The sequence below is a fragment of the Quercus lobata genome, chromosome 2 (genome assembly GCF_001633185.2).
Source record: "Quercus lobata isolate SW786 chromosome 2, ValleyOak3.0 Primary Assembly, whole genome shotgun sequence".
In the NCBI taxonomy this organism is placed as follows: Eukaryota; Viridiplantae; Streptophyta; class Magnoliopsida; order Fagales; family Fagaceae; genus Quercus; species Quercus lobata.
In genome coordinates this window covers 53,771,700-53,843,788 of record NC_044905.1, presented here as the reverse complement: position 1 = coordinate 53,843,788, position 72,089 = coordinate 53,771,700, and the positions used below count along the sequence as shown (strand labels likewise).

At 34.6% G+C, this 72,089-nt stretch overlaps 5 protein-coding genes across 5 annotated transcripts; 2 read left to right on the top strand and 3 right to left on the bottom strand.

Annotated features, from left to right (window-relative positions):
- Window positions 1–7,497: 7,497 nt before the first annotated feature.
- LOC115975859 (probable 2,3-bisphosphoglycerate-independent phosphoglycerate mutase) lies at window positions 7,498–13,527 on the top strand. The gene is made up of 6 exons (XM_031096890.1): window positions 7,498–7,720; window positions 8,591–9,055; window positions 10,355–10,500; window positions 11,036–11,312; window positions 11,934–12,206; window positions 12,745–13,527. Exons 2-6 carry the CDS (start codon window positions 8,747–8,749, stop codon window positions 13,222–13,224), a joined length of 1,485 nt encoding a protein of 494 aa, XP_030952750.1. The 5' UTR covers window positions 7,498–7,720; window positions 8,591–8,746; the 3' UTR covers window positions 13,225–13,527.
- A 4,223-nt stretch (window positions 13,528–17,750) lies between these two features.
- LOC115975858 (pentatricopeptide repeat-containing protein At5g15280, mitochondrial) lies at window positions 17,751–22,031 on the bottom strand. The gene has a single exon (XM_031096888.1). The coding sequence runs from the start codon at window positions 21,960–21,962 to the stop codon at window positions 18,141–18,143; it is 3,822 nt and encodes a 1,273-aa protein (XP_030952748.1). The 5' UTR covers window positions 21,963–22,031; the 3' UTR covers window positions 17,751–18,140.
- Window positions 22,032–29,524: 7,493 nt separating this feature from the next.
- On the bottom strand, window positions 29,525–30,088 carry LOC115966456 (uncharacterized protein Mb2253c-like). The gene has a single exon (XM_031085691.1). The coding sequence runs from the start codon at window positions 30,086–30,088 to the stop codon at window positions 29,525–29,527; it is 564 nt and encodes a 187-aa protein (XP_030941551.1).
- A 7,938-nt stretch (window positions 30,089–38,026) lies between these two features.
- LOC115975857 (pentatricopeptide repeat-containing protein At3g09040, mitochondrial) lies at window positions 38,027–42,274 on the bottom strand. The gene is made up of 2 exons (XM_031096887.1): window positions 38,410–42,274; window positions 38,027–38,269 (listed from the first exon to the last, which is right to left on the bottom strand). The coding sequence occupies exon 1, from the start codon at window positions 42,163–42,165 to the stop codon at window positions 39,073–39,075; it is 3,093 nt and encodes a 1,030-aa protein (XP_030952747.1). The 5' UTR covers window positions 42,166–42,274; the 3' UTR covers window positions 38,027–38,269; window positions 38,410–39,072.
- An 8,727-nt stretch (window positions 42,275–51,001) lies between these two features.
- On the top strand, window positions 51,002–52,676 carry LOC115966445 (transcription factor MYB4-like). Its single transcript, XM_031085683.1, has 3 exons — window positions 51,002–51,134; window positions 51,579–51,708; window positions 52,004–52,676. Exons 1-3 carry the CDS (start codon window positions 51,002–51,004, stop codon window positions 52,674–52,676), a joined length of 936 nt encoding a protein of 311 aa, XP_030941543.1.
- The last annotated feature ends 19,413 nt before the right edge of the window (window positions 52,677–72,089 follow it).

The following is a 72,089-nucleotide window of genomic DNA, read 5'->3' as shown; positions in this document are numbered from 1 at the left end:
GAATGACTGGCTCGACTGTCTTGACATTCTTGGCAAAAGTGACTGACTTGACAGTCTTGATCTTCCTCACGAAGTCCTCCATGGGGTGGGTGGCTCCCTCCCATGCCCAATTCTTCAACTCTGTCGTGGCTTCAACAATGGCAGGTGGCTCACAGTTAGCTCCTTCTTCCCTCAGCATCAATATTGTGGGATCTCCATCCATATAATCTATGGCTTCTTCGTCAACCTCCATGTTTGTAGGTTTGTCAGTCACAAAATGTGGGGGTTTGAAGTGTCTCCCCCCCTTTGCGATGTGGGCAATTTTGTTTGGGTCATTAGGATTGGTATCTTGGGGTTTGAAGTGTCTCCCCCCATTTGCGAGTATTGTGTTGTTTGATTGGGGTTTGAAGGTCTCCCCCCGTTTGTGGGTGTTTGGCTATTTATTTGGGGTTTGAAGTGTCTCTCCCCATTTGTGGGTATTTGGTTGTCCTCTTGGGGTTTGAAGTATCTCCTCCCATTTGTGGATATTTCGTTGTCCTCTTGGAGTTTGAAATTTCTCCCCCCATTTGTGGATATTGGGTAGTTCTCAAGTTCTGGTATTTCATTCCATATTTCATATCTTGTGGTAGTGGTAGATGTTATATCCATTAATTCTTCCCATGTTATTGTGAAGCATTTGGGTAGGTCATAGATCAAGTCAGATGGGTCTTCCTTATTTTCTTCTTTGGTCATCAAGCAATTAATCCTTGGTCCTTTCCCAAAATTGTGACTGGGCGAGGGATTGTTAGTGACACTAGGCCTTGTAGGCGGTGCAATCACCTTGTTATCTATTAGGTCTTGAATTACATGATGAAGGGTGAAACAATGGTCAATTTCATGACCAGGGCCTTGGTGGCAAGCACATCTTTTATTCATATTAAACCTTGAGGGCAAGGTGTTTTGAATTGGTCTTGGGTCTAAGGGTTTTAGTAACCCTTTTGCTTTTAGCTTTTCATATACTTAGCTCATGGGCATGTACAACTCATGAAATTCCCTCTTAGGTCTGGGTACTTATGGTACTTGCACAGGTGCAATGGGTGCAATCAATTGATAATGATCATTTTTATGGATATTGGAAATTTCTGCAGCCTTAAAATTAGATCCTACATTCTTTTTAAACCTTGGCGGGTCATCAATCTTTATAGTTTCATTGTTTATTACATCCTTAATTTGGGTTCCAGCAGCAATCAAGGCTTTAAAATTCGGAAAGTATTATGCAAACAAATATTTGTGGTATACAGGCAATAAACTCTTTACAACCATAGCTAACTGTTCCTCTTCACTCGGGCTACTCATCATCTGTGCTGCCTTGGCTCTCCACTTGGTAATGAAAGTAGAAAAGGATTCTTTCGGTTCTTACTTGGTGGTCTCGAGGTCTCTCCTTGTGATGTCCACTTCTATATTGTACTTGTATTACTTGTGAAATTCTTAGCAAATGTCCTCCCAATTTCTTGCCCTTGCATCATCCAGATTAAGGAACTACCTAAGAGTAGCTTCGATCAGTGTGTTTTGGAACATTTGAGCAAGTACTTCTTCGGTCGCACCTAAGGGCTGCATAGCCCTTATATACATCTTCAGATGGGACTTTGGGTAGCCGGTCCCATCAAACTTGTCCAAGGTTGGCATCTTGAACTTGGGAGGCAGCCTCACATCAGGAAAGAGTGAGAGGGTATCATAGTCCATAAGGTCCTCCATCTTACGGGCTCTTTTCATCATCTCCTCCATTTTATTCATCCTCTCGTTGATCTTCTTCTTACTTTTTACGGCTAGTGGATCATGATCAGTCTTGTCCTCCTCTTGATTACTCTTTGAATTTTGAAACTGTTGCATCATAACGTTCATGTCTTCCTTCAGCTGAATCTGACTAGCTACCATGGTGTTAAGTAGCTCTTAGGTGTTCATGGGTTCCTCTGTGCTTGGGTGTTCTCCCTCTTCTGCCATATTGTTAGAAACTTTAAACTTCTTATGGCTTGAACTATCTTGGAGGTCAAAGATGTGGTTGTGATGCTACAGCAATAGAGTTTCTTCTATGCTTAAAGGCTTCAGTATGGTGATGGGAGTGACAGGCTTGGAACTGGAGCTACTGGCTTGAGTGTCATGCTTAGGTTCTCTTTGTAGCCTTCCTTCAGATCTTGACCAGATTCTCCCCTAATGACAAGCTTGGTCGGGTTAATCAAAGCTAAGACCCCATCCATATCCATCAATCAACCAAAACAAAAAAACACAACATGCAATGCAAATTTAATTGGGACCGACCTAAGGATAGGTTCTAAGTCATTACATTGTAGGGTGGATTTGTTGTTTCATTGTTTCCCATAGCTAGGACGTTACACCTCCTAACTTGTAATGTAATGAACATTGCATTGGTCCGAACGGCATGGTTTGTCCTTTACAGTTAATAAGAAATGATCCAGTGACTTTGGGCTATGAGTTGGTGAGTTCGCCACTAGGTACCCGAATCTAATGAAGACTGGTGATCTATGGTTACTACCACCACAAAATTGTTGAAGAGGGGTGCATACGTATTTGTTTGGATGGCACACACTATGACAGTTAGTGAAGATTTTAACAAACAATACAAACAACCAAATACCATACATCAAAATATTATACAACATCTCATCAAACATAAATAAACAAACAAACAATAATATCATGCAAGATCATGCAAAATAGGGGTACAAATTTGGTCATTTAAGTATAATACGAAGTTTAGCCCTCGACATCCCCAGTGGAGTCACCACTTTGAGAGACCGGGGAAATTGCCTCTGAAAAAAGAGAGATTTTTGGAGTGCTTTTAGGGCACCTCTTTTTTTGGGTAAGTGGTGTGGAGTCGCCACTTATTTTTTATACAAAAAATAAGAAAAACTAAATAAAACTTTACATAGCTGAATCGTTTCATATCATTGATTGAACCAAAAAAATTACATAATTGAAAAATTGAAAATTACATGGCTTTGGGTCCTAGTTACAATCTACCAAAAATACATGGCTTTTTGTCCTAGTTACATTATGCCCAAAATAAAATAAAAGACAAGGCTTAGATCTACTTAACCAAAGACCTAAATTTGGAGGCTAGGTTATGGAATGGGAAGGTGTTAGGCACCCATTCTGCCTAGAGAGAGTCTGGTCTTCTAGACTCTTGTGACCTATGTACCACTTTTATGTATGTCATGAATGATATGTTGAACATGTGAACAAAACTAAATCACACAAATTTATTTATGAATGAATCATCTTCTTTGTTTTAAAGAATTCAGATCTGTTTTGGTGATTAAAAAAAAATGATTTTGACTTATATTAAAAAAAAAAAAAAAATCAGATTTGTTTTTTGAATCTAAAAAAAATGGTTTTTGGAGATAAAAATTCAGATATGTGTTTATTACATAAAACAAATTCTTTTGATTTGAAAAGGTGTCAGATCTGTTTTTAAGAACTTAGAAAAATGGTTTTTGATAACAGAAAAATCAGATATGTTTTTATATATTCAAAAAATATGGAAAATATTTTTTGAAGAGAATTTCACTTATAACATAAATTTATGCTATATGAACAAAGCAAACAACCATAAATACAATCATGCATAATCTTTTTCTTTATTTCAAAATTTGCATATGTTTAAAAAATCATATTTGTATCTAAAAAAAATACAAATCAGTTTTTTGATTGGAGAAAAATTCAGATCAACATCTAATAAAGATGCAGATCCGTTTTTTGATTAAAAAAAATCTAGATCTACATCTAAGAAAGATGCAGACCTATTTTCATTTTAAGAAAAATTCAGATCTACATCTAAGAAAGATGTAAATCTGTTTTTTTTTAGATTAAGAAAAATTCAGATCTACATCTAAGAAAGATGTAGATCTGATTTTGATTTTAAGAAAAAGAATTGGTTATATGCAGATAATTGAAATTAAGAAAAAGATTGTAACAATTATATATAAGAAATTCAAGATCATGCTTTAAACAAAACAACAATTAGTAAATCATGTCATGAATAAAAAACATGCATCATCATAAACAAGAAGCATAAAAAAGAATAGGGTGATTGAAAACAACCTCTTGCATGAGCACTCCTTGTTCTTGAGAGGATGTTTTAGGGTTTAATGAAACTTATTCAATTATCTTTGAAACCTAAAAACCCTAATTTCAACAGCAAATATCAAAGAGGATCAGCAAATATCAGCAATTTGAGAGTCTCAAAACGCATGCCTCTTAGAGCTTCAAAAAAAAGTCCTCTTAATTATGAGATCTAGTCTCTATTTATAGAGGTGGGAAAACTTTAAAAAATAGGCATGAATGATTAAAATGTGAATCCGGACGCATCATTCTGTGAAAAGGTCAAAAAGGGTGTGCATTATCGTCACCCAAAGGGAGTTGGGCCAAAGCCCAAAAGGGGGCCAGTTGGCCCTTTTAAAGTGCCATTCGGCACTCCAAAAGTGCCAAATGGTGCTCTTGGATGCCGAACGTTCTTCCATATTCAGGTGCGTTTTGGACTCTCTTTTTAGGGTTTTTTTATTCGGTCCTTGTACCTAGGCGTGTTTTCATCCTTAGTATATGATTTCTATCTCTTTTCTGGACAATTCAGGCTTTTTCAAGAATAATTATCTTGTAGATAAATACCCTAAAATAAATCTTGATAAAGTTCAAATTATCCACAATTTTATTATTATCCAATCATCCATTTTATTCCTATGCATGCAATCCTATTTTAAACACTAATTATTAATCAATCTCAAAATTATTTAATTAATTTTAATTTTTTTACCAATTAGAATTAATTTAAATTAATCGTGTGTGGTCGACTCTACCTAAACACAATGCATGCTAACCGTGCAAACTTAATCATGCAATATCTTTCGATCCGATGGTTCGATTAGAAAACCAAGCACACCATTGTGATCATTAGAATCTCAAGATCATTTTTATGATATGCAATGAATGAATTGATGCATGTAATGCAATCATGATCTTTGGGGTACATGGAAGGTCATTCTAGTCGTTCTCTTTGATTAAATCATGGGTGCAAAATCGAGTGTCTATAGAAGGTAAAAAATTCAAGGCACAGTTAGTGGCTAAGGATTACTCATAGAGAGAGGAAGAGAATACCTCAGATATGTTGACAAAGCCAGTTCCAACAGACAAGTTCAAAAGTTAATTGGACTTGGTTGATGTTTGTAGCTTGTGAGCCCTTAAGGGCTAAGGTGGAGGCGATGGAGGAGTTTGCTAGTGTAGCTCAATCAATTCAAGTCAAATTGGAGATTTGTTGATGTTGGGCCTATGTGGCTTGCATTGCCAAGCCCAAGTCAACACAAGTTAACTGAATTTTTGTTGTATTAGGAGACTATGGTAGCTGACTTAACGTCTCTCTCTCTCTCTTTATATATATATATATATATATATATATATATGTTATTAGTTACGGCAATAGAGATAATTTCAATAACCTAGTAGGTATAGCCTCATAAGAAATAAGAGAAAAAAGAGAGGCAGTCAGCTTCTATTTTTATTGTTTCTTTTTGTGAGAGAGTGCTAAGGTGTAATTGGGATTTGGGTTTCTTGAGAGTGCTTTTGTGCATTATTATATCTCCCTATTTTTATAGTGAAATTTTTTCATTGTCGCCATGGAGGTAGGCAGTTTGACGAACCATATAAATTCTTGTGTTCTTTGTGTGTGCTTGTTATTTAAATTCCGCTTATTTACTATTATTGATTTGAGTCCTGGGGTGCTATTTGCATAACACAAAAAAAATCAAAAAGAAAAGAAAACAATCCATATATGTACCAATAGCATCAATTCATAAAAAAAAAAAAACGTAGTAGTAGCATCAGCTCCGTTTAGTTGGCTGGTAGGCGTGCTTTCTTCAAATACAACGGTTGAAACTATAAAGGTTTTTTAGCAACACCAACACCCACATAAAGCTCTCAATATCTTCAAGGTTCAAGCTAAGTTCCCTCCCCTTGGCCAAAATGGCCAAATACCACTATTTGACAAAATACGTAGGGATCTACCACTGTTTTGGAAATATATATGGACATACCACTCTTTTGGAACTCGAGTTTGTAAAACTCGAGTTTGCCGTCTAACTCGAGTTCCAGGAACTCAAGTTCTTTGAAAAAATAGCTTTCAAGTTTGCCATGCTACTTTTTATGGAACTCGAGTTTCATAAAAAATTGGTGGCTATTTTTCATGTAACTCGAGTTACACGACAAACTTGAGTTTCACAAATTCGAGTTTAAAAAAGTGATAGATCTCTAATTATTTCGAAAACAGTGGTAGATCACTATATATTTTGCCAAATAGTGGTACTTGGCCATTTTAGCCCCCTCTCCTTTACTTACATAAAGCATAATAAAGTATAGGCAAAAATCCAAAATTGACCCTTTAACTTTTAGTCTTTGTCATTTCAGTTCTCTAATTTTAAGTTTTTTCATTTCAATCCTTTAAGTTTCAATTGTTTTCAATTTAGTAGCTCGTTATACTTCAGTTAGTAGTCTCCATTAAATGAGCCAATACGACGCCGTTTTGGCTCTTTTAAAAAAAAAAAATTGTAGCTAAAACAAAAATAAAAAAATTGTTATTAAAAAAGAAAAGAAAAAAGAAAACACGGCTCCATCCAATGATTCCAATCCAACAGGTAAAGTAGGAAATAAGAAAGCAGGGAGCTTGAAAGATCCTAAGCAAGACAACATTCTTTCATTCAAAAACAAAATTATATAAAAAACAGATGTATTCATAAAATAGAAGCAAACATTGACACAGATTTATATCAAAAGTTATATACCAATAAAACAAAAATAAAAATTATGGGTTGCATAAATCAAAAGTTATATCATCAAAATTCTGGGTTACATTCAGAAAACACAAAAGTTCAAAAGTTATATCATCACTTACCCAAAACTATACTTGGCTGGAGCTGGAGTTGATGGAGTGGACCCTAGGCCGCTATGAAATATCTTAATCTCGGTTTCTCCCTCTCTTAGTCTCAGTTTCTCTCTCAATCTCGGTTTCTCTCTCTCAATCTCAATTTCTCTCACTCAATTAGGGTTATTGAGAAATTTTCCACAATTTTCTGTTTTGATTTCAGCTAAGGGGAACGACGTCGTTCCCCTAATTGTTCTCTTTTTCTTTTTTTAATAACAATCTTTTATTTTTGTTTTAATTACAAAATTTATTTATTTAAAAAAAAAAAACCAAACGGCGTCGTTTTGGCTCACTTAACGGAGACTGCTAACTGAAGTATAACAGAATACTAAATTGATAACAATTGAAACTTAAAGAACTGAAATAACAAAACTTAAAGTTAGAGGACTGAAATGACAAAATTTGAAAGTTAGAGAGCTAGTTTTGAATTTTTGCCTAAAGTATAACTCTGTCAATTTCTGTTTTGAGTTTGACGGTGTTAAGCTATAGAGTACATAGAGTGTAATTTTATTTTAATAATAAATGACGTTTTTCTATAATTCGAAAAAAATAGTACCCTATAATTCTCCTGTTGATCAAAATAAGAAATAAAGGGTGCCACTATCGCAGAATAAAGTGGCAGGGAGTATATGGAATTGAATTGATTCGATTTCTCTGTAAACATTACATTACATTACAGCCCAAAAATCTAAGGCTAAAACTAAAGCCACAGATTGAGAAAACAAGTTTTCTTCTTTTAATTTTGGGTCCAAATGAATCACCACAGGCACAGCGCAGGTACACTTTCTTTAGTATGAATATGCAAAGCGCACACATTGTAATATGAAGCATTTTTCACCAAATCTTTTCTTGCATGCACTTATTATTGATGTTTTATTCCATTTTTTTCTTTTGGGTTTGTGTCAAAATTGGAGCTTTATATTTCTAGCTTAGAAATGATGATGATGTTGTTGTTGTGGGCATTTCATTTCTTTGTATGGTTTCTTAGTTTTTGGAAAAGTGGAGCTTTGTTGGTTAGTTTAGATAGATACCCATTTGGAACAGATCAGACCAACCTTTGATTCTACTACGGAAAAACCATACAAGAGTTCGTTTGGATAGAGAGCTAATACTCGCTTTTAGAATTCTGTTGTTAGTCCCAATTCTAAAGGACATTTACTATGGGTCTTTTGAATTTGCATTCCTGTTCTTCAGGGCTCCTGCTAATGTTCGATGATTGTTTCTTGTGATTTAAATTTGAATTTGCTTTCTTTTTTTTTTTTTTTTCTTTTTTTTATAGGGGGTTTTATGTGGGTTCTTCATGTGCTTCGTATAGGTTTCATAGTTGAAATGAAAATTTAAAATTTTCTTCTTCTTTTAAATGTGTTAGTTGATCTCAATTTTGTAAATTATATACCAGTTTTCAATTTTTTATCAAGTACTTATAAATATTTTCTATGACCATGTCTCATTTAGCAGAGTATGAGACTGGGACTTGTGACCCAAAGTTTTGACTTATTTAAGTCCATGATACATTCATAATGGTGTGGTGAATATAAATTGTTTCTATGTTGTTGATTTGTTGCATATTGCCATAATAAATGGAATACTAATATTCTGATGTAATAGCATTTGTTCTGTGTTGTTTTTGTAATTTTTTTTAATCAGCTGTTTGAAGGGTCGGCTTGTCTGCTGACTTTGCTCTTAGCGGCATTCAGAGTGAAACGGGTTACATTATTACTCGTTCATTTTATCTGCATTTCAAGTTTGCAACATTGTCTCTAATCTAGAAAGGAAGGAAAGTGAATTTTACCATATATAAACATGGGTAGTCCGCTGCAACCTAAGACAAGAGTAGCGTTTGTGCTGATTGATGGGTTGGGTGACGTGTCACTGCCAAGGCTTGGATTCAAGACTCCTCTGCAGGCAGCCAAAGTGCCCAATTTGGATGCCATTGCATCTGCTGGAGTTAATGGCCTTATGGACCCTGTTGAAGTAGGCTTGGGTTGTGGGAGTGACACTGCTCACCTCTCTTTATTGGGTTATGACCCAAGAGTGTATTATCGGGGTCGAGGTGCTTTTGAGTCCATGGGTGCTGGTTTGGCAATGTCTCCTGGTGATATTGCATTTAAGGTGAGTAAATTTTTCTTTACATTTTCTTCTTTTTTTTTTTTTCATTTATGGCCACTACGATGGTTGCTCACTTGGTTAAAAATTCATATCTTTCTCCTGTAGCTAATTATGCATCATATGATGTGTGGTATGATAGTAGTATATTGGACAATGTGATTCGTGATAAGAATTTTCAACACGTGAGCATTGCCACACAGTGCTATTATTTCTTGTCTATTTGATGACAAAATGAAGTGGTTGATATGAATGTTGGTCTACATTTTAAAGAAGAGAAAATCTACAGTTGATGTTAGTTTATAATTGTTTTGACTTTTAGTACAGAAGGAAAATTTTAATTTGATCAACTATGGTCTTGATAGATGATTTTCTACATTTATAGTCTTTTGTATTTTGACATATTTTGCAGAAGCTGTAATCTTATAGATTTGAACTTTTGCGGACGTGAAATAGTGCTTTTAAATCCTTTTTTTTTCCATGAAAATTAACTCTTTAAATCTTAATTGGGCTCTGTTTAGTTTAACCAATCTGGTTTTACTGGGTGGCCTAGGGTTGGGGATACATGCTTAAAGGGTGAAGTTCTTAGTGTCCGTTTGGGAATAGCTTATTTAACTGAAACTGAAAACTTTTTGTTGAAAGTACTGTAGATAAAAGTAAAAGTTAGCTGAAATGTACAGTGGGACCCATGAATGGTACCAAAAAGTGCAGTGGGACTCATAAATAGTAGCAAAAATAAGCAGAATAGTACTTTCAGCAAAAAGTTTTCAGTTTTAGTTAAATAAGCTGAAACTTATAGGAGTAGGGAGAAAAATTCTAAAAACATTATACTGGGAGAATTTTGAGGTCCAGATTTTATTATTCTTTATAATTTAGGATGTTTACATTTAGCTTTCTACTATCTTAAGTAATAGGATTTTTATGTGTGCTACTCTCTTCCTTGTCAGTGTATACAAAATATGTCTGTATATGTGAGTTAAGTTCCTTTTTGAGACTATTCATACTACGCCTATGCCTGAAATATCAAATTATGTTTACTAAACATGAAACTCTTCTTATTACTGAAGAAAAATAATAATTGTGTGACTCCCTTTTGCATAAAAATTTCAATCAGTACTTAATCATGAGTGCATGTGGTAAGAGTCAATTGTTTTGAGCATTGGAAATTCATTTCCTTTCTATATTTTACCAGTTATCATTTGTCCTGCTTATACTTGTTCTAGTAGACTGTGTATTGTACTTTTTAAAATTTATTAGTGGTTGGCTATTTTGCATGATGACTTGTTGCCATCTTTGGATTTCTAGTCAAATTTTGCAACCTTGGATGAGAAAACGGGAATAGTCACAAGTAGGAGGGCTGACAGGCACTTTGAAGAAGAAGGGCCCGTACTCTGTGCAGCATTAGATGGAATGAAGCTGCCGTCTTTTCCTCAATACGAAGTTAGAGTCAGGTGCGGATGCTTATATCTGCTACAGTATTGCTTGTGAATTAGTGTTGGATTATGCTTCCATATCTGTGTTGTTTGAGATTTTTGCCAATCACAACCTTTATTTGGAGAACTCTATGAATTATCAACTTCTCCTGTTATTTAAACTATTTTAAATAACTTTGAAGTTTCAAATATCTATGAACAAGGTATATCAAATTTTTATCAGTTTTAAAAAAGTTTTTTTTGCCTAAATATATCAACTAATATGTAGTTTCAAGATATTGTTCCCAGCTTTTTAAGTTTATGTAGGTCCTTTAGTCACCAATATATAAGAGAGAGAAGTTCTACCTTTTTTACTAAAGAACTCTACAAATGGTGTCTCCTCCCCTTTTAAGAGCAAGGTGGAAGGTAAAATTGTGGGTTCCAAGACCCACCATGTTCATGTGTGACTTACCAATTAAAATGAGATGCGCTACCTTTGTTCCTTAGTTGAAGCTTAAGGCTTTAATTTCAATAATAAACTAGACACAGATGAGCACAATAACATTTACTACAGGTATGCAACAGAGCATAGATGTGGAGTGGTTGTCAAAGGACCAAGATTAAGCGGAAATATATCAGGGACAGACCCGTTAAAGGACAACCGCTTACTTTTGCAAGTTGAAGCTCTAGATGATACTGATGAAGCAAGGCACACAGCTGTAGTTGTTAATGAGTTATCCAAGGAAATGTCCAAAATTCTGATTTCTCATCCATTAAATGCAAAGCGGGTTGCAGAAGGGAAGAATGTAGCTAATGTTGTCCTTCTACGGGGTTGTGGTATTCGACTTGAGGTCTGTTGTATTCAAAATTTGATCTCTCTCATTAACTGGTCTGGATTTTGCTTTTTAAAAAATATAATTATTAAATTTGAAATAATTTTTTTGAGCTCAAACAGAAGCTGGAGGACGTAAGGTATTAAGGAAAACAGTTTTGCTCTGAGATGTGCTATTCTTTAATCTTCAATATTACTTCCACACATCCTGTTGTTCTTGTAACTTATCCTGTAAGTTGATATATTACGGTGAGAAGTCTAGCATGTGGTTGTATTCCAGAGGCTTGAAAATCCTGTGAAAATTTAACTTTTTGATGGTTTTAACATAAAACAACCTTAAGCTTATGTTTTTTTCAGAGCATCTTTATATTTGACTGGATTACTAGATTAGGTGGAATCTCTTTGTTCTTCTTTTTCAGATTTTCTTGGATTTCTCTAATTTTAGGCTATAATTTTTTAAGGGTTTTATTTTGTGTACTCCACGTGTCCCCTGTACACTCAAGTTCCCTTTTTCTTACATGTTGTAATGTAACATTAAGTAAATCCCTAAAATCTGAAAATAAATAAATAAAATAAAAATTGAGTAATTTACATTTACAATAACAGCTTTGTATTCAAAATTCTGAATTGTATATTTCAGGTTCCTCCCTTTGAAAAAAGGCATGGATTGTGGCCATGCATGGTAGCTCCCACCAAAATTATTGCTGGCCTGGGCTTGTCTCTTGCTATTGATATCCTTGATGCCCCTGGAGCAACTGGAGACTATCGAACACTTTTAACTTCCAAAGCAACTGCAATAGCTAAGGCACTCTCAGCTCCTTTGCAGTCTTGCCCCTCTGCTTTTGTACCTGGGGAGGATGAAAACAAACCTGGTCGATCAGATGGCTATGATTTTGGGTTTCTTCACATCAAGGTCATATATTTTAGGATTTATTTATCTTTTCTTCTGAGACACATGCAACTATAATAGCTCTTCAAAGAGTTTAATTTATCTTAATAAATTTTACATCATTGTTTTCAAGCTAGAAATACTATGTGGGGCCTGCTTGCATTGAGGTTCAAATTGAATTACAGGATCTCATAGCTCTCATGCAATGATACAGAACATTTGCCTCATCTATGTTGGTGCATGACTGGCCTGAAAAGATGGTTTTGGATTGAATAGTGAAAATGATTCTAACAAATGATCATAGACCATTTGAATTAAATACCTATTGGGCATCTTGTTTGCAGAAAATTTCAGATAATTTGAAATGACAGGGTAGATTAATAGCAGCAAATCATTTCACTATGAGAACATTTGATTATGAATGCTGCCTACTTTGTTTCTTTACCTCTGGACTGAGTCTGTGCCAATGGACCACTGGATGGTAAGGGAGGTCGAAGTACTTGGCTCAATATTTTCCATTGTTATGATGGTGATGGAGTCTGCTTGATACTTGGTATTGCAGGCAATAGATGATGCAGGTCATGACAAGGCAAGCATTTTGAAAGTCAAAGGGCTGGAAGCTGTAGATCGAGCTATAGGACAGTTGGCTAGGCTCCTCTGGGAGGCAGAATCAACTGGAAAATTTCGTTACTTTCTTTGCGTTACTGGAGACCACTCAACTCCAGTTGAATATGGAGACCACAGCTTTGAAACAGTTCCATTTGCAATGTGTCGGTTGAAAGACTTTGTGAGTGCAGTAGGTGGGGAGTCCATCATTTTGGGAACTTCTCTTGATCCATTTCCTCTTCCAGCTACTGAAGTTCATGATGACCTAACAGATGATGTGGGAATTGAACAAGAGAGAAGCAAACAGCTTCAAGCTTATAATGGTGATTCAGTTTGTGAGTTTAACGAGATTGCAGCAGCGAGGGGTTGTCTTGGGCGTTTTCCAGGAGGAGAGATGATGGGAATTATAAAGAAATTTCTTAAATTAGATGCATGAATTGTCTGGAAGTTAGGAGATTCGTGGTGGCTGCATATCACGTAGAGAATTAATAAGGCTGGTCTTTTTTCTTTTCTTTTTTTTTTGGGGGGGGTGGGGTGTGGGGCTGATAAATAGCTATAATCTGGTTATTTTAATCACAAAATTTTTGAAGCTTAAACTGACTTTGCTTGGAGAAAATGAAGTTTGTACATACAATCTGAAATAAGTTGATCCAAGGTTCTGTTTCCTCATGTTCTCTTGCCACATGGATCTATGAGTAGACTTCCAAGGTGGAATCAAATCCATTGGTTTTTGGCAACATACACATGGTATGATGTTCATAATATGTATGGTGTCAACATGCACATGGATCTATGGTGGCAACTGTTATCTCGTGTTTAATTCATTATTAAAAGACAACCTGATTCAATTGTTTCCCCTCTTTGGCTGCTTTTATGGGAATGGATTCATAAAATTACCTTGCTTCAAAATTTTGATTCAATTTTCCTACCTTTAAAATCAAACAACACAACCTACTAATAGAAGAGTCAGAATGTAGGTTTCGTGTACAATCTCCCATTTATAGCTGTTCTTATAAGCATGTTGCTGGTCAGGTGTGATGGTAGACAAGGCCCTTTTTCAATTGATTTAATTTTAGAAAGAACAATTTTACTTACCAAAAGTAGGATTCTTCTTACCTCAAAGCACAAACTTTTTATCAATATGTGCTTGCTTCTATACCTCTGTGTATATTGTCCTGCAATTGATGATGTCAATGCTGTCATTGTTAAGCTACAGGAAGCACAGACACTTCATTTAGGGTACCGTACTAGTTTTGTACTAGTGTCATACCGGCTGATCATGTTATATTTTTTCAAAAATTGCTCGTGTTACTGTGTTGTGCCTGTATTTGTATTCGTACTTCTACTTGTGTCCATATCTATGCTTTCTAGGTTAAAGTTGGTGCAAGATTAAGGGGGTGTTTGGATTTTGTGTTTTCCATCACTCATCACTCATCACTCAAAATTGGTGGGTCTTATACATGCTACACTTGTTTGGATGAGTTTTCATTACCCAAAACTCACTAAATTGAGTTATGAGTTGGTGAAAATGAAAACAAAAAAAATGGTGTTTTTGAGTAATGAATATAGAGTTATGGTGTCATTTTTGTAATTTCACTCAACTAATGGGCCCCATGTTTTGTGTGTTGTCAAATCCATGCCCACTTGACTTCCCAACTCTCTCCTTTCTCATCATACCAGATTTCTTCTTTTTTCTTTGATTTTCTGTGCTCTTCATCATCACCTCATCTTCTTCTTCTTCTCTCTTTATTTTTTATTTTAAAATTTTTTTTTTTCATCTTCACTTTTCACGATCTTTTCTCTTCTCTTTTTTCCCTCTTTTAGTTCTTTCTAAACTTTATAGTGTAATTTGTTGTGGTGTTGAAGGTGTTGGTGGTGTGAATGGTCGGATCTGCTATGGTGGATTGGTTTGATGTTTTGTGATTTGCACGGTGATGGGTTTTTTCAGTTGGGTGCTGAGATTGATATTTTGTTTCCACTGCACCGAGTCAGTCCATGGGTCCCACAAAAAGTTGAAATTTTTGAGTTTTTAGAATGAAAACTCAAACAAGTTTAAGGGCGAAACAGAGCTGGGTATAAGTTGGGGATTTTCAAGTGATAAAAAATGAGTTATAGGGTGATGAGTTTTGAGTGATGATTTTTGGGTGATGAGTAATGAGATATCAATCACTCATCATCCAAACAAGGCTGAAGTATTTTGTGATTAGAACTAAACTGTGCCATACTAAGATGCACATTTTAGATAGAACTAGAATGAAGAGATACTCCAAGAGTTTGCATGTTAATGCATTGTACTTCATAGAACTCTGCCTTTCAGATGATGAGAGAAGGGGTGGTAGATTTTTGTTTTGGAGGAGATGAGAAGAGGAGATATGGGACACGTTATCAGTCTGCATTATAGTTTCATGATGCCAAACTTGAATAGGTATCTCTTAAGCGTCAAATATTGGTTTTAAAATGTATATCTTTTTTTTATTTTTCACTTAAAAATACGACGCTTGATCTAATTGCTTCCATGAGTGTGCTCATAAGTCATAATGTAATAATAAAGATACAGAGAAGGATAGGATTAGGACTTCCACGTTTAATGGAGAAGAGGTAACATTTGACTACAACACTGGCTTGTATAATATTGTCCAATATGGGATCTAACTATTATATGAGAGAAAAGAGTATCACCCAACTCCACTCTATTATAAATAATTATTCATTCTAAGACTCATAAAGTAAAACTTATTATAAATAAAGTATGATTGATAAAGTTTACCAAATGACTCTTTGACTCCACTCTATTCTAAATAATTATTCATTCTAAGACTCATAAAGTATAACTTATTATAAATAAAGTATGATTGATAAAGTTTATCAAGTAACTGTGTTTGGTGCCTGACATTTCAAATGAGCATTATTAACTTGAGTTGAGTGGTATATTGATACAAGTGGAAATAAGCAATTTAGCATTAGTAAAAACAAATTTGAAGGTTGAGAAATCATTCGTTCTCCACTTGATTATATAATTGCATAAACACATGGATCCAATTAAGTTTTCAAAGAGACAAACCAATGTCAATAACGTCCACACAATCTATGTCTTGTATAATGTATGTAATAAAATTTATTAGCCAAAACATACTTTTGGTTCCTTAAAATTTTTAAATAAGCACCTATTGAACTCTGAAGTTTGAAAAATGAGCACTACTGATGCAAGTGGAAATAAAAAATTTATCATTAGAAAAATACAGATTTGAATGATAAAAAAGTTGTTTGCCACCTTGATTCTAGGCATAAACACATGGATCCAGCTAATTTTCAAGAAAAGAAACTAATATCAATGATGCTCTCGCAATTTATATCTTCTGTAATATATGTAAAAAAAAACAAAAAAAACAAAAAAAAAAATTATCAACATAATATACTTTTGGTCCATATAGTTGATCAAGTACATAAGGTTCTGGAATTTCAATTGATTATTATTGGTCCGAGTTTTCATAAATGAACGTTATTGATTATTTATACAAGTTGAAAACTTGAAATAAACAATTTAGAATTTAGAAAAGAAAAAAAATTCGGAAGGATAAAAAGCTGTTTTCCACATTGATGGTAGGCATAAACATATGGATCCAACTAATTTTTTAAAGAGACAAACCAATATCAATAGCGTCAATGCGATTTATATCTTCTATCATATATGCAAAAAAAAAAATAATAATAATAATAATAAATAAATAAATATTGGCCAAAATACACTTTTGGTCCCTAAAATTTATCAAGTGAATGTTTTTGGTTCTTGAAGTTTCCTTCAACACTATGTGTCCTTGAATTTTCATAAATGAACGCTATTTATATAAGTAGAAATAAACAATTTAGCATTAAACAAAAACAATAATAATAATAAAGGATAAAAAATTGTTTTCCATGTTGAGTATAGACATAAACACATGGATCCAGATAAATTTTGAAGGAGAAAATCCAAGAAATAGTGCCCACACAATTTAAATCTTCTATAATATATATATATATATATATAAAATCTATAGGACAAAATACATTTTTGGTCCCTAAATTCTATCAAGTGAGCGCTTTTGGTACTTGAATTTTCATAAATGAACGTTACTAATACAATAGGAAATAAATTGTTTAACAATTGAAAAAATTTCTTAAGGATAAAAAGTTGTTTCCCACCTTGATTATAGGCATAAATACATGGACCTAACTAATTTTTCAGGGAGACAAACCAATATCAATAGTTCCCACACTATTTATGTTTTCTATAATCTATGTAAAATAATTTATAGGCCAAAATACACTTTTAGTATCCATTTGACATGATTAATTTTGTCAATTTATTTTACTATTCAGCTTATTTTTACTATTATTTATAAGTTCCACTACACTTTTTGGTATTATTTATATGTCATACTTTACTATTTCAACTAACTTTTACCTTTATCTATAGTATTTTCAACAAAAAGTTTTCAATTTCAGTAAAATAAGTAAATCCCAAACAGACCTTTAGTCCCTAATTAAGTAAATCCTCTTGGTTGCTGAAGTTTCAAATGAACACTTGGTTCACAGAATCTAAAAAATGAGCACAATTTTTTTTTTTTTTTGACAAGTTAAAAATTGATACAAGTGGAAATCAACAATTTAATATCGGGGAAAACTTAATTGGAGTAAAAGTTGTTTCCAAACTTGATTATAGTAAACATGGATGCAGCTAATTTTACAAAGAGACAAACCAATATCAATAATGCCCACACGATTGAAGAAGAAAAAACCCTTTGAATCAAAATGGACATGCTGACAACCCACAGTTTTGCTTAGAAGAAAAGAAGTCCCTAATCATATTTTGCAATGATTATGATGCATTTGCAGCTATATCACATGATTTTTTTTTGGCAATAGCATCATCACCAATGACAATGTAAAACATATCGCAACAAAAGCTAAACACTGAACACATGAAGAATTCCGTCTTTGTTAAAAAAATTAGTATAATACACTGTTCCATGCCAACTGGCTGTAGGAAGGCTTCAAAACTATACTGCACTATTTTATGAGTCCAGATTTTGGGGTCTCACCAAAGCTGACCACCTCAGAAAAAACTCAGCCAATTGACATGATAACCGATCATTCTTGCCATAACATGGAGTGGAAAAATGAAAATTCACGTCTGAATATAAGTTAAAGCTTTCAATTAAGACTGGCGAACTTGATCACCTACTTTGCAATAGCCTCAGAAAACATCCGAGAATCAGCACCACTGAATGCAATCTTAAAATTTAGACAACCAACTTACAACATAAAAAATAAATGAATAGCACTAAAAATCCCAGTTTCATGTCTGCTGAATTACCCCTTGGTGTTGGAACCCCCTTTCCCAGCAAATCCACTTACAGCAAGAAGCCTTGACAGAAAGCCCTGGTTGCTGCCACAATTGTCCTTGTCACTGAAATTGCTTAAATTGCTTATAAGAGACCAGTGTGTCTCAAAGTCTGGTTCATAACCCCTTCGTTGCATCACTTGCATGAGCTCCGATGCCTTCTTGAGATTGTCTTCTAAGCGATACCTATTAATTACAGCGGAGTACATCTCCCTTGTTGGACTTTCACCAACCTGAAGCATAGAAATTAGAAAATCTTCAGCTTCTGCAGTTCGACCATTTTGGCAGAAGGCATGGATGAGCATGCCCGAAGTGTTAATGCTCTGCTGAAGATTCCTACACAACATTTCAGTATAAAAATCCATAGCTTCATCCAATGTATTTTGGGTACAAAAACCTTGAATTACTGAATCATAACTAGTAGAATTCGGAACATTTCCTTTCTTCAGCATTGTGTTCATAAGATCAACAGCTTTGTTCAGTCTCCCATACCGACAAAAGCACTTAATTAGATTGTCAAAATTGATATTGTCAGGAATTAGGCATTTCTCTACCATCCTGTCCAACAGATCTTCTGCTTCTTGAAGCTTACCATGGGAAAGAAGGCCCCCAACAATTGCATTTTGGATGCTTGAACCATGAACCCAACCTCTTGATTCCATTTCTTGACTCAACTGCAAGGCTTTTCCGAGCTCACCAACATTACACAAGCTGCTAATTACTGCTCTCAAGCTCCATTTACTAGGCCTAATTTCGTTAGAAATCATCATAGACAGCCAGTGCACAGTACTCGATACATCTTTACACTGAGAAAATCCATACACAAGAAAATTATAAGTGACTTCATTGGCTTGCAGTTTCTTCTCTTGCAATTCATCTAATATTTTATTTACAAGTGAACCATTCCCTGTTGCAAAAAGAGAGAATATCAAAATATTGTAGATGATGAGGTCATTTGACTTGCTATGCCCAAGCATAAGCTCCTTCAGACTCAATGCATGAAGGACCCTACCCTCCAAAAACATCAAGCGCACTATATTCCGGTAACTTGAGATTGAGAGGCCTAAATTTTTTCTTATAATAATACCAAGTAGCTCCTCAACTTTCCTCATGTTTTTCACATGACAATGCCCTTGTACCAGCATGTTATAAATTTCTGCATCTGGAAGTAGCCCCTTCAAAAACATATCCTGGAATAGAGAGGATACTTCTTGAATGTTGCCTGTCATACAAAACCCTTTCATTAGCGCACAATGTAAAGGAAATGAATATGAAGATTGCTTTCTTAAACCAATCTCTTTTAAGGCAATGGCTTTCTCATATCTGCCAGCCCTGCACAGCTCAGGAATTAATAAAACAGAAATATCCCAAGATGGAGCCAAATTTTCACCCAGCATATTGTCCAATATCATAAAGGCCACTGAAAACTTTTTCTCCTTACACAACCCTCTTACAACATGGCTAAAAGCTGTGTGATCCAAGATGCAACCATACTTTAGAATTTCATCCAACAATAAATGTGCAACTCCTGTAAAACCTCTAACACAAAGTGTTTCAAGGAATGCAGAGAAAATATCAAACCCTAAGTGATGGTTATAAACTAGCATACATTCAAGAAGCTGTAATGCTTCCACAAGCATTTCTCGCTGGCAAAGACACCCCACAAGAGCTTTACAATCTTCCAATCCTGGTAACCATTTGTTTCTTTGAGCAATTTCCCAGCAACTATGAAGGTCCTTCAAATTCCCTTTCTTACATAAACTCATTATTAGAGCAGTGTAGGCCTCATTCTTCACATTTAAATGCCGTTGGTGCATCCCGTCCAATATTAGCCTCCCACCGTTTGTCAATCCTTTCTTACTGTATGCTTGGACAAGCAAATTGAGAGTTTCTTGGTCAAGCTGATTAGCCAACTCTGGCATTTTCTTCAACAGCTTAGTGACTGTCTTGATATGGGAACGGGATGAACAAAGCCCATTAACTAACACTGAGAAAACAGGCAAAGATATTTCTTGTCCCCATCGAATCATTTCATTTACCAGTTCCAATGCAGCTCTAAAATTTCCATGACTGCATTGCTTCATTACTAGTGAGTTAAAATCAGGTATCATGGAATCTTCAAGAACCCTGGCGACTGTTTTATCATACTCATCCAGGTCAGTATCTAAGTAGAGACCATTCCCAAGATTATCGAGAAACTCTGTTTTAGAAAATCCTGCATCATTGTCCCTTTTCAACCTCACAGTTGATGGATTGAACCCCAAGACCATAAATGCTTTGGAAAGTGGATCCTCCAATGAAAAGAGCTGAGTAAAACCATGGCTAGCCATCTTGCAAACTATCTTTTTAACTTCATCAAATTGTCTACCTTCACAAAATCCTGCTAATAGTATTCTGAAAGTTGATGCATTAGGTGGTGTCCCCTGATCCACCATTTCATCAAGGATGTCCTGGGCATGCTTCCACATGCCTTCCTTAAAAACCCCACTGACAAGAGCATTATAGGAACATATATTAGGTTTCAGGGATTTAGTCAACATTTCTGACATATAGACGAAGGCATTTTTCAGTTTCCCTTCACGACAACTCCAACCAATCAAAATCCCAAAGGTTATTTCATCAGGATTGAAACCCAAATCTTCCAATTCTTGCAAAAACAAGTCCGCACTTTCTGTGCCAGAATTGCTACATACACAATGTATAACCTTATTACCAGCAATAACAGTTGGGGCACACTTCATCTCAGCAAAGAAACTCAGCAGATCATCAAAGTCCTTCTTCTCACAGTACCCACGAGCAATTTCATTAATAACTAGGCTACTAGGCTCCAAACCAGAAACCACAGCCCTCTTGACAAGATTTCTTCCTTCTTGAATCTTTCCATCCCTACAAAGTAGTCTAATGACATTCTCAAAACCAGCTTTCTCTTCATCACTCAAATTAACATTATTCTCCAACATATCCCAACAAACTCGATACGCCAATTGAATTTTCTTCTTTCGAACCAAAAGATTAAGAAGAACACAACGACACATCATGGATGGCACTAAACCTTGCCCCCTCATTCGATCATACACAATAATAGCTCTCTCTAATTCACCATCACCAACATAAGCTTCAATCAAATTACCGAAAATTTCATGACCATCCAGTGAAATTCCTTGACTTTCAATTTTACAAAGCAAGAATTCAGCTTCCCTAAGCATCCCCACATGGACAAGCAACAAGGCCATGACTTCACACGACCGAGGGAGATGCTTAAAACCATTATCCTGTTCATTAGCCCACTTGAAAATTTCCCACAAAGACTCAACCTTTCTAGCTTTAATCCCAACTTTCCCACTCTCATACTGAAAACCCAGTAATATTTCAAGCACATTTTCGGGTTTCAACACCGAGACCCTCAAAAATCTACGAGCAGTATCGGGTACTATATCAGATAAATCTAAAAGGAGGTCCTTCAGAGAGGCATGAGAAAAGTCGTTGCCTTTGTTCTTATCCAACAAATGGGAACACTTGAGAATGACAGACTGTGCAAAGCCAGTGAAGTTTATAGAAGAAAAATCTAAGTGGGTATTGTTATTTTGGGTTGTTGGTGATGATTGTGAAGGTGGGTCAGTGAGAGAAGTGGCGGCGGTGGTGGTGGTGGAGAAGTGGTGGTTGGTGAAGAAGAGTGAGAAGAGAGAACGAACCTGTTTGATGTGAGGCCTGTGAGAGTGGAAGGTGGAGAGGAATTGGAGCATGTGATTGTGGAGAGCTTTGATGGTGATGGTAGTGATTCTTGGTTGCATCTACGAAGAGATGCATAGCTTCCGGGCAGAGATTGAGGTGAACGCTGAAACTGAAAGCTTTCAGTTGCAGTTGCGCCTCACAGCAATTGATATACATATATATATATATATATATATATTTTTTTTTTTTTTTATTGGAAGCAATTGATATTTTTGGTAGCCAAATTTCGCTCCGTTTGTTTTCTAAAATGTTTTCAAATATAAAATATTTTAGGTATTTAATTTTGGGGTTACATTAAAATTTTATAAGCACAAATCACCAAAATTGATGGCTTAGCTAACAGAGCTGTTAGTAAAAAAATATTCTCCCCTCTCCATGTTTGTGATAAAAATACTTAGATTACATTTGGTACACTAAATGAGAATTACGATAGAAATTATAATTTTTATTACTAGGAATAAAATGTATTGTAATATAATAACTAAACATATTCATTAGTTTGGTTTTGAGTTATAACATTAGAATGAAACTTAACATTTATTTTAGAAAATTTATTACTTATACAATTATATTTCTTTAAAAATTGTTATTTTTAAATTAAAAAGAGATATGTGTTATTTTTTATAATTTTTTATTTTTATAATTGTTAGATGTATATGAAAAGTTTGTTTATTTGGAAATTGTTAGGACCAGATTTGAGTTCCTAGCCCAACACGTAGATGGACTTAGGCCCAAAATAATGAATTTGTAGAGAATGTGTTAGAAAATTGGGCTTTAGTTAACTGAATAACGAGTTAGATAGGTTTGAAGACAAAAGAATGAAAATACACAAGTGTAAACTGAAGAAAAAAACATCATCGGGGAAATCCGAGGACACTGGTTCTTATATAAAGTTCTTAGGTAATGTTACAAATTTAATTATAGACTGCCAAAGTGTTTCTTTCTTGGATTTTCCAATCTCCTCTTCTCACCCATTCGCTCACCTTTTATACTGTATTTCCTTTTCATCTCCACCTTCCACATGCATGCTAGACAGTCGATTTGGATACTTGTCTTATCAGCACTTCTCATATGTCCTTATGTAGTAGCTGTAAGGCTGAAATCCACTGTTCAGGCATCACCTCCACATTAATGCGGCTATAGAGTTAGCTGCAGTGCATTTAATGCGGAGGCAGCAGCTTTCACCTAAGATATTTTGGGACTCCACCTTATCTGATATCTCTGCAATGCTTGTCCGCTCCAATTGAATTTCCGGGGTTGTCACCCTTGCTGCTAAACCATCTCCCAGGACCTCGGCTAGACTTAGCCGAGGACATTTTCATCCTCAGCACACTTTCTGGAGCTATTATGACCAAATCCCACCTTTTTATTTTTCAACATAGTCTCTTCTGACGAAGTCTCCTCCTCCTCCTCGGGCGGGTCCTTGTCCTGGGCTTGGGTCACAGACCAAATATATGGGTAGATAATGAATCTCAGGGCCTAAGGGCCCTACAATAGCCCATCAAAATTCTTCTTTTTGGCTCCTCGGGAAGAGAGGAGGATTTCGATGTCTCTTCATTAGCTCCGTGCCCATTTTGCCCTTCCTCTGCTTGTAAAGACGCCTTTTTGATTGTCCAAAACACGATTCTAGCGCTGCAGCGTTCAAGACACATCCTCATTAAATTCTTGCAACTATCTATCCCCCACGTTCTACAGCGTGATGCGAATCCTACGGTTGAGGGCTTTACTAGGAATCGAGCGGGAATTTTCCTGCTCTCTGCTCTCTCATTTGTATAAATACTGCTCAAATCAAACCCTCTTTTTACTTTTAGCATTCTCTTAGCCTTAACACACATACACTGAATTTGCCAATCTTCCCTTTTCATTCGTGATCTTTACAAATACTAAAAGTTTGTCCGAGGAGACCCTCCTTATTTTTGTAAGTCTTCACAAATCTCTACACTCTGTTTTTTCATATATTTTTCTATTTTTCATACATTTCTTCTTCTCAGCCCTCTTTTCTCCCTTCAACCTTCCAAGTTCCCTTCAAGCCCTTATAGAAATGGGTAGGTTTAAGTGTCTAGTAGACTCCGAGGAGGGGATAGAGAACTTTAGGACTCGTTACAGGATTCCCCTAAGCGTAGGCATTTGGTATTGCGAAGAGGGGCAATGGCATGAAGATAGGCGAGTTGGAGAGGTAGTAATCCCCATGATTGCCTTCATAGAAGGCAGGATGAGAATCCCCATGGGCACCATTACCAGGGATTACCTTAGGGCCCATAGGTTAGCCCCTACTCAGTGTGCCTCGAATATGTTTAGGATCTTAGGTTCTGTAGATGCCTTCAATGAAAGGATGGGGTTAGGGCTTACCCACCACGACATTAATTAGGTCTACAACCTCCGCCTCCTAAAGGGGCAAGGGTATTACCTGACATCCAAGTACCCTAAAGTCAGGCTCATTCAGGGCCTGCCTGAATCCAACAAAGGCTTGAAGAAAGACTTTCTCATCGTGGTGAGGAATTGGCACGATGGCCTCCCCTGCCCAACAAGAGAGAGGCAACTAGGTGGGGTTTTAGAATTTGGATAGCTATTTTAAAGTTACATCTTCTGTGTTTTTCTTTCTTTCATACCGTTTCTGATCCTTATAGCTTTTCGTTTCTTTAATGATTTTGCAGATAGACACGCTGTCGAGCTGAACTTTAACCTGGTCAACAAGAATAGCCTAGATAAAATCATTAAGGCCGAGGTGTTTGTGAACTCGGACAGCCAGTTATGAGCGGCTCACTTGATCCTAGGATACACGCCGATCTCGTCTAGCTTCCAGGCTCCTAAGTGTGTCATAAGGGCCAGAGACCCCTGCCTTCACCGAATAAGCGTAGCTGTCCCAGGTTTTCTCCTCCCTCAAGGCGCTCCTATTCCAGAGGGTACCCTTATCACTCAACCTATCCTGGAAGGCACCTTGACCGGTCTACATATCCCTGAGGGCGTGCCCAAAGTAGCTCTTCAACCTTCCAGCAAGGAGGAAAGCGAGGAGGAGGAAAGGCAGAAAAAGGTCGTGGACGTCTCTGACTCAGACGATTTCTACGAAGTTTTTGACCAACCCTTGTCACCTGAGATGTCAACTAGTGATCTCGACCAGTCTTCTCAACCTCTACCTAGTCACTTCAAAGAAGTTGCAACTTCAGAGGACGAGATGGGGATCCAAAGGAAACCGAGGTCAACACTTCAAGAGCTTTTGGAGTCTCAGTTGGGGAGGGATGCACCTACTAAGACTCTTCATACTAGGCTCCCTACCCCTCCACCTACCCATCCCCTCCGAACCGATCCAGTTGACCTGAAGAGGAAGAGGGATAATAAAGGCAATGAGGTGATGGAAGGAGGGAAGAACTTGCCTCCACGAGAACCCAAGAACCAAAGGGCAACCAAGCAGCCCCGGAAAATGCAGATGAGGTCAGTCACCGAAGGAGATAAAAAGGTTGACCACCAAGCTGCAACCCCCGTCTGGGCCCCGCGAATAGAGGTGGATGGAGCTCCCCTCTTGGAGGCCTCCATCCGAGATTTCCAGCGGGGTACAATGGGGTATGTGACGAATGCGATGAAGCAATCCCTGCTACTGCCTAAGGACATGACTGACCTCAGGTCTATAAGGCAGTATGAAGTCTTCCTCGGACTGAAGAGGGATTTAGCAATGGTAAGTTTATTTCTTTCTCTATTGTATTGTTATATATTTGTTATTATTATTATTATTCATTTATATATATATATATATATATTTTTTTTTTTTTTTAATTTCATCTCTTATCCCTTTTCAGGCCATCCAAGCCACCTTTAGGGCTGAGGAGATGGTGAACTACTCCCACCGAAGAATGAAGGAGGAGGGGAGGAGGATTGCAATCGTGGATGCCTTCCAAGTGGCTAAAAAAAGCAACAAGGATTTGAAGGCTAAGCTGGCCGAAGAAGAGAAAGAAAGAAAATATGCCGCGGCCGCTTTAAGTAGCACTGAGAAGCAGGTTGAAAGCTAGCAGTTACTTCTTCGCAGCACCAAAGACCAATTGACTGCCTCCAAGGAGCAGATAGCTACCCTTAAAAGAAAATTGGAGGAGGTCGAGAAGGCCAAAGACCAAGCTGACAAGGCTAGAGAGGAGGTTGAGAAGGCTCGAGAGGGGGTGTTACAAGAAGGTTATGAGATTGGAGTGGCCGAGACCGAAGACGCCGTCAGGGCTGAGGTCCCAAAGGTGTGTAGGGTTTACTATGCCCAAGTATAGGATGAAGCCCTCAACCGAGCTGGGGTTAAGCCTTCTTCTATGCTTAGGAAGGCAGAAAACATCTACTACCCCCCAGCCATTCACCCCCCTTCTTCGAGTAGTTCCAAAACAGACGCCCCTCCCGAAGTGGCAAATTCTAAAAAACAAAACCCTCACGAGGTCCCACCCTTTCCTAGCAGTCCTTAAAAAATGGCCAAGCAGCCTAAGGCTAGTGAAAAAGAATTTGAGACGAACAAAGAGGTTGCCCTTGATACCAACGTGCCTCTAGCTGTTCCCCAAAACCCCTCCAAAGACAAAGAGGATACCAAAATGGAGATTGTTTTGACAAGTCTCCCAATTCCAGCCAAGGATGACTCCAAGGGGGCAGATCAAGGGTCTTCAGAGGCTATAGCTTAGCAAACTAAAGCCCCTCCTCTAGGAAAAATAGTAATAAAAAAGAAATAGGCTTAGGACATCTCTTTTCTTTTTCTTTCCTACGTTTTGTTTGACAACTTTTGTTTTGGTTTTCATAATGTGTAACCAAGTTGCCCTTTTGTACTTTACTTGCCTTGTTTTAAGGCATTTATTAGTGAAAATTTGCCTTATTTCTATGACTCTTACTCAAGTATTGACACAATTTCTATCTTGCTTAACACTCAGTAGACATAATAACGGAGTAAAATCCTTCCCATTCAGTCTGCATGGATGAGAGAAAAGTTACCTTGTCTTAAATAATCAAAATTAAAACAAGTTAAAATTTACTAAGTTCATCACCTTGGCAAAAACATGATTCTAATACACAGCATTGCAACATGGGTATAGGTTTAACATTACTCAATCCCCTGCTCATTAACAAGTTTACAGGGCAAAAAAGGGCAATCAACTTTTAAACAAATACGAGAATGCCTGTAAATGCCTTAAGTGATGCTCATGGGCATCTGTGTGGTACTATTGTTTCGGTGAAAACCATTGTTGTTTGGAGTAATTACACTTGGCTACAAAGTCATTAACAAAGGAGTAATTACACCTGGCTCCATTGTTGTTTGGAGTAATTTACCTTTAACATATATTTCACCAAGTCCTCAATAACCAAGACTTTGAGGATCTAGGCATAGTAAGCTTTGTTTGATACTTAGACAGATGTCAAAGAGTATTAATTTACCCAAAGCAAGTGGTCCGAGGAACCAGGCATAGTCAAGGTTTTGTTTAATACTTAAAATAATGACTAAAAGTTATCAATTTTCCCAAAGCATGTGGTCCAAGGAGCCAGGCATGACCAAGGTTCAATTTGACACTTAGATAGATGTCAATGAGTATTAATTTTCCCAAAGCAGGTGGTCCGAGGAACCAAGCATAGCTAAGGTTTTGTTTAATACTTAGATAGATGTTAAGAAGTATTAATTTTCCCAAAGCAGATGGTCCGAGGAACCAGGCATAGCCAAGGTTCTGTTTAATACTTAAAATAATGACTAAAAGTTATCAATTTTCCCAAGGCGTGTGGTCCAAGGAGCCAAGCATGGCTAATGTTCAATTTGACACTTAGATAGATGTCAATGAGTATTAATTTTCCCAAAGCAGGTGGTTCGAGGAACCAAGCATAGCTAACGTTCTGTTTAATATTTAAAATAATGACTAAAAGTTATCAATTTTCCCAAGGCATGTGGTCCGAGGAGTCAGGTATGGCCAAGGTTCAATTTGACACGTAGATAAATGTCAAGGAGTATTAATTTTCCCAAAGCGGGTGGTCCGAGAAACCAGGCATAGCTAAGGTTCTATTTAATACTTAGATAGATGTCAAGGAGTATTAATTTTCCTAAATCAGGTAGTCCGAGGAACTAGGCATAGCCAAGGTTTTGTTTAATATTTAAAATAATGACTAAAAGTTATCAATTTTCCCAAGACATTTGGTCCGAGGAGCCAGGTATGGCCAAGGTTCAGTTTGACATTTACATAGATGTCAAGGAGTATTAATTTTCCAAAAGCAGGTGGTCCGAGGAACCAGGCATAGCTAAGATTCTATTTAATACTTAGATAGATGTCAAGGAGTATTAATTTTCCCATAGCAGGTGGTCCGAGGAACCAAGTATAGCCAAGGTTCTGTTTAATACTTAAATAATAACTAAAAGTTATCAATTTTCCCAAGGCATGTGGTCCGAGGAGCCAGGCATGGCCAAGGTTCAGTTTGATACTTAGATAGATGTTAATAACGCATGACACATAATACAACAAACCCAAATAGGGTGAGGGAAGCCTTTATTAATAATAATACCTCTTAAGGTTATTTACATTCCAAGGGAGTGGTACAAGTTTTTCCTCAAGATCCTCCAGATAATAGGCATCTATCCCGGCCACCGATGTGATACGATATGACCCTTCTTAGTTGGGTCCCAATTTTCCTCATGTTGGGTTCTTTGTAGTTCCTAGGACTTTTCTTAAGACCAAGTCTCCAACTGTTAGTGGCCTTAACTTTACGTTGGCATCATACCCCTGCTTGAGCTTGTTTTGATAATAGGCCAATTGGACCATGACGCTTTCTTTCCGTTCTTCAATTAAGTCCAAGCTCTTCTCCAATGGCTCATTGTTTTTGCTTGGAGTAAAGGAACTTGTTCTCAACGTAGGGAATCCGGTTTCTAGAGGAATTACAGCCTTAGCCCCAAAAGTCATAGAGAAGGGCGTCTCCCCTGTGGACCTTTGAGGTGTAGTCCGGTAAGTCTATAGGACATGTGATAGCTCTTCTACCCATTTCCCCTTTACGTCATCCAGCCTCTTTTTAAGTCCACTTACTATGATTTTGTTGATAGCCTCGGCCTGCCCATTTCCCTGTAAATACATCGGGTGGAATATCTATTCGTTATGCCCGGGTCACAACAATATCTTCTAAAGGCTTTATTATCGAATTGAAGTCCATTGTCCGAGATGAGGGTACAGAGGACTCCAAACCTGGTGACAATATTTTTCCAAAGGAATTTTTTGACATCTACATCCCTAATATTCGCCAAAGGTTCAGTTTCAACCCACTTAGTGAAATAATCTGCGCCCACTAACAAATACCTCTCATTCCCTACTACCTTAGGGAAAAGGCCTACAATATCTAAATCCCACTGAGCAAAAGGCCAAGGGCTAGACAGAGGATTGAGGACTCCTTTTGATTGGTGAATGTTTGGCGCAAACCTTTGGCATTGGTTGCACTTCTTCACATATTCCTGTACTTCTTTCTGCATGTTTGGCCACCAATAACCTTGTGTGAGGGCCCTATGAGATAAAGATTTCCCCCTCGTGTGGCTTCCACAAATCCCCTCATGTAACTCTTCCAGGAGCAGCTCAACTGCTTTAGGGTGTACACACAGCAGGTATGGGCAAGAGAAGGATATTTTATACAACTTTTGGTCCATGAACAGCTAGAACCGAGGAGCTTTTCTCCGTATCTTGTCGACTTCAAACTTACTTTCAGGCAGGACATGGACTACATTCCTTCCCACCTCAGAGGGTTTGCACAAGTCTTCCACAAGGATTACCCTAGGCAAGTCCTGTGTCGAGGATGTTGCCAGTGTGGCAAGAGAGTTTGCATGGGCATTCCTACTTCTAGGAACTTGCGATAAAACAAAAGACTCAAATCTAGACTGTAAGTGTCTAACCGGGCATAAATATTCCTGTATTCTAGAATCTCTTGCCTCCAACTCTGCTTGGACTTGGCCTATAATCAGCCTTGAGTCAGAGAAAATCTCCACCATTTTTCCACCCATCTTCTGAACCATGGTCATCCCTATCAACAGAGTTTCGTACTCGGCCTCATTGTTCGTAGCCGAGAATCCCAATCTTAGGGACTTTTCAATTGTGATCTTCTCTGGAGATATCAGAACGAGTCCCACCCCAGATCCTCTGTGATTAGCTGCACCATCAACGTAGACCATCCATGGCAAGGGCACTTGCAAGGAGATTACACCAATCGATTTTCCATCCATGTTTCACTCTTCTAATTCATCTTCTAATGGGGTCTTAGAAAACTCGACTATCAGGTCGTGCCCCTAGGATCGTGCCCCATTTAGCAATTCTCCCTATGTAGTCAGCGCTTCGAAGTAGAGATCTAAGCGGGAGTTGAGTCAAGACAACAATCGTGTGTAATTGGAAATAATAGGGGAGCTTACGCTTGTCATGCACCACTGCCAAAATGGCCTTTTCTAGTGGTAAGTAACAGACCTCGGCCTTGTATAGTGACTTGCTCATGTAATAAACCGGCCTCTATACACCACTATCTACCCGTATTAACACCAAACTCACCGCATGAGATGCCACTGCGATGTAGGTAAACAAAACTTCATCCACCTTGAGGTTGGACATGATAAACGGCCGAGACAAATATTCTTTCAACAGTTGGAAAGCTAGGACACACTCCTCAGTCCATTCAAATCCTTTTCACTTGTTTAACAACTTAAAGAAAGGTCTACACCTGTCAGTTGACCAAGAGATAAATCGGTTTAGAGTAGTGGTCATCCCCGTAAGCTTCTAGACCTCTTTGGGATTCCAAGGTGGTTGCAGATTGTTGATTGCCTTAATTTGGTCGGGATTGACTTCAATCCCACGGTGTGTGACCATGTAGCCTAAAAACTTGCCTGACCCGACACTAAAAGAACACTTAGAAGCATTAAGTCGTAGTTTATGTTTCCTCAAGATAGCAAAAATATTCCCGAGGTCATTAACATATTTGGACTCTGTATTGCTTTTTACTACCATATCATCGATATAAATTTCAATATTTTTTCATAATTGTGGTTCAAACATCCTGATCATCATCCTTTGATAGGTAGTCCCTGCATTCTTCAAACCAAAGGGCATCACTTTGTAATGGTAGTTTCCTAAAGAAGTTACAAAAGCTGTCCTCTCTTGGTCATCCAAAGCTACAAGTATCTGATAATACCTTTGAAAGGCATCTAGAAAGCTCATCCGAGGATGGCCTACAGTTGCGTCCACCAGCTGGTCAATCCGAGGCATAAGGAAAGGGTACTTTGGGTAGGCGTTGTTCAAGTTTGTAAAATCTACACATACACGTCACTTCCCCGTCTTCTTCTTTACCACCACGATGTTGGCTAGCCATTCTGGGTAAAAAACCTCTTTAATAGCCCCAGCCTGCTTAAGTTTCATCACCTTGTCCTTTATAGCATCCGAATGTTCCTTGGACAAACGCCGAGGTGGTTGCTTCCTGGGGGTGGCAGATGGACTAACATTTAGATGATGGTAGATGAAGTTTGGATCCACTCTTGGGGCTTCCTAAGCATTCCAAGTGAATACATCAACGTTCTTCTTGAGAAACACTACCAGCTCCCCTTTCTCCTGAGGTGGCAGTTGAGCTCCAACCTGAAAAAAAAAATTTCGAATCATCACCAATGGGAAATTTCTCTAAAACCTCACACTTGGCCTCCTCGACTAGCCCCTTCGCAGGTAATTCCGGAGACTTTGACTGCTATAAACCTTCCTTGACTGTAGCCGAGGATTCAACTACTGGCTGATGCAAAATTTCATACACGAGGCACTGCCTAGCCACGGATTAGTTCCCTTCCAGTTCCTCAATCCGGTCTTTAAACAGATACTTCACATTCTGATGCAGAGTTAATGAAACAACACCCATAGTATGAAGTCAGGGTCTGGCCATAATAGCCATGTAGGGGGAGTACGCATCCACCACTATGAAGTCCACTTCCACTACTTCAGAGCTGGCCTGTACAGGCAATCTAATTTGGCCCCTCAGGGCAACAAGCTTCCTATCAAAACTTACCAAAGGCGAATCGTAAGCTGTCAAGTCTTCAGGTTTTAAGTTTAGTCCTTTATATAAGTCAGGATACATGACTTCTACACAACTGCCCTAGTCCACCATTACCCTCTTCACATTATTCCCCCCTATTCTAAGAGTGACCACTAAAGCATCATCATGTGGTTGGATAGTTTCAATCTTGTCTTAGTCCAAGAAACTCAATGAAGGTCGAATTTCCAGTCTAGCTCTCTTCGGCTTGGAGTTGGTGTCCTCAGCTGGTGATCTGGCCACGGACATCACCCTGGCAGGATAAGAACCAGTTTCCCTAGACGCAGCAAAAATGATATTGATTGTACCTAACAGAGGCCTTGAAGAAGCATTCCCTTGAGCCCCTGACCTTAACTGGTCCCCCCGTATGTTGGATCGGTACATAAATTGTTGCAACCTCCCCTCCTTAACTAGTTCCACAATGTTCAGCAATCCTCGATGGTATGTCCCCGGTCTTAGTGGTACTGGCAATGGAGGCTTTGGTTGCGCCTCAAAGAATCTCCACTCATCTTGTTCAGCCATTTGAAATATGACTCGTTCTTGATCTTTTCTAAAACTTGATGCACCAGTTCTCAGAACACGATGTTTACCACCTAAGAGGCTGCAGGCCCAGATTGTCCAGTAAAATCTCTCCGGGGTCTGTTATTATTGTAGCGGTCTGACCTAAAATCCCTCATCTCCTAAGGGATAACCTTACCCTTTCCCTTATCTTACTGCTGGTATTCCTCAATCATCTTATACTTGTCAATCCTATCCATGAGTTGACGTATACTAGTAATAGGTTTCCCCGTCACAGACTTCCTTAGGCTGTGCTTGGCAGGCTGGCAGGCAGGTCAAGCTTGAAAGTACTGATGACTACGTCTTTAAAATCACCATCTATCTCGTTGAACATCTCCCAATATCTGTCCAAGTGCATTTTAAGAGTTTCTCCCTCTCTCATGGATAGAGATAGCAAGGAAGCCAAAGGACGAGGAGCTCTACTACACATAATAAAACGAGACCCAAACGTTTAGGTGAGTTCCTTAAAGGAATCAATGGAACCTGCCTTCAGACCATCAAACCGCCTCATCGCCACAGGCCCCAGACTAGATGGGAAAACCTTGCACATCAAGGCTTCATTCTTTGAATGTACAGCCATCTTTTGATTAAAATAGCTAACATGGTTAACAGGGTCCGTTTTGCCGTTATACAAGGTGAAAATGGGTTGAGTAAACCGCCGAGGAAGTCTCCCTTCCCCAATCCAGCGTGTGAAAGGTGATTTGGAAATTTAGTTGAGTACTTTACTCATGGCGTCATTTACTAGGCCTCTCGAAGATGAATTTCTGTTTTTGTGTTCATGGCGGTAGTCTTTATCATATGAGAAAGACTTGCTAGGGGGAGTTCTTGACCTCTGTCTGTAGTCTTCGTCCTCCTTATCATCGGAAGAGTAGTCAGAGTTAGAAGGAGCTCGCCTTCTATACTCGTGGCGTAAGCTTCTCTTTAGGTAATCAATATCCTTCTGCATGTTTCTTGCATTCTCTTTATGAGAGACATAGTTTTTACCCTGAGATTGACTCTTACTGGTGTGGGTAGGGTGTACACTTCCCTCTCGGTCTCTCCTTCACTCAAGTTCACGGAAGTGATCTTGACATTGAGACCCCATCAATTCTGCTTAATTTGGACCTGAACCTACCATCGTTCAACGTCTAACTCACTATCACACCAGTGATTCCCACAGACGACACCAATTTCCCACAAACGGTGCCAATTATAGGGACCAGATTTGAGTTCCTAGCCCAACACGTAAATGGACTTAGGCCCAAAAAGCCTAAAATAATGAATTTGTAAAGAATGAGTTAGAAAACTGGGTTTTAGTTAATTGAATAATGAGTTAGATAGGTTTGAAGACAAAAGAATGAAAATATACAAGTGTAAATTAAAGAAAAAATGTCCTCAGCGAAATCCAAGGACATTGGTTCTTATATAAAGTTCTTAGGTAATGTTACAAATTTGATTGTAGACTGCTATAGTGTTTCTTTCCTGGATTTTTCGATCTCCTCTTCTCACCCACTCCCTTACCTTTTATACTGTCTTTCCTTTTCATCTCTACCTTTCACGTGCATGCTAGACAGTCGGTTTGGATACTTGTCCCATCAACACTCCCCATATGTCCTTATGTAGTAGCTGTAAGACTAAAATCCACTATTCAAGTATCACCTCCACATTAATGCGGTCATAGAGTTAGCTGCAGTGCATTTAATGCGGAGGCAGCAGCTTTCACCTAAGATATTTTGGGACTCCACCTTATTAGATATCTCTGCAATGCTTGTCTGCTCCAATTGAATTTCTGAGGTCGTCACCCTTGTTGCTAAACCATCTCCCAAGACCTCAGCTAAGTCTGGCCGAGGACGTTTTCATCCTCGGCACACTCTTTGGAGCTATTATGACCAAATCCCACCTTTCTATTTTTCAATACAGTCTCTTCTGATGAAGGCTCCTCCTCCTTGGGTGGGTCCTTGTCCTCGGCTTGGGCCACAGGCCTAATATACAGGTAGATATTGAACCTTAAGGCCCAAGGGCCCTACAGAAATATATTAAGTTTTGAAATTATTACATTTACTAAGGAATAGCTAATACAACCTTTTAAAAAGAAATAATTATTTCTTATTTTAAGGAATAACTATTCATAAGGAATGATTATTCCTTATAATAAAAATATAACCAAACTAAAGAATAACTAAATCATAGGAATAACTATTACATTACAACGTCTATTACAGTCTACCAAACATGCCCCTAGTATTCTAAAAAAAAAAAAAGCTGTTGGTATTTGGTGACTGCACCGACTACTAGACCATTGGCTTTGGTCGTCGAACCATTGGCACTGTTGAATTGCCAACTTTGGCAATCCAACCGTAAATTGACAACTTAGCCCCGCGGTGGCGGCGGCCGGGGGGGGAGGAGAGTGGTGGTGTTCTTTTATAAAATGTTTTACCAAATTTAAATGTTGTAGCCAATAAAGGATTTTATGAAATGGTAATATGCTTAATCTTGTGGAAATAACAGTGTAATAAGAGATGGTTTGTTTTTTTATTTTTTATTTTTTATTTCGACAACTTATTTGTTGAATTGTTATTAAAATGTATAATTTTTAGGTAAGTTTTATGCTAAATATGTTTTTTTTTTTTTTAAATAAAAAAACTAGTTTTGTTAAATTTAAAGTTAAAATAAAAAATGCACAAGAAGCAAAAAATACTTAAAGTTATTTAGATTTTGCCAAACATATACACATGTTTTGAGACTTTGTGCGGGTCTTCTCATTTTTTTGGGGCTAAATTACACTTTTGTCCTCTATTTTTAAAATGATACATTTATACTTAACCTCATAAGGTTGTTGTTATTATTATTATTATTTATTTATATTTTTCTTATCAAATAATCAATAAGCCATTATCTTGAAAATTATGGATGAAAATCTAATTTGGAAAAAAAAAATTTAACTCAATTTGTGATAAATATAAATGATCATATGAAGTTATTTGTTATATAAATCAAAATCTCACGAAGAGAAATATTATTTATAAAAATAGGAGTGAATTTCCAAATTTCTGAATCTTAAGAGGTTATTATTATTTATCCTTTTTCTGCTTTTCAAAAATAAAAAATAAGAAATAAAAACACACAGTATATATGGGCACTCTTTTATAATCTATTCATATATTTTTATCCTAAAAAAATTTGTTCTTTATACTCTTTTTTTTTCATATTATATAGTATACATTGAGGTCTACCTAAATGGCAATGTTAATATCAAGTGTACTTTGTGGCAGTTTTAATGGAAATAGGATTCTAATCATACTTCAAACTTACCTTTCGTGTTGTGGAAAAATTATTCGATTCTTTGGAACAATAGCAATGTTCTTTCCTCTTGTATAAATTATGGTGCCTATCATGAATTTAATAGGTGGAAATCAGTATTATATGAGAGGAAGAAACATAAATCCAAAAAAATTAAATAATAACTCCCATATTGTTCATATACTGGGCATGATTGTTTGGGGGCACCTACATTGGCATTCATGTTGATCATTCAAAAATCACTTGCTTCCATTGGTGAGATCCATAGGTTGTAATCATTAATTAGATTTGGTAACGACATATCACATATTTGTTTCTCATAGAATACCGTTTGATTACATATATGAAAAATCTTAGAGACGGAATAAAAAAAATACCATTAATTAGATTTGGTAATTGCATATGACATGTTTGTTTCTCATAGTATCCCGCTTGAATACATATATAAAAAATCTTTAAAAATGGAAAAAAAAAAAAAAAAATCAAAATTTATCAATCAAAATCTTAGTTTTATTCATGGAAATATTGAATTTTTTTAAAAAATTCACTAGAAAATCCTAATCATTAACATTTTGAAATATTAATCATAACATAAAGTGTGAATCAAGGTGTTAAAAAAATATTGATATTTTCCATATTTAAAACTTTGTTATATACCTACTTTTTTGCCTTTGTGTCTCATTTCCCTAAATCCTTGTAAATTATGATCATCTCTACTTCTTCACATGATCCTCTTTGTTTCAAAGAAAATAGAAATGGTCCATTTCATGGTCAAGAATTAGTTTCCAAGAATCAAAGGCCATGTTTGATTCCTCTGAAAACATGATGTGTTTTATTTTTATTTCCTGTTTTTTTTGGGGACCCACTAGTGAAAACATGTTTGCCTCTTCTTTTTTTCTTTTTTCTTTTTTTTTTTTCATTCCCAAGATCCAAAAACGTGGGTATGAATATAGAAAATGAAAATAACTTTTGGCCATTTTCATTTTCAGCAAATATGAAAACAGTGGCATTCTTTGTCATAAATGTGAAAATGGATGGTACCTAGTGCTCTGTTTTTTTTTTTTTTTTTTTTTTTTTTTTTTTTGATAATTCGATAATTAGTTAATTACAATGGAGGAGGGAGATTTGAACTTTGAATGTCTCTATTGAAAACACCAAAAAGTGTCAATTAGTTGAGCTACAAACTCTTGGTGAAGTGCAGTTTCTTTCTATTTGCAAATATAGTTGACAAACTAGCTAAATTGCCATCTCCTTTCTCACCAAGTTTCTGAACACTTTCAAGTTCATAAAAAATTCCTCCAAATTTAATGAACGCTGATGAAGTTAGGTACTGTTTTTTTCACTTCTGTTGCAGTGTAGGTTAAATAATGTATGCATGGTATGACATTTCATTTTCTGGCTCATGATGTCTTTTGCTTTATCTTTTCAGAAAACTGCACATTTGTGTGGTGCATAAACGGGATCCATCAATAAAATCTGCTTCATTATTAACAATAAAATCTGCAAGTTGAAGTTGTTGTCCATCTATCGGCAGTGCAAATATAATGCAGGCTTAGTGTAAACAAGTGGATGAGATAAATTAAACTACCATATTGCATCAATCCAGTAGAGAGAAACGGCCAAGTAGAAATCACTTACAGCAAGTCAAACAGGAGGAAATGAAGTCAAGTATGTCAATTGAGAGGGTGGCAGGAAAGTGCAGGAACCAAACAGAAGTTGGCAGCCAACACATCCAAGTGCAAGCACATAAATCTAATAATTATTCACTACAACACAAGTGCAATCAACATTACGTTAAAACAATTATTATTTTTCCCTTTAGCATATATCATGTTAATAGCCAGAATCCAGTATTTAGTCAAAGAATTGACTAAAGCCTAAAATAACTATTGAAAAAGGGCCTTATTTTTTAAACAAGTGCAATCACCATTACGTTAAAACAATTATTATTTTTCTCATAGCATATATCATGTGATAGCCATACTCCAGTATTTAGTCAAAGAATTGACTAAAGCCTAAAATAACTATCGAAAAAAAAGGGCCTTATTTTTTCATATGTATGTAAGTATGCAAGATTGCTCCCATATTTCAAGGCAGTTAAGGGCCGGTGCACAGGGGCAGCCTCGCTGTTCTTGAGCAGAAGGCACCATCACTCCCTATTGAGAACTTTACTACCACTGATCTTTAAATACAACAATAACAACCATTTTGGAAGAAACACATGAAAAAGATATCCAAAGATTCTGAATTTTCATTTAACATCATATAATCTTTTGAGAGTACATAGCCAACCCCAAAATTTTTGGAATTAAAGCATATTGTTGTTGTATATATTTTTAATGCTTACAGTTAATTCCATACAACAAGGACAAACTAAAATCGATTTAAAAGAAAAAACAGCGCAACCTATTCTCTTTACCAACAAAGGCATCTACACAAGTACAATCTGAACTTGAGTTCTAGTATGGCCATCCTACTCCAGCAGGTGATTCAACAAAGAGAAGATTTGACGCTACAAAATGAAAATTATAGAAATGATTAGATAGATGCATTAGTATCAGAATTTGAACACTAAACAAAGGAAAATTAAGTCCATACTACTCACTCCCAGTCAAATGAACACAAATCCACATTACATGCTATGTGACGTACCTCTATTCCATGCCAATGAATTTTTTCAAAGGCCTTGATGACCTCTAGGATTAAATGGACCCAACTCTGTAATGGCACCTCCACTAACAGAGGAAAAAACTGGAACTTGACCGTCACTATCAAGAGTTTTCGTCTAAGAACCTCACATTATAGTTTCACAGCTCTCTTTCTCTCTCTCTCTCTCATGAATGAATTTTATCGAGTATTTATAAACTTTACATCCTTTTTCACCCTCAAAAATCAAGCCCATGACTTCAACTGGAAGCTCATGGGACAACAAAATTACAACTCTTCCTATCTCACTGCTAAAACTGGGAAAAGAATCAAAAATTATATTTTAGGAGAGTTTCATACTCTAGATCATAATAACATGTTCTGAATATCAAATAAGCTTTCTTGGAACTATCAAAATGGAATTGCTAAATGCCTGAATCTGAAACAATGTTTTTCTATCAAACAGAGAGAACCAGAGATGAGGGACTTTATGCAGATCTAGACCTCCAAAAACATTGGTCTAGCCCACTTAATCCGGTTGGTTCTTAGCCAAATACTTCATTCCGAGTGAATGTCTTCTACCCACCAATCTGCTTTATTTTATTTGGCATAAACGGACAGGATCGTGTCTTAATGTTTGCTAAAGTAAGACCAGATATAAGAGAGCTTTTACCACTCTTCCTCAAGTAAGAAAGAATCAGTGTCAGCAACATAACCATCTTCTTTCATTAGAGCTGTCAAATCCTTCAGAATTGCATAGATTTCACCAGCACTGGTATGAGACCTATCCCCTGCAACAAATAAGTTCTTCTTTTGTTCCACTTCAATCCAGCTACATCCAGGAAACTTTCTCACTCCTTTTTCTTTCATTTTCCTCCTCAAAAAGTTAACCCCATCCCAGTTTCCTGATGCAGCATATATATTAGAAAGCAGCACATAGGATGAAGAATTCAGGGGATCTAACTCAATAAGTTTCTCAGCTGCCCTCCGCCCCCTTATTTCATCTCCATGTAATCTGCAAGCACCAAGAAACGAGGCCCAAATCATAGCATCATCATGTTCAAATTTTACTTTGTCAACTAATTCTTCTGCTTCTTCAAGGGAACCCCATCGGCCAAAAAGATCGACCATGCACGCATAATGGTCTACTCTGGGCTGAATGCCATAGTAATAGACCATATTGCCAAAAATATGACGGCCTTCAGATACCTTCCCTGCATGACTACACGCAGTGAGAACACCAAGGAACGTGACATCATCTGGCATAACATATTTTTGCTTCATCTCATCAAATATCTTTAGCGCATATTCTGCATAACCATTTTTAGCTAACCCCACTATCATAGAGTTCCAAGAAATAACATCATTTTTACTGCACATTTCTTCAAAAACTTGCACAGAGCTTTTTACATCCCCACATTTGGCATACATATCTACAAGGGAACTACCTGTTAACTCATCTAAGTCAAAACCAGTGTGGAAAATGAGGGAATGGATCTCCCAACCATCTCTCAAAGAAGATGAGACAGCACATGCATGAAGGACACTGACAAATGTAGCTTGGTCTGGTAGGGCATTCTCCCTACGCATTTCTCGATATAAATGCAAAGCCCTCTCACAGAAATCATTTTGAGCGAGTCCTGAAATAAAAGCAGTCCATAAAACTGTACTTTTCGGATTTGGAAACTCTGAAAAAAGAATATCTGCATCTTCTTTTCTTTGGAATTTCAAATACATGCCCAACAGAGAGATGCCCAAGAAGTCACCATCAAACTGAAGACCCCATTTTACTATAAGACAGTGGATTTGAATTCCCAGTATTAGCATAAGTGATCCATTACATGCATCTAAAATGCTTGCAAAAGTGATTTCAGTTGGATTCAGTTCTACAGCCCGCATCTCGCAAAACAAATCTATTGCTTCCTCTAAATTATTTTGTGCACACCCGGCAATCAGAGCATTCATGGAGACCACGCTTCGCTCAGGCATGCAAGCAAAAACTATGCGTGCTGCCTCAATAACTCCACACTTAGCATACATGTCAATAAGAGAGCCCCCGACATACAGGCTTGTTTCCAGACCAGATTTAACTGAGAGACAATGGACTTGCTTTCCTTGCTTAAGTGCTCGAACATTTGCACAAGCACTGAGTATACTGGCAAGGGACACCTCATCAGGAACAATTCCATACAAATTCATTCTACGGAACATGTAGAAAGCCTCATCCTCCTCCTCTTCCTGCACGTACCCAACAATAATTGCATTCCAAGAGACATTGTCTCGATTGCTTATGAGCTCAAACTGTTTCCTTGCCCCCTTTAATGTCCCGGATTTAGCATACATATCAACCAATGCATTACCCACAAATAAATTTGATGACAGTCTGTTCTTGATAATAACTGAATGCAATTGGCGACCCATTTCTAGATCTTCCAAGCAAGCACATGCACTCAAAATGCTAGTATAGGTAAAATCATCAGGATGAAAGCCACATTCTTTCATTTTAAAGAACAACTGGATTACTTCATGGGCATACTCATTCTGTGCATAACCTCCAAGCATTGCATTCCACAACACAACGTTTTTCTCATCTAAAGCTTCAAATACTTTCTTCGCAGCATCCAGTTTCACACATTTGGCATACATATTAATCAAAGAACTGCCTGCATAGACATTTGAATCCAACCCCTGTTTAATTGCCTGAGCATGAACTAATAGGCCGTAGTCTAGAGCTCCCAAAGTGGCAATTGCACTTAATACACTCCCAAGTGTAGATCTTGTGGACTTCACTCCAGCTTTCCTCATATTCAGGAAATATGTAATAGCTTCCACATTGTAACCTCTCTGGGCATGCCCTGAAATCATCACATTCCATGCAACAACATTCGGATTGGGCATCTTGGCAAACATTTCACAGGCATAATCAAGCTTTCCAATATTCATACACGCACTTATGACAGTCACAAAGGCCACCAGGTCGGGAACACGGCCAACTTTCTGCATCTCCTCGAACACTTTAAGTGCCTCCTCGGGCAAACCAACTTGAACATAACCAGCAATCATGGCAGTCCAAGAAACTGTGTCTAAATCCACAGCCCCATCAAATATACGCCGAGCATCACTCACACAATTGCACTTGGCATACATATCAATAAGTGCACCTTCACAGAAAGAGCTTGATTCAAGCCCCATCTTAAAAACACTACAATGGACTTGCCTACCATACACAACATCCACCATTCTTGCACAAGCAGACAAAACAATTGCATACGTGTATTCATTTGGCAATACTCCACAGTTCCTCAATAACCCAAAACACTCAACAACCTTTTCCCAAAAGCCCCGCCTCGAGTACATAGAAAGAACCGAGTTCCAAGCCAATACACCCTTGTCCTCCAACTGGTTAAATGCCTTCTCAGCGAAGTCCACATTGCCACACTTAGCATAAAGATCTACAATGGTGTTTCCTAGAGACCCTTTTGAAGAAAAACCAAGTTTCAGGCTCTGGGCATGGACAATTTTGCTGGTGTTCAAAGCATGAGCCAGCAGTTGAGGCATTTCGTCGAACAGGTGGCGGGTTCGGATTTGTTTGCATTGTTGTAGGCAGGACTGTAAGAGATGGGCATATTTGTGATTCTCTGAAGGCAAAAGGGGTTCTTGGTTTTGGGTATATTGAAAAGAATCATGTGGAATAGCGGAGAAGTTGTAATGGCGATGGAGACAGTGTGCGGCTCTGAGTCTGAAGGGAGGTCTGGAGTGCATTGAGTCATGGACTCGCTTGGGTAAGTTGACAGGGCCTATTTCAAATGCTTCGCGCCAAAGCTTAATAAATAAAATGGCGCAACGGACAGTACGGTAGGCTAAATTATCCAATGACAATGTTTAATTGTAAAATTTCACCCCCCCAAAAAAAAAAAAAAAAGAAGTTTAATTGTAAAACAATCTTATAAAAGGGTTGTACTTATAAAAGGGTTGTACTTGTCGTAGAATATCGGTTAAAGTTAAAGTCAATGTTTTTAATGTTTTGTTATGGTTTAATCTAACATTTTCTAGTAGAGGGTATTTTTATGATCACGCACAAAGGATGAGTTACAATAGTCGTCCTTGTCCCCTTTTTTGTTCACCAAAAGAAAAAATAATCAAAATCTACTATTCCTCTTATTCTTTTATTATTATTATTATTATTATTATTTATAATAATCTTTTATTTCATTAAGTGAGCATTTTTTTTAGTTAAGTTATTTGTTTAAATCCACTTTTTGTTTTACCTTTTAACAAACAAAAAAAATAAGTAAACATTTTTTTTTTTATTACTTATAATCACTTTTTGTCTTGTCTTGTTTTTCAACCTGACCGTGTTCTATTTGGGTTGAACAGTTGAAAATAAGGCTCTTGTTTTCTTTTAGAACACTAGCTTTGAATGGTAAGACTAAGAGGAGATGAATCTTGTTTTCTTGTAGAACACTAGCTTTGAATGGTAAGACTAAGAGGAGATGAAAAAGTAGAAGAATGAAAAATATAGAAATGATAAAAAATAAGAGGAAAGAAAAGATTATTTTATGTTATTTTATTTCATGTGTGATAAAAAAGTGTAAAGATAGAAAATGATTATAACTTTCCTTTATTTTTCCCTCAAAAATAATTTTTTTTCTTTTATTTGGTTGATTGGAGAAATAGAAGGAAAAAAAATTGTTATTTGGTTAAATTTCTATTTGATATGATTCATAAATCCTCATCCTCTATTATGAGAATTTTATTTGGAAAGTCGGTGAAATAAAAATAGAGTTTCATTTGAAAAGGAGGAGTACAAACCAGGAATATAAGCTTTTTAAAAATTCTATCGGTAGATTTAGCGGTATTAAGTAGCAGGGGAGGTGTAGTTTATTTTGAATAGTAAAGAAAATTTGTATATAATTCGATATATAAAAAAAAAGAGGTCATTGCAATTTCAGTAATCTCAAGGCAAGTTAGTGCAATTGTTGACCGTGACCATCATAGTTTTCACCATTCGTCTTAAAGGTCACAAATGCTAGGTATCTTAACCTATCAGCTCCACAGGTTGCAATCGTTGAAGCAAAAATGAAAAGAGAAAGAAAAAACAGGTCTAACATATGAAGTTGTGATTTGTAGACCATATAGAAATCAAGCAAAAAACAGCTATCTTACCCCACCAATTGGAAGAATCTTTCCACATGGTTCCCACCATATATTCCAAGTTGAAATGAAGTTTCATTTTTTATTAGGTTGAGTTTTATGATTGATCCAGTTGGATTATATTACAATGACTGCAAGAAAATTTGGATCAAGGTCATTCTTATTGTGTATTTTTTTTTCCTAATTAAAGTTGGAAGTCATACGAATTACGAAGAATGAAAAATGTCGTACTCCAAGAAGTATGCAGTCATAGAAAGCCAAGTTTCTCCCACGTGCTTGTGTTTGAAAGTCTCGTATATGTTCATATTGTCAATAAAGAAATATCCAAGGTACTATAAGTTATAAAAAAAGAAAAGAAAAAAAAAAACAAAGAAAGAAGAAGAAAAAAGTATTCATTGTTTATGATCACAAATTTCAATGATTATAATCCAAGCACAAGAGACCATTGTTTGTGTAACGACCTAAGGAAAAGCGCTAGCTACATCTACGCTATATCTCAAAAGGACTAGTCACAATTGAGACTTTTTGTAATTGTTAATAAAACCCAGTTTAACCCAGTAAATACCTGATGTGGGACTCATCACACACCTACACACATCACATAATCAATCAAATTGGGGCATCACAGTTTGAAACTGAAGTAATGTTTACAAGACTGTCACCAACTTTTTCTTCATCAAAAATGATAAATTCAAGTGAAAGAGTACTTGCACAGGGATGGAGCCAGGATTTCTCCTCTGGTAGGGCAAATTATGAAAAAAAAAAAAAAAAAAAAAAAAAAAAAAAAAAAAAAAAAAAAAAAAAACTCTCTATGAAGCATTAAACAAGATATAAATAAAAAAAGACTAGTTATTTCTTAGTGTATTTCAAGTTAATCATCTATCAAGATGTACTAAATTTTGTAGTAATTTCCCTTGCTCTAAAGTCAGAGGTTACCAAAAAAAAAAAAAAAAATGAGGCATAAATATATTTTTTGGTCCTTATATTTTGACCTTATTCCTATTTTGGTTTCTACTTTTTTATTTTATCATTTTTATTCTCTAAATAAAAATTATTTATTTAATGAAAATATCTTACATGACAAACAAAGTGCATTGTTAATACATTAAATACTGATGTGGTTATTAAAATAATAATAATAAATGCTACATCAGTGTCTAATTTTTTTTAAAATTAACAATTTTAACAAAATAAAAAAGAAAAAACATAAATAAAATCCAAAAACTACATAAATTTAGATGTGGTTCATCTTCAACCAGAAGACAACAAGAACACTAAAGAATACAAGCCCAGAACTGAATCTTTCATTTTCTTGTTTCTTTTAAGATAAGCCAAAAAGGAAAAAGAAAAAGATCTTATCTCTTTCTCTTCATTCGTGTGATATATGTCTTGTCTTGGGGTCTTTCCTAATTATTTTTTTATTATTTTATTATTTTTTTCTTCAGATTCATAATTGTCGTTTCTTTCTCTCTCGATCTCTTGGTTTGTGTGTTGTGTTTATACTTCGTATCTTTCTTTTTCTTCATTGTTTTCAAATCCGTGACTCTCTCCTTCTCTCCCTCTCTTGGTGCGTGTTTGTATCTTTCTTTTTCTTCTTTCTTTCTCTCGGTGAGTGTGTTTCTGTATTTATCTTTCTTTTCAGATTTTAATTTCTTTGGATTTGTGTTCTTTGTGTTTATGTTCAAATATCAGCGCGCAGCTAGTGGGTGTGGCCATGGGTCCTCTCTGTAATCTGAATCACCATTTCTAAAGATTAGGAGAAAATTGTTCACCACCACTAACCCAGATCCACCACCAGTAAACCCGAATTAACACCACCAAATCCAGATCCGAATTATCACCACCCCAATAGTCGTCATCAAGGGTGCTGCTGTTGATGAAACAGAGAGCCTGACCAATTTGGTCCTTCTCTGCTTGGGCGTGGGCATCGTCAACGACGGAGTAATGTGATGGAAGAGAGAGAAACAGAGCGGGGTTGAATGTGTATTGTGATCTGTGGCACTAGTAAAATATTTAGCAATTTATTATTGTTTTAAAAATATATTAGAATATAGGTTTTTTTTTTTATAAACTTGAGTTTTTTGAAAAAATATCTTGTAAAATTTTGAAAATTTTTTATGTTATTATCATAAAATATTTTCAAAATTTTTGCATGATACTCGAGTTTATAGAACTTGAGTACCATGGAAAACTCAATTTTACCAAACTCGAGTACTCAAAAAATGATAGATTCCTATATATTTTTGAAACAGTGGTAGATTACAACATAGTCTGCAAAAATATGTTATTTGGCTATTTTTGCCATAATTTGTGAGCCATATATTTGATGAATACAATTTCAGTGTGTTTGTTTTCAAAATGGTATAGAGGAATCAACAAAGAGTGGGTTTGTGTTCCTGTGATTGAATTTTCTAGGTTTGTGATCATGTTTAAGACCTGAATTCTTGTATAATTTGGGATTTAATTTTTTTTTTTCCCTTCAAATTGATAAATTAATTTTTTAGAATTAAAGGTTTATGTGAATGTTGATTTGTCTTTTTTAATTATTATTTTATGTTGACATGGACATTTTTAAATGTCAAATATTTTTTTTATTTTAATGACCATGTCAGTAGTTTATGTGCCAATGCACTCCATTTGTCACGTAAAATATTTCTGTTAAGTAAGTAATGGTAGAGACTAAAATGGAACTTTTTTTTCTTTTTTTTTCATTTAGGGACTAAAAGAGGTAAAATTAAAAAAAAAATAGGAACTAAAATAGAAATAAAGTCAAAATGTAGAGATAAAAAGTGTATTTATGCCAAAAAAATGATAAAATGATGGGTATAAGGATGAAAGAAAAATCTAACTTTGAGATGATACAGAAAACCAAACAATTTAATATGAAAACAATGCATTCAATTTGATGCTAGTGAATATACTCAGTATTATGTTATACTCAAAACTACATAAAAGAAGAAGAAGATTATTTTCAAAACATAACCTGTTTTCAATTCTCTGTAATATAGTAACAATTCTTGATTCTAGGTACGTATTTATTAACTAAAAATCATTTTTATTTTTGGTTTCAAGAGGGTCATAGGTGTAAGTCAATTGGTTAGTTCTATTTTTGGGTCCGTTTAATACTAACTTTGGAGAGAATTTATTCTTTAAAAAAAAATAAATAAAATTGAAGAGAATTAAATGAAATTACTAAAAGCCTAATTATTAAAAAAATATGGATAAAATACTATTTTGGTCCCTAAACTTTAACAAATTTTTTTTTTTTCGTCCCTAAATTTTAAAAAGTTCTTTTTCATCCTTAAACTTTGTAAAGAGTTTTTTCAATAGTTTAGAGACAAAAATAGGGATAAAAAAGAAAAATTTTCAATAGTTTAGGAATGAAAAACCAATTTTTAGTAAAATTTAAGGACATAAAGAAAACATTTTTAATAGTTTAAGGATGAAATATGAATTTTTCAATAGTTTAGGGTTGAAAAATAAAATTTTTAAAATTAAAGGAGGAAAAATCAATTTTTGGTAAAATTTAGGTATCAAAATAATATTTTACCCAAGAAATATTCATTGGTGTAGGGGAAGTCACTCCCGCCCCTTAGTAGCTTTGCCTCTGGTATTACATTCTAGAGTCTCTAAATCTAAAGAGGAAACTGCACAAATAGAATTAGAAAGTATGTGGTTGATGTGAAACCTAAAAGATTGATTTGATGAACTTTTTCAAGATATGAAATGGAGAAATTCTATGGATAAAGAAATCAAGCCAATTGAGAAAAATAATTTATGGGGCCTTACAACTTCTCCATAAGGAAAGCAGGTAATTAGAGTCAAATGGATATTAAAAAAGAAAAAGAAAATGCAAAAGCAAAAGATGAGGGGTAAATGAAAACATTACAATTTCATTATGATGAAGTATTTATTCATGTTGTTTGATTAGAGACCATCAGATGGATTACTTGCTCCCCAAAATAGATAGATAATCTATCAAATGGATGTTGAGCAGTCCATGGGATAATCATTAGAGGGCATGAAGATAAAGTTTTTAAGTTGAACAAAGCACTAAGAGAATAGAATAACAGAATAGATAGATATGTTTTTGAGCATGCTTGTCTTGCACTATGGCTAAAAAATTTGATGAAGAATCTGAACTTTGCATAAAAGAGAAGCTATATAAATTTTCATTGATAACAGATTAGAACATAAGATAAGATTGGCCAAGAATTCAATGTTCTAATAGTAAGCAAATCAATACTAGGCATCATTTCATTAGAGAATATATTGTAAAAAAGGAGTGAAGCTTTAGTTTATGAAATCATAAATTTAAATTACTCATATTTTTATCAAGCCATTCAGGAGTAATATTTATTTAGTTACTCTTTCTTTTTGAACTAAATTTTTTTTCCATTTTCAGGCTCTTGTTCGCATGTAAAATGTGATTAAACTTATAAAATATTTTCCGTTGATTGTAAAATCATATGTAAAACATTTCACATTTAAAAACTTAGCAAAACATTTTACAAAAATACACAGTGGCCCTCCCCCCATATGGTGGCTAGTTGCCTGTGTCGACGGTTCTGTTGTTGAAGTTGTTATTTCGAAAATTGGTTTTGCCACTTCAGTTGTAGGTGCTAGTTGTCAAGTTCCCAAAGATGGCAATTCAACAGTTGGAATTGTCCGTTTGATAGTCGGTGCTGACTATCCAGTCGTCAGAGTTGCTACTTTGGTGACCAATGCCAATAGTTTGGTTGTAGGATTTGTTGGTCTAGTAGCCAAAATGGTTGTTCAATCACCGACAGTTTCAGTGGCTGAGCTACCGATTTTGGTGGTTTGTGTTTGAAAAATTTACATGTTCCAAACACTTGAAAATATTTTTCTTCGAAACAAACGGAGCTTAAAAATCAACTTTAAAAATAGTAATAGAGAAAAAGATTGATTTTTTTTTTTTTTTTTATATTAATACATTGAAAAAAATCTTTCTAAAAATGCATATAGAATAATCCATGTATGTAATTGATGGGATTCTTGTACATGTACCTCTAACCTATAAATACCCATATAATCTATCAATTTGATGAAAGTTAAAAGAAAAAAAATAAGTTGTCTTGAGTTCCTAAAATATTCAAGTGATCTACTTCTAACTTCTAATGCTTCATTTATTCTCCTACTAAGCATTTGTATAGAACTTCAAATTCCAACAACATCCAATATAAAGAGGAAAGGAAGGACAAAGTTTAGCTACAAAATTGATTGTAGTCTAAGGCTACAACTTTATTCAATATTTTTTATTGGAGGTAAATTTTGAAAAATCCACCATTGGATGAAATCTTCTTCTTATATTCTCTATACTTGCAAAATTTCTAGAAAATTAAAAATCAATAGTTATGTCATCAATATATTGTTTAAATTGCATGTTTTTGTATTTTAAAATTATGCATAAAATATAAGCTTATAGATTATATGATAAATAATATCCAATTGATACAAAATTTGATGTGTATTAAGAGCATAAAAAACATTCAATTCAATAGTTAGATTTTCAAAATATATAATAATATTTATTTTATTGAGTAAGGTTGTAATTTTATGTTACAATCAATTTTGTAGCTAAATTTTGTCTGGAAAAGAATTAATAAAAAAAAGGATTGCAAATAGTTCTAGGCAAATAATTTAAACTAAATCCAGTCAAAGATCTCTTTCTACCGTTAATTCAGTAAAAAAATGGATCGAATTTAATTGGTGGATAGTGCTGAAGATTGTTTTCCACTATGCTGATACTGCAAAATTTTGTTAAGATGTGAAGCCAGGGCCAAAAGTAAAAAAAATAATTAACAAAAGAAAAATAAAAGTGGAGAGTGTGAGACCACGTATTAGTCAAGCTCCTCTGTAGTCTGTACTAACTTCATTGAACAAAAACTACTTGACTCAACATGGACTAAGAAAAGCTCGTAGGCTTTTTTGTTTTTTTTTTTTTATTTTTAGATTCAATTCCGTCATGGTTTGCTTTTATTCAAAGGGGGAAAAAGTAGCCATATATGGTAGCTCTAATGGAGGGTTCACCGCAGTTATGGATAATAGTGTGGAATATACCTAGTATATCCATATATGGTATCTCCCCAAAAGCTCTCATGATCTTGGTTTTTTTGTATTTTAAAGATTATGTCTTTATCCTTACAATACGGCCTGGTTTTGAACATTCCACACCAATAATCTCTCCCCTCCACCTTCTAAATAACAACAACATTTATGCCTTAATACATAATGTTGGAGGTGGTTTATGGATTTCATTATATTAGTGAGACTCAACCAAATGAATTCTTTTCTACAATTTCATTTTATCCCAAGTTATATTTTTTATTATTTAATTGATATGCCATTTTTTACTATTTTAATTAATGATTTTTTTTTTCTTCCTTTACTTTTTTTTTTTTTTTCATTTACTCAGCTTAGATCAACTCATTCCTTTTCACTGTTACATAAGTCACTCACATTTGAACATGATCAAACCATTTCAAATGACTCTCATTTATTTTTTCATCAATAGAAGCTTCCTCTCTCTTTAGGTTAATTTCTCCATTTTATATTTTTGTGTATTTCTACTTATCCATAAAAACATTTTCATTTCAATTGCGCTAATTTTTTGAATACACTACTTTTTAGCAACCCAACATTTAGTACAATAGAGCATAGTTAGTCTTATAAATTTTTTTTCCTTTAACTTAATAATTTTCTATGGTCACACAATACTACTAATATGCTTCTCTATTTTATCCACCATACTCTTATCCTATGATTCACATATTCTTCAATTTCTCAATCTTAAGGAATATATTTATCCAAAGATGTTGAAAGCTCTTGCCCTTTGAAATCTCTTGAATATGGAGTCTTACAACCATTTCATCTTTGTTTCTAGTTTGACTAAACTCACATTTCATGTACTCTATTTTAGTCCAACTTAATAGAAAGTTTTTAAATTCTAAGGTGTAGTGTCAAATTTCCACATTGACAATAACTCTTTGTCTAGTTTCATCCACTAAAATTATATTATGTACAAAAAGTATATACCCAAAGAATTCCCTTTGAATCAATTTAATGAATGCATTTATCACTAGTGCTAAGAATATGGACTTACCGACTTTACATAAACTTCTAAAGAGCAGAAAATGGTGATGAAATTCACCTGGTAATTACCCTATATTTGTTTTTCCAAGTCTTGGGGTCACTTTATGAAGTCTAGCTAGTTCTTTCCCAAAGCTTTAGTATTATTTTATCTTTAATGGCATCATGATTGCATATTCCTTAGGGCCCTACGGTCCCCATAAAATGTTTTGTGATAATTCCATTGTTATAAACTGAGAATAGCTAGCTAGCATACTATAAATAAAGGTGTTAATTATTTTTAGCGACAAGACTACGTAGAGAGAGAGAGAGAGAGAGAGTGAGAGAGAGAGAGATGGTGAGAGGCCCCTTCTATGACAAAAATGGACTTAAGAAAGGTGCATGGACTCCAGAAGAAGATGATAAGCTAAGAAGTTTTATTCATAGACATGGCCACTCAAATTGGTGCAAACTTCCCAGGCTCGCAGGTATAAAGCTATATTATATATTTTAAAGCATGGATACAGTCTTTAGCTTTCTTTTTTGAAAATTAAAATTTACCTAGGGCTAGGGTTCTATGATTCTATATTTTTTTTGTCTAAGTTCAGTGAATATGAATATGAACATACCATTTTTGCATTCCATTTGACTAAATTGGAAGATTAAAAGAGAAAAGTTATAGGATTTCATCTAGAAATTTTTTTTTTAGGAAAAACATCTTTTCTTGCACGTTAATGTTTCTCACTCTGTTCATGTAACAAAATTTCTCTTCATGCATGATGAAACTTCATTATTGTATGGCTTTCTTACATTAATTCTATTTATCTAACTTTAAGTTATTTGTTTCCGACAACCTTACATGCATGAGAGAGATAAGAAATGAATCTAATTAAGTAGTATTATGTAACAATACTATATGATGTTTTGGACAGGTTTATCAAGGTGTGGCAAGAGTTGTAGGCTGCGATGGGTGAATTACCTCCAACCTGGTGTAAAACGTGGAAACTTCACCAAAGAAGAAGAGGATTTAATCTTCAAGTTGCATGAAGAAGCTGGAAACAAGTATGTATAAAAACATTTTACCTTTTGAAACTCCTCAATAAATTTTTAGCATTATGAAATCAAACAAAGTTTATGAACCAAAATATAAAACAATACTATGTTTTTTTCCCCAAGTTTCCATAGGTATTATATGTGTACGTCAGGATAAACAATTTCTGTAACAAAAAAAAAAATTTGAAACTAAATCTATTTTCACTTACCAGAACAAGTAAAAATATTTGTTTGTTCCTTTTTTTTTCCTTGCTCGCCTTCATTTATAAGCTTGTTCAGTGAACGTGAAATGTTCTCCTTTCAGGTGGTCTATGATTGCCAAAAATTTATCCGGACGAACAGACAATGAGATAAAGAACCATTGGCACACGCACCTAAAGAAGCATGAAAAGAAAATTCCAAAAACTTCCCAACGCAAAGCCAAGAAAATCAAAGAATCAGAAAGTGATAGTCTTCGTGCCAGTTGTTCTCCTAACCAAAGCTTAGAGAGCTCTCCACTGACCACGGAACTTTCTTCCTCTAAATTATCCTCTTTGAGCTGTGACAATTCAACTGTCACTGGCACAAATTGGACTGAAGAAGATAGTCTTTCTTCTTTGGAAACATCACAAAATTCCTTTGAAAACATTCACTTGAAGAAATATTCAAAGAAAACGCTCAAAACTGAAAGCCTTCATGCCAATGATCCCTTCCACCATATCTTAGAAAGCTCTCCATTGTCCCCAGAAGTATCTTTTGCAAAATTCTCCTCTTTGGGCAGTGATCATTCATCCATACCTGGCATAACTTGGATTGAGGAAGACGTTCTTGCTTCGTTCGAAACATTTGACGCAGCCTTTGGAGACTTTTGGACTGAACCATTTGTAGCAGACAACATGCATATCCCAGATGAGTTTCCAATATCATCATATATTTCATACTACGATGATGGCACAGATTTGTTTGACCAAGTGATGCAGGAATTTCCAAAGAATTAATGCATGTTTCCTCGCTACTAGGATCTATTTTTATTAATAACAATTGTGCTAGTGACTGATTGTAAAATATCAAAGTCATGTTGTGTTACTTTCTTTAGCTACGAACAGCCACCTAAATGTTAGATATGTATAAGAAATCATGCAGGGAAGTTTTAAGCTTTCTGCTATAATAATGCATGGAGTATTTGCTATGCATATGTACCTTTTGGGCTAGCTTGTTAAGCTCAAACTTCCTAATGATCAATGCAATAAGTTCTTCCTAATCAGATTTGTGTTACTAGAAGTTGAGTTGTTCTTCAGTCCCTTATTTTTGGATAGGTGATTAGATTATCAGATCTGAATTCTGTCTAAAAAATTATGGTATGAGAATCCTTCTAATTTAAAATGCATCCATTTCACAATTTCAGTTAAATATTACAAATATAAAGACGTATACAATACCATGTCATAATTTATAAAATTAAAAAAATAAAATATTAACTATAAGATAGACTTTTTTTTATAATTGCACTAATTTCAAGACTATAATCATACGGGAAAGATTGTGCACTTTTTTTGATTGATGCGGGATGACACAAAGGGCATATTCAATTGAATGTATCATTTGACTAATGACATGGCACGGTGGAATTAGCTATTTCAAATGCAAGTACTTTACTTTTGAAAAAAAAAAAAGGAGGCTTGTCTGTACAGCTATCCAAGCCAAAGGAACTAAAATATTTACATGAGCAATGAGACATTTAGTCCTAATTGATAAACTCAAAACATTCAATGTATGGATCAGTTTACGCATTTCTCATGCAATTGAAAAAAAAAAAAAATAATAAACTGAACATTTAGAAATAAATTTATTAAGCAGACTTTAACCATTCTTTCTCTAATGCTTGCATTTATTAAATAGGTTATACTGCGTGTGAAAGGAACGAATCTTACCCATGAATGTTCAATGGGTGAAAAACGTGTTGTTCAAATCTTTGAAGATAGACTTGTGAGGTGAAACAGTGTATAGGGCAGCTGGTTTATATATAAGTAATATAGTATAGACCATATATCATCGGTTCAAATTAATCCTCACATATGAAACCCCCAAAATAAAACAAGAATAGAAGATAAGATAAAGGACTGATTTATATCTCTCTCCGAGTGTGGAAATTTGTGGTAAACGTGATGTGAACTAATTGAATATCGAAATTCTTCTATCGACCAAGTTTCAATGTGACTTGTGTTTCACAGATACTCCAAAAATTCTTAAACTTTTAATCTTTTCTTGGAAAAAGTAGCTAGATCTAAGTTTTCCCAGTAAAGATGGTGGACCAAACTTTTTTCAACACAGACACAAACGTATATGCAGGTGCAAGTGCAACTGTAAAGCAATCGAGAACGCTTGGTCATTCCTAGTTGGGTAGTTCAAATAGTGGAAAAAGTAATGAAGTTTATTAAGTTGAGAAAACAATATATATATATATATATATATATATATTTATGACATATATGATGATCTAACTGCTCCAACTATGACCATAATATATGACAGCTAAAAGATTTGTACTTAAGTACTGTGGCATTCTCTCACTCTCCCTAGCTAGTTGTCAACCAAACAGCAAAGAAAATAATACAAGTAGTGACATATATAGTCCAAGAAAAGATTATCATAGACAGTAAATAAATAAATATTAATCTATATAATTAACAAAATAAATAAACAATTAAATAAAAATGTTATTATATATCATAGACAATATGACATATATATTCATAATTGAAATTTGGTCTCTACCTTAGAAGTTTTTTTTCTTAATTAAGGAGCATGAAAGAAATTGAAAGATAAAAGCATAGTTCAATGACATTGTTACATACCCCCTCCCTTGTTATAGTAATAATAAAAAAAAGATAGATAAACTTAAGAAAAAAGAAACCATAACCTAATAAAAATTAGAACATGCTAAAATTACCACTAGTTTACTACAAAAATCTTACTAACTAACGTAGCAATGAATATAATTAGTATTCCATTAATAACATAATAAATATATTTTTAATTATATTTTACATTGTATAATTTTTATTTTTTATAAGTCTTTACGTTATGTTTAATATTTAACATATAAATTTATAAAAAATTATGCAATAAAATTTGTAATTTTTTTTAGGACAATAATATGTAGTTTACATTCACTATACAATATTTAGTCTACAATGTAAAAACATAATTTTTCTATTGTTTGAATGGGCACGCAAGAGAAACTTGTAATTAAAAAGATCCATGGGTTTGGTTTTGGTACTTATGGAGGGACCCGTATGTTTGTTTTTAGGGCGAGGGTGGCTTGTCTTTTATCTATATCACTTCAAAGCTATCTAATTAAGTTCATTGTGAGCGACGGAGACAGGAAGGCATGGTTTTTCTCGTTTTTCAAGTTTTTGCCATATCTTGATATCTCAATTATAATTGACAGAAATTAGTTATATGATCTGCATATGTTATTTTATTAATTATTTTTTTGTCAGTTGTGGGTAAAGATATTACAATAGAATTGTATGATTAAATTTGGACCATTCTTAAAGATATAGTTCTGTTTGTTTTGCTGGAAAACCTTCTGTAAAAATAGTTTTCCATATTTTCTAATGTTTGGTAGCACAAAAAAAACCTGGTCAATGGAAAACTATTTTTGATCAACGGAAAACTCTAATAAAAATAAGGCTTATTTTTTATAAGCTGTTTTCCAAAAAAAAAATTGGAAAACAATCTCTCTCTCATGCGTTGCGTCTCCTATAAATATTATCTTCGTCTATAGCCGTGAGAAACATAATTTTTTGGCGCCTTCTCTCTCTCATGGTAAGTTTTCGCACTTTTTTTCTCTTCCCTTTGCTTTTTCTCTCCTCACACCCTCACCATCACTAACTCAGGTCTCTCCTCTTCCCATAGATCTCTCTCTTTAACTGTCTCTCTTCTCTCTTTTCTCCATATTTCTCTTCCCCTCTGTAACACAATTCTCTGATTAGACTTTTCTTTACTTCACTGATACATCAATAGCTCCGACTTGCAAAGGAGAAAAATTTTCAACGGTAATCATTTCATTCCTCTCTACCAAAATCCCAAGTCTTTGCTTTGAATTTAAAGCTCAATTTTCTTTTTTCTCTAAGAAATTTTCAATTTGATGGATTCCAAGAAGAAGTTACTTCTTTTTTGTACATAAAGTGCAAAAAAATAAAACAAAAAAAAAAAAAAAGAAGAAGAAGAAGAAGAAGAAGAAGAAAGAATGAAAGAAGTAAAAGATGAAAATTTTAAACATAGTACCTATATTGCTCTAAATTGCTTTTACATGGGACAATCTTTACCATGGACTAATAATATTGTTATATAATAAATGATAATTGTTTAGGAGAATTGCATTTGTTGGCAAATACATTTTTTGTTGGCAGATACTATGTAGTGATGATATATTATGTAGTACATTATGTAAATACATAATTTAGAGTAATATTGAAGACTTGTGGTTGACCATAGTAGACAAATGGTTGATATGTGTGTGTGTGTGTGTGTGTACGTACGTTATTGTCTATATATATAAGCAAGATGAGTGGTAGAGATCATGAAAATTTGACAACTAATTAATTTTGATTGTATCTATTGTCAAAATTTTAGATTAATTAGTATGAAAATCAAATTCATTCTTGGTTTTTTTTATTTATAATGATTATATTAGTTAGTTTACATAATATACATGTTTTAAATTATACAAGAAATATTTAAAAAAAAATTGCATACCAAACACCAGAAAACATTCTCAAGCGCATTTTCAAGGACGTTACTAAACACTGGAAAATAAGACAGTTTTCTAGAAAATGCTCTTTGAAAAATGAACCATTTTCCAGAAAACGTTAATGTTGAAACAATCAGAGATTTAAGAATTAATAATGCAAAATTGAAGATCTCACACAATCAATAGCCCAATTAGAAGCAAGGCATCAAGAACAACTCTCCCAAGTAGAAGCAAGGCACCAACAGCAAATGGTTGAAGTGATGACGCACATGACAGAAATGTTCGCCCAACTTAGCCCACATATGCGTGATTCAAATCTTTCTTAGGTAGCAAACATATCTTATTTAACGAAACACTACTTTTTGCAATGCATTGTTATGTGATATTAATAAGATGCCTTTAATATATTCAGGGTGGCAATGCTTGATGGAAACTCTCCGTGGTACATAAATAATGGGAATGAAACTGTGAATCCTCAAGTAAAACAAAATTTCTCTAAAAATAAATAATGGGAACGAAATTGTGAATCCTCAGGTAAAACAAAATTTCTCTAAAAATATACACTATCAAGTTTGTCATTGTAAGCAATGAAGAAAATGTGAGATTAAGTATGTCTATAATGATAGTTGGCAGGGTTTGTTTGATCCTAAAACATACCGCTTGTAATGATCCCGGGGATGTTCTTTTCACTAGCAAGCATGTTGTACTTTAGTTTTTTGTGAATAGACGTGTGGTTCTAATACTCTCAATCTTTGTTATTGTATTTGGTCATTGCATGGACCCTTCTTGAATCAGCTTTACAGACAAGGTTATGTTCAGTAAAAGAGAAATTGTTACAAATTTAGTATAAAATCAATTATACATAATTTGCATAATTTGAAATAACTTTGAGTTATTTTATGTTTAATTTAAATACAAAATGGATGTTAGCTTTTTTTTTTTTCCATGTTTAATTTAATTTTAAGTTTTAGTATATTTTGTTATTTTTGAATGGTAAAAATATTTAGGTTCATGTTTTGGTATATTTTGCTACTAGTGTTTGTTCTTTTTGGGTGTGTTTCAGGAGAGCAAATTCTTGAAGTTTTTTAGGGCAATTTGGAAGTGATGTTGCTGCTTGCTGGCTGTGGCTATTTGAGGGCAGTTTAGAATGTAAAAAATCCTTCTTGTATATTTTTTGTGATGTAAAAAATATTTTGGCAATTTTTTGTTGGGAACTTGTGATTTTGGGCAGGAAGTTGTGATTTATGGTTCAATTTAAGTATCTGTTTGTGGCTATGGCTGTTTGGTTTTGAGTTCTGATTTAGCAAGAAATTGTGATTTAGGGCAGGAAGTTGTGATTTAGCAAGGAAAAAAAAAAAAAAAAAACCTATAGCCATGTTTTTTTAAACACGGCTATTAGGGGTGTGTAAAAAACTGATGAACTGAAAAAACCGTTTGAAACTGGTCAAACCGAGTTCAATTTTTCGGTTCGGTTTTAGTTCGGTATGAATTTTAGAAAACCGAAATATTTCGGTTCAGTTTCGGTGCTGGATTTTAGAAAATCGAACCGACCGATTTATATATATGTATATATTTATGTAACTTTAAGAAGTAAATGATCAGTAGCTTAGTGGTATGCTTCCTATGTTTTGGCTAACTGATCCCCAGTTTGAGCCTTCGCGTATGGGTTTTTGCTATTTAATTTTTTAAAACCCTAATAATAGCATGATATAAATACCCTCCTACTCTTTTCTTTTCTTTTCTTCAGCTGTCCCCTTCCCTAAATTTCTGTGTCTCTTTACCCTACATACTTCAACGCCTCCTCATTTTTTTTTTTTTTTTCCTTTCTTTAAGTCCCATGGTCCTTTCTTCAGCAGCTCTCTATCCTTCTCGATTCAGCGCCTCCTCATTCTTTTTTTTTCTTTTTCTTTTTCTTTCTCCGAGCCCATGGACCATGGCCATGCCTCTCTCTTCTCTCTGAGTCACATATCTCTGTTCTTTATTGAAAAATCACTACAGAGACATGGTGGTAGGCTCAAGCATGGTGTTAGGCTCCTGTTATGGTGCAGCAACGGTAAAGTTTTGTTTGGACCCTTTTGCTAATTCAAAATATTTTCAATTTTATGTTGGAATCTGTGTGTAAATTGTTGAACAAATATTATTGGAAGTTTTTCTTTCTCTGTTGTTCTGATTTGTTCAACAACTCTTTCTCTCTATTGCTCTATTGCTTTGTTTTTTATATGTGATTAAAGTTAGGGACTTAGGGTTTTTAAAATCTCAATAACCCTCTCTTTGAAAAACCAAAAATTGACTGAAACCGAATGAAATTGAAATACATCGAAACCGATTGATTTCCAACCATTTCGGTCGGTTTCGGTTGAGAATTTCACAAACCGAACTATTCGGTTTCAGTTGGCCATGCCCATGAAAACCAACCGAAATCGAACCGAGCAAACCCCTAGCGACTATAGACAAAACCAATATAGGAGGCTTTAGCCAGAAAACGCAGCTTAAAGATGTTCTATAGCCACGTTTTATAAAACACAGCTACAGTTCTGACTCTATAGTCGCGTTTTAAAAAACGCAGCTACAATTTTGACCCTATAGTCGCGTTTTACCAAACGCAGTCCAAAGCGAGTCTATAGCCACGTTTTTAAAAAACACAACTATAGGTCTAAGCATATAGCTATGTTTACAAAAACGTAGCTATAGTTCTTAACCTATAGCCGCAGTTAGAAAAACGTGGCTATAGACCCGCAGGGGCTATTGTCGCACAATATAGGTCTCGTTTGTAAACGCGGCTATATCCTATAGCTGCGTTTTTGGGGTTTATAGCCACATTTTTGAAACGTGGCTATAGCCCTTGTTTCTTGTAGTGTGTAAGGTATGTTCCTAATATTACAAGAATGGGAATCCATTTGGGAATTGGGAGCATTAATTGTGTCATTAGTTGTACACATAAAGCATATATTAGAAGATTTTGCCCCAACTTGAATGGAGCTTTAGATGCATGGCTACCTAGTGTCAACTAATTATACTCCAAAGTGAAGACACACAAACACTGGAACTTATTGATCAGGATAGAAGTTGAAAGAACGACAAGAGCAAAGCACAAACTGTACAAATAACTTGTCTTACTCTAGAATTAATTTGGAACTTGAGGAACCAAGTTGAACACAAAGGAAACAAGGTGAATCTCATCTCCAAGACTCCAACATCAAAAATTTAGAACAAAGGATTGTGGAAATATATACACATGATTTAATAAAAAAAAAATTGAAATATATAAAATCCACTTGATGAATACTTATAAAAAAGAAATAAAATTATCTAATATATCATGTTAAAGACCTTACTAACTGTTCTTATTGCTCTCTAATTAGCCTTTTATAAACCAAAAAAAAAACTTGTTCTTATTGCTAATGATATGCAATTATGCATGACCTTAATTATTTAATTACAGAAGAGAGATATTAACATTAGAACTTTGCAGCCAAGATTTCTAATGAGGGGGCAGAAGTTTTTTTTTTTTTTTTTTTTTTTTTTTTTTTTTTGTGTGTCTATCCAAATTAGCACGTATTTATAACAAAATATCAACAAATGAAAAATAACTATTTTTTAATACATTGCAATGCAATTATCTATTAAAAAAAAATTCATTGTGAAAGTTTAAATAGTGTGTAAAACACTAATGAATATTTAGACCCCAATTTCAAATTTATCCAACACAAGCTTATACCCAAACAATAGATGTGAATAATAGGTACAAGCAAAAACCCAAAAAAATAAATGACTCTACATCATAATTAATCACAACACGGCAGAAATTAAAGGTAAAGAGTAAGGGTTTGAGAGATGCAAACACAAGGATAACACCAGCACGTGTTATCGAAGAGGAAACCAAAGAACTCGGCGAAAAACTTCTTCGCCATCCTCCAAGCAGTAAAATGATCCGCTAAAGAATAAAGTTGGGATACACGAATAGCAATAGACCGTCCAAGCCTAATCTACCCAATGCACCTAAGCCCTCCAAGCTTCTTGATCCAACAAGGTTAAGCCTAACCGTGTCTTCTTTAGCTTTCCGGATCCCACAATAAGCCCATTGCATCAACCAAGTAAATTGGTCATCTCTGAATTGCTTCCCAAGTACTAAAATACCTCCTCACTGATATTGGTATGATGAGATAAGGATTTGGCTAATAAGCCTCTCAAGGGTATGTCAATGGAGAGGGTGAGAGTAGAGGAATTTAGAGAATCAAATGTCTAAGATTATGGATGAGTCAATCTTGGTTTTCCCTAGGGTTTCTCTCTCAAAATTCTCTATGGAAGCTCTCTACATTTCGTGGGTATAAGGGTATTTATAGTAGAGTACGTGAGGAATGTGAAAAGTCATTTTTCTACAAAACAGGGCATTCTAGCGACTCAGTCTTGCGAGTGGGATGAGTTGCAAGTTTGAGTCTCGAGTTAACTACCAAGCTAGATTGCAATTTTTGTTCTGTAGTACTCCTGCTATCGTGACCCTTCAACTTCTTGCATGTTTCACACGTGTGACATTTTGGCGAGTTGCCAGTCACGAGTCACTCACGAGATCTAGTTGCGAGAAACCTCCAAATGCACACACGCTTGAATTTCTTCACACTCTCTCACATACAACCCTTACATAATTTCCACCTAAATACAGGGTATCTAAATGCTAAAATACAAGCAAATTTGGCAAGAAATAAATCTAACACATGATTGAATAATTTCAACCTTACACATTGTTCTTTTAAATCTCGAAAATCATAAATGATTAATTCTATACTAAATGTCACAATAATTTTTATTTCAATGTAGAAAATTAAAGAGTGTGTTAAAAATCATTCAATTAACATACAAAATCAAAGTCCATTAAAATATCATATTCCAATTTATTGTGAAACCTAGTTTTGACCATCTTCATGGTTGAAAATAAACATTCTGTAGTTGTAGTGGAAATTGGAATATTAAGTATAAGTACAATGGTACAACTACTCTATAAACAAATTGGTAGGATATTAATTTTCTAATTCTTACTAGCCAATGACACAATTAAAAAATATTTAACAATTTTTGGATGTCTAGATGTTGAACCACATTACACTTATAATGATTAAATTCTACTTTCAATAGTGCTCAATTGTATAGTCAATTTACTAATGAGAAATAAAAAATAAAATAAAAAATAAAAAAACTGATGTGGGCTGCAGAAATGACAAAAACCAAAACACGTTTACTTCAAGAAAATAAGAAACAAAATACCTTTGCTTCTGTAATATAACCTTGAATCCATGAGGGTCATTAAATCCATAAGGAAAAAGTGTCTAGAATCCACTAGAAAGCAAAGAGACAAAAGTTTGAATTTTATTGATTGAATAATTGTTAAAAACATTTATAGACTTGGAGACCTATTTAAAGTCTCCGTAAAACTTGAAAAAAAATATTCTAAAATAAATCATAATTAATTCCTAATTGTAATAGGAGCCAAATTTGACCAAAAAAACATAATAAAAAAAAAAAAAACCCAAAAAAACGAAAATAAATACCCTAAACCTAAAATAACTAAAATTACATAAAAATAATAAAATTAATGAATTAAAAAAAATTAAATTATTGATTTTGTCCTACATCAAACCCCTCCACTTGAAAAAAAAAAAAAAAGAACCTTCAACTTAATAGTTGAGATGTGAAACCTTTCATGCCAAACAAAAAAGTACTTTGAAAACTTCGTCTTCTTGCCAAACTTAAAAACCATTGATTGAACAATCATATCAACTTGAATTTCTTTTTCTTTGGTCTTCATGCAATTGAAGCTATTCACCCAATACGATTCAATGATCACATCAAATCTTTCCATTCCACCCGAATAAAATCAACAAACTATGGTGTCTTGCCTACCACTAAAATATTAGGATCATGAGGTTGATAGTCATCTGATTTGAGCTCCTTGACAATTTCCTCTTCTATTTCTTCTTCAATGGTCTCTGCCATCTTGACTACAAGATCTTTCTTTTTAGTAGAATGTTTAATAATCTCCTTCACAATCTTGATTTTCAGGATCTTCTTTTATAATGAGATCTTCATGAACTTCCATATAAACTTCTATATTTTCTTTAACAAAAGTATTTTCTTTAAAATGCAATTCTTCCCTTAATGGTGAAATATAGATATCTTCAAAATAATCCAAGTATGAAATTCTTGGCCAATAATATTGTTTTGTATATGAAAAAAGTTTATCACAACCTAAAAGATAAAATTTGATAGCAATCATCTTTTTCATCCTTGGCCATGAACAAATTTTGTCTTTATCTTGTCAGATTTTATCAAGTTGTATTTGTTCCACCAACGTAAGGCTACTCATTAAGTTTGTACAAAGCATGTCTAACTTTTTTGTCATTATAAATATTTCCATAGTCAAATTAATCCTCTAGATCAAGGAACCAATCAAGAAAATAATCTTTATAAAAATAACCATTAAAACTTGCAATTTTTATAAGGCCTATATGAAATTTGCTTATCAATAGGTTACCTGTGAGTTACGTCTTTGCGGTAGTTATCCCTATCATCTCCATGCTCGCACAACGTCATCCTAGCAACGATATTTGTGAGTGCTTGTTGTACGTCATGTAATACTTGCTAAGTTTTCCGTCACCAAGAAATGCTACGTCTCATATGTTAGCCACTAGACAAGGATAAGTCAAGGTTTTGATACCAACTAATGTGGGTTGCAGATGCAATAAGAAGTAGAACATCTACTTCTAGGAAATAAGAAACAAAATACTCTTTTTTTTTAATATAACCTTGAATCCACAAGGAGAAAGAGTTTGGAATCCAACAAAAGATAGAGAGACAAAAGTCTAAATTTTATTCATATTATTGAATAACTATTAAAAATGTTTACAAACTTGGTGGCCTATTTGAAAGCTTCGTAAAACTTGATAGAAAAGAAAATATATTCTAAAATAAATCTTAATTAATACCTAACCATAATAAAAACCAAAATATACCTAAAAAGTATTAAAAGTACTTAAAAATAAGGAAATAAATACCCTAAACCTAAAATGATGAAAATTACATAAAAATACCAAAATTAATGAATCACAAAAATTAAATTGTAAATTTTGTCATACATCAAAAATCCACTAGGTGGAACTAGCCAATTGAATAACACCAAAATCTCAATGTCCCAAACTTTTAATATTGGGTCCCAAATAAGCAAATAACCAAAGTGTTGTACCAATATTTTCTTAAGGGATTTTTTTTTTGTTATGTTAGTAAAAAATGAATCTTTTTTTTTTCTTTTTTTTTTTTTTCAAGGGATCACCAACCACAAATATTGGGTTGATGACCATTTTAATTAATTTTGAATTTTTTATGGGTTAGATGAATTTTAATTTTTTTAGTTTCAATTTGGGGTGGGGCATTTGAAATTTTTAACCAAAAATATCAAAAATATTTATAAATTTCGTATATTTAATAAAAAAATTTCAAAAACTCAAGGAAGCTATGGCCTCTCTAGTCAAAGGGTACTTTTATCCCTAGCTTAGAAGAATTTTCTTTAACTCACTACATAGCAATTTATAAGACTATGTGTATTATTCAAGCAAGTCATATGATCTGTTAAAAATATTATATAAATAGTCCTTCTAACCACCAAATAATTAGTTAAGTTTCATCGATCCAAATCAGTTTAGAACGAGGAAAACTTTTTCCTTAAAAAAAAAACACATGGTCTGTGTTTCTTCTCCTCATTGACTTACAAGACTAAATGTTTACATGTGATACGTATCACATATAAACACAATTAGTAGGTATGTATACATACCTACTAATTGTGTTATAAGCGAGTTTTTGATTTATTTATTTTTTCATGTGTCTACATATTTGTAATCGTTAAATTAATACGGTACCCGATCTTAGGCTACTCAATTATTCTGCGGTGGCTGCTCATATAAGACAGAAAATAACACATAAGATGATTATGACGCTTGAAAGGATAATTAACAGGCCTATATTATATAAGACAAACTAAACTAGTTTTTAACCTCAACCTGAGGGAAACATGTATCCAAAGTTGTCAAAGCTAGCAAGAAAAAAGGAGGTTGAAGTCTTAAAACAATGACCAATAAATAAATAAATCAAACACCCAAGAAGTTGGAAAGATAAAAAGAATTAGAAAATAGAAACAATAAATGTAGCTCGAAAGAAGACATCTAAAGTTAGAAAATTTAATAACACGAAGACCACGCGTGGGTTTTTTTTTTTTTTTTTTTTTTTTTTTTTTTGTCTTCTTTATATTATTCTTCATGTTTTCTGATAGGGTCCTTCCAAGGTTGTCAAAATCGGGATCCTATATAGGATCATTGAAGGTAGGTGAGATCGTAGATAGTAAAATCGGATCGTGAATCGTAAGATCCTACATATTTTCAGATTTAAAGCGAAAAACACATTGATAATGACTTTGTATGTTAAATAATCACATAAATTATAAATTCATCCATAAAAAAACTAAGATTTACATCATATGATGTAATTTGCATGTCATACATCACCAAGTCTATATTAACAACACAAATATATTTTAGTTTTGATCCAATGTATTTAAAAAGTTCAATAAATGTTTAATTAGCAACCAAATACCAAAATATTAATCAAAACCTACATATGGAAAATATTTTCCAAGTTCTAAGTTTCAAGTTTGAAATCCAAAATAAATTAGCAAATAGAAACTAGCTAACTACAATATGAAATCCAAAAGCAAGATGAATATTAAGGTGAAGTGAATATTTAATTATTCTCATTCTAAGGTTCTTATAACCACCATCCTAAATTCCTAATCATCATCATCCATTTCATCTTCTATGTAGACATTATATATTTGTATACTAGAGCTGCAAAAGACATCAAGATACAATTTCACACTCAACTATTCAAGTTATACCACTCAGCAACAATTAAAGAGCATGCTCAAAAAAATCAATCAATCAATATAAAAATACAAACATAATTGATAAAATTATATATAAAAAAATATTTTAGTAATATTAGAACACAAATTAGTATAGTGATCAAACAAATTTAACAACATTATACCTTAAAAGGCAGCAAAGCTAACATCAAAATTTTCATTTAGAAATGTAGAAGCATTCATTCATTTTGATTACAAGTGAATTAGAAACTAGAAAACCTTTGCTTAGGTTAACATAATTTTATAAAAATAAAATCAAAAGTCATACTATCACAACATGAAAATATAAAAACCCTTAAAGTTTCATCAAAACAAAAAATTTATCACATAAAAAAAATTAAAAATAAAAAACCAAAAATTTTTGTTTTTGGTAGGATCGGTAGGATCCCATACGATCTTACAATCCTATACGATCCTACACGATCCTACACGATCCTACATATGATCCTATCATTTTTATGATCCTAATGCGATCCTAAACGTTTTGGTAAGGTGGGGTCGTAAAATCATACAATCTTATGATCCAGATCACGATTTTGACAATCATGGGTCCTCCAGTACCTTTTTTTAAAAATAAATTCTTTAGTTTTAACTAGTTACTAACCCGTACTATGCACGGGAACCTACCTATTTGTGAAGTAAACTACATTAATTTTATTAAAAATTTAAGAAACTACACCATTGCATGATTTGTTCTTGTATGACTTCAATTTGTGTTACAATTTGATGAAGAAGCCATTACTTATACATGCAATGGCTTATAAAAAATTTGTCAAACAATTTTAGATATTCCAAAAAAAAAAAAAAATGAAAAATTCAAATACTACAATTTCTGAAAGACCAAAAAATATTAAAGAATAAGATGATTCACTACTTAGAAATTATTGAAACAAAACAATATATATATATATATATATATATTTGAACAAAGTAGAGGAGAAGAAAATAACATAAGAAGAGCTCATACCTCTACTTGGCTTTAAAAAAAAATATTGGGGTTTGCTTTACTTTTATAGTGTTCATGATTAACCTCTTAAGTTTGAAGATAAATTATCAATGTTTGAATTTGAGTTTATGTTGGACTTGTTAGAGAGATAGAGTTTCACTCCTTATTAAGTTTGGATTGTAAGGTTGAATTTTATCAACCATCTTGTTGTCTTTATTCCATGCCAAATTTGCTTATATTTTAGCAATTAGTAACCCTATATTTAGGTGGGAATCATGTAAGGGTAGTGAGTGAGAGAGTGTGAAGAAATGCTCAAGATTGTGCAAGGATGAAAAGACTCGCGGTTGGGACTCGCGGGTGACTCGCGATTGGCAAGCTGCCAAAGCTAGCACACGTGTGAAGTATGCAGGGCAGCTAAAGAGTCATGCCAGCTGTTGCACTACATAACAAAAGTCCTAGGCTGGCTAGGCCGTTAGCTCATGACTTGAACTTGCGACTCAGTCCAGTCGCGAGGCCAAGTTGCCAGACCACCCTGTTTAGGAAAAACTGACTCTTCGCATTCCTTTCTCACCCCACTATATATAGACCCTTATACTCACAAAATGTAGAGAGTTTCCAAAGAAAATTTTAAGAGAGGAACCCTAGAGAAAAACAAGATTGATTCATCCACAATCTTCACATAGAGACTCTTCAAATTTCTCTACTCTCTTCCTCTCCATTGTTACATCCTTGAGAGGTACATTACTAAAACATTTTCTCACCATACCCATATCTATGAGAAGGCTATTTGGTGTTTTGGGAAGCAGTTAAGAAGGGATCAATTTCATATTGGTTGATGCTATGATCAAGTAACGAAATCCAGTAAGTTAAAGAAAAAATAGGTTCGGCGTAACCTCGTTGGAGTAGGAGCTTAGAGGGTTTAGGTACATTGGGTAGATTAGGCTTGGAGGTTCTTCTGCTGTTCATGTATCCCAACTACATTGTTTAGTGGATTATTTACCGCTTGGAGGGCGGCGGAGAGGTTTTATGTCGAGGGCTTCAATTTTCTCTTCGATAATACATCGTTGTGTTGTCCTTGTGTTTGCATCTCTCTTCCCTTAATCTTTGCCATTTAATTTCTGCTGTGTATGTGATTTTATTTGGTTTAGATTGTTTATTAATTCTGTATTAAGCTTATGTTCATATTCTGTACATTAATTGTTTGATATTAAACTTGAATTGGTAATTTGATAATTGGGGGTCTAAACATTCATAGTATTTTATACACTAATTGAACTTTTAGGATTAAACAAAAAAATATATATTTGTTTAAAAAAATGATAATGATGCGTTTGAGTTTAAGTTGAACTTGTTAAAGAAATTGAGTTTCACTCCTTGTTAAGTTTGGATTAAAAAATAATAATTTTATTTAAATATTGTGCTGACGTAGAAAATTGGGAGAGTTTCAGATGCTTCAGTTTTATATGTATTTGTTTTTAAAAAATAATAATGATGAGTTTGAGTTTAAGTTGGACTTGTTAAAGAAATAGTGTTTCACTCATTGTTAAGTTTGGACTAAAAAAATAATTTTATTTAAATATGGTGCTAACATGGAAAATTGTGAGAGTTTCAGAGACTTCAGTTTTATATATATATATATATATGAGAAATTGTCACATCGCCCACTAACTAAATAAAATGTGAGGATTAAAACTCACTACCACTTGCTATTGTATATTTATAATAAAAGGACATGCTCAGTTAAAAAACTACTAGAAATAAGTCAAACTCTTTCTAATAAATTTTGTTATTCTCATACAACCAACTACAACAGTTGTATTGTGTTTTTACTACTATGACAGTCGTTGCAGTTGTCGCTTGTTTTTGCTATTGTTTTTATTTTTTTTTTCTTTTGCTACTATGACAGTTTTTGTAGTTGTCGCTTGTTTCTGCTTGATTTTTCTTTTTTTTTGAAAAATATAGTGCAGTGGTAGCTTTAGAAAATTTTTTTTAGATTAGTCACTAAAAAACTTAAATTATACAAAATTTAATAAAGGGATAACTTAAAAAAAAAATTACATGAAGGATTATGTTTGAGGAGCTAGAATTATTTTTGGAGTAATGCTACATCTATAACTTTTTTAAAACAAATCTTATTCAACAATTTGTTATTAGTGGGTTAAAAAGTGATGCCATTATTGGGTCCAAATTAGAATTAATAACTACTTCTCGCTTATCACATAAGACTTGTTGTGAAATTAGTGTAAAAATGTTGTGAATGTAGCATTATTTTTATTTTTATTAAACCAAAATTCTTGTAATTCTTAAGTCAGGGTGGTCAATATTTTTATTAAAGTGGTCAAAATAGGTTTGTTTTGTGTGTGTACATTTTTTGGCAAGTCAGGGTGATCCCGTGACCACCTTGAGTTACACATAGAGCCACCCCTGACAACACACAGCATCAAAGGTAAAGGTTAGAGCAAGATGATAATAGAGCAAAACCTATAAGGTTGAAAAATCTTTAAAATTAGAGTTCTCAACATTAGTAACATTCAAAATTTGTTAGGGGAATACATGTGTGAATGTAGTGGAGATTCTAGGAATTTTTTTTAGGGTGATCAATGATCACTAAAAAACTTAAAGTACACAAAATTTAATAAGGAGATAATTTGAATATATTAATATTGCATAAAAAAAACATGCAAATACTTGAAGTATCATAACTTACTTTTACTAACAAAGAGAAAAAGAAAAATGGACTGATAAGAGATAAAAATGGGAATTGATAATGCTGAAATGAGAGTAAAAAGATAGAGATTTTGAAATAATGAGAGAGAGAGAGAGAGAAGCAGATGATATTTTCTACAATTGAGTTTATAAGGAAAGCAAAATTGTTGCAACTTAAAAGCCAAATGAGCATAACTGTTAGAATCGCCAAGTAGAACTCACGATCACAATATTTCTCTTGGTACATTAAGTTAAAAATTTGAATGATTATGAATTTTTAATTTTTTTTTTGAATAATTTTTTTGTTGAATAAATCTTAATTAATACCTAACCATAATAAAAACCAAAATATACCTAAAAAGTATTAAAAGTACTTGAAAATATGGAAATAAATAAAGAACACCAGAAAGTCGCCGAATCTAGGAAATTTTAGCTTTTATTAGCATTTGTTGGTCGGATCGGGTGGCTCAGGTTTTAGAGACAGAAACCCGTCACTCGACCCACTGGAGTCAGGTTTCAGAGGATAGGAACCATCACCGACCGCCAGAGGTGTCGGATTTGGCCATGACGGGTCGGGTCGGGTTGGTTTGGTCGATTTGGCCAGGTCTTTGGGTTGCTTGGACAGCCCTAACAATAAGTGCTAACGTGGCTAATAAAATAGTAATAAAAAATTTTATTTGGCACTTTAAAATGCCACATCATCATATAAATTATTTAAAAATAATAATTTTTTAAATTTCTCAATTTTAATTTAAACTAGAAAAATTAAATAAAAAAATCAATTTTAAAGATTGAGAAAAATATTTTATAACAATTTTCTCTAATTTCCTTAAACTTTATTAGTCACCAAACACAACATCACAAAATTTAAATTTACCAATTTTTAGACCCAAAAAAAAAAAAAAAAAAAAAAAACCAACCTAAATACTCTACTAAAAAAAAAAAAAAAAAAAAAACCAAACCAAAGCCCTGCAAATGATCCACCTATAATTTGCATCATCGGCAGCCGCATCGGTGACTCCTTCGCGGCGCACTTCCTCCACCGCTACTCCTCCTCCTCCTCCTCCTCCAACTCAAACCCATTCTTTGCTGCTACTACGCCATGAATTACACCGAATTGTTGGGCCTTAAAAAAACAACCCTCCTTCTTCTTCCACTTCCGATTCCTTCTCTCTCGACGGGGTGGTGGTGTTTGCTGTTTTGGGAAATGAGTTTGATCGACAGGGTGGTGGTGTTTGATTGCATTGGTTGGTGGTGGTGGGATCTGGGTTTGATTGTTGTGGTTGTGAGCCAAATTGGCTAGGTGAGATTATTTGAGATTTTTGTGTAGGGAAGACTAGTTTTTAGCCATGGGTCTTAAGGAAGAATAACAAGAAAACTGTGGAGATTTCGACCATGGGTCTTAGGGAAGAAGAACAAGAAAAACCATGGGAATTTAGGCCATGGATCTTAGCTAGGGAAGAAGAACAAGAAAATGTATGGATTTTTCAGGTGTGGCCTATTATGGGTCTTTGATGATTTTGCTTGGGCTTGAGAAAATTGGGGTTTGGGATTTATGAATTTGTATTTGAGCTAAAATTTTTGGTTTTTTTGGTTTTTTTGGGTTTTTTTTTTTTTTTTTTTTTTTTTTTTTTTTTTGTATTTGTTTCCCAAGAAAATTTTAGGTTTATGGGTTTGTTGGAGATTGATTTGTTTACTAGCTTTATGGGTTTGATTTGCTAGACAATTCAATGCTAATGTGTTAGAATTTAGGGAAGAACATGAAGAATTCGATGTTGGATATGTCTTGATTTGGGGAAGAATATGAAGAACATGTTCTTATGTTCTTCCAAATAAATAATGGAAATCAACAAAAAAAATTATTTTTTATTATTTAATTTAATTAGATTTTATGTTTGTTTCTTGATTTAATTTAATTTAATTTTAAAATTTTGCCAACATGTCATTTTTTAAATACCAAATAAATTTAATTAGCCATGTTAGCATTTACTGTGCAAACAGTGCACTCCGTTTGTCACGTGTGAATTTTCTATTAGTGGGTTGATAGCAAGAACCAAAATGGACATGGTTTTTCGTTTCCAATTACTCAAGTAGGCGTGACTAAAAGGTAGGGATCAAAACGAGAATTAGCCCAAAATTGTATTTTCACCTTGTGAAAATGTTGTAGATGTAGCGTTACTCTTCTTTTTGTTGAATCCAATTCTTGTGATTCTTAAGTTAAGGTGTTCAACATTTTATTTGGGTGGTCAAAATAAGTTAGTTTTATATATATTTTTTGCAAGTCAAGGTGATCCCGTGACCACCATGGCTAAAACGTGGAGCCGCCCTTGTGTGAATGAAGTCTCATTGAATAGCAATGAGAAAAGTGAGTAATTAATATAATACAGTTTGTCCTAAACTCATAAGCTTAAACTTTTGGTTTAAGTAGCGTCTCTATATGTTATATTAACATTTCTATTAGAGTCTTCTCAAGGTGTTATCTTCCTAACAAGTGGTATATCAGACCCGATGGTGGTGTGTGGCAAGGTGAAAAGGTGTAAATGGTCACTTTCACAGTTGGAGCGAGGATAGGGTGTTAGTTCCTATAGATGAGTGTGCAGGGTTGACATATGGTTTCAATCTATGAAGCACAGGTGCGGCTCCAAGGCTGCTACACCCACACCTGATGCACACCGACGCGGCGTGCAGTGGTTGACACCGCTAACCGTGCATCCATGCTGCATCCTTTTTTTCCCGTTTGTGGATTTGTGCTAATTCGAGCCTAATCGGGCCGATTCACACCAAATTGGACCGTATTGGCCGAAACAACTGAAACAGGCCAAAACAGACTGTATCAGGCTAAAACTAGCTTTGAATCAGGCCAAAGTTCTAGTAAAAATTAATAAATAAATAAATAAATGCAAAACTCACCATTTTGAACTTTAAAGCAACTTTAAACAAAAAAAGACCCTAATCCCTCTCAACTTTGAAGCTCTCTGCCTCTCTCATTATCTCACTCTCCGTCTCCCCTCTCTCACTCCCTAACCCACGACCAC

Bases quoted from the DNA above. Each gene is read 5' to 3' on its own strand.
- LOC115975858 (XM_031096888.1), bottom strand. From the start codon at position 21,962: ATGCAACCAAGAATCACTACCATCACCATCAAAGCTCTCCACAATCAC.
- LOC115975857 (XM_031096887.1), bottom strand. From the start codon at position 42,165: ATGCACTCCAGACCTCCCTTCAGACTCAGAGCCGCACACTGTCTCCAT.
- LOC115975859 (XM_031096890.1), top strand. From the start codon at position 8,747: ATGGGTAGTCCGCTGCAACCTAAGACAAGAGTAGCGTTTGTGCTGATT. The intron at 9,056-10,354 runs GTGAGTAAATTT...TTGGATTTCTAG, and splicing joins CTGGTGATATTGCATTTAAG to TCAAATTTTGCAACCTTGGA. The intron at 12,207-12,744 runs GTCATATATTTT...TTGGTATTGCAG, and splicing joins TTGGGTTTCTTCACATCAAG to GCAATAGATGATGCAGGTCA.
- LOC115966445 (XM_031085683.1), top strand. From the start codon at position 51,002: ATGGTGAGAGGCCCCTTCTATGACAAAAATGGACTTAAGAAAGGTGCA. The intron at 51,135-51,578 runs GTATAAAGCTAT...TGTTTTGGACAG, and splicing joins CAAACTTCCCAGGCTCGCAG to GTTTATCAAGGTGTGGCAAG. The intron at 51,709-52,003 runs GTATGTATAAAA...TTCTCCTTTCAG, and splicing joins CATGAAGAAGCTGGAAACAA to GTGGTCTATGATTGCCAAAA.
- LOC115966456 (XM_031085691.1), bottom strand. From the start codon at position 30,088: ATGGATGGAAAATCGATTGGTGTAATCTCCTTGCAAGTGCCCTTGCCA.